Source organism: Genypterus blacodes, unplaced genomic scaffold (assembly GCF_046128005.1).
Source record: "Genypterus blacodes isolate CSIRO-AG114 ecotype Tasmania unplaced genomic scaffold, CSIRO-AGI_Gbla_v1 ptg000240l_1, whole genome shotgun sequence".
NCBI lineage: Eukaryota > Metazoa > Chordata > Actinopteri > Ophidiiformes > Ophidiidae > Genypterus > Genypterus blacodes.
In genome coordinates this window covers 1,722,501-1,779,164 of record NW_027467038.1, presented here as the reverse complement: position 1 = coordinate 1,779,164, position 56,664 = coordinate 1,722,501, and the positions used below count along the sequence as shown (strand labels likewise).

At 47.5% G+C, this 56,664-nt stretch overlaps 4 protein-coding genes across 8 annotated transcripts; all 4 read left to right on the top strand.

Annotated features, from left to right (window-relative positions):
• The first annotated feature begins 14,140 nt into the window (after positions 1–14,140).
• On the top strand, positions 14,141–15,497 carry LOC143016715 (homeobox protein MSH-C-like). 2 transcript variants are annotated; one of them, XM_076171177.1, is made up of 2 exons: positions 14,141–14,585; positions 15,085–15,497. In XM_076171177.1, exons 1-2 carry the CDS (start codon positions 14,171–14,173, stop codon positions 15,495–15,497), a joined length of 828 nt encoding a protein of 275 aa, XP_076027292.1. In that variant the 5' UTR covers positions 14,141–14,170. The 2 variants fall into 2 exon arrangements, with proteins under 2 accessions (XP_076027292.1, XP_076027293.1); XM_076171178.1 differs by having other exon boundaries at positions 14,141–14,589; positions 15,089–15,497.
• Positions 15,498–17,343: 1,846 nt separating this feature from the next.
• On the top strand, positions 17,344–20,692 carry atp5pd (ATP synthase peripheral stalk subunit d). Its single transcript, XM_076171205.1, has 6 exons — positions 17,344–17,421; positions 18,574–18,704; positions 19,445–19,541; positions 19,696–19,767; positions 19,868–19,930; positions 20,053–20,692. Exons 2-6 carry the CDS (start codon positions 18,583–18,585, stop codon positions 20,182–20,184), a joined length of 486 nt encoding a protein of 161 aa, XP_076027320.1. The 5' UTR covers positions 17,344–17,421; positions 18,574–18,582; the 3' UTR covers positions 20,185–20,692.
• Positions 20,693–20,891: 199 nt separating this feature from the next.
• On the top strand, positions 20,892–44,585 carry pnpla6 (patatin-like phospholipase domain containing 6). Of its 4 annotated transcripts, XM_076171028.1 has the most exons (37): positions 20,892–20,969; positions 24,345–24,433; positions 26,157–26,213; positions 26,299–26,386; positions 26,467–26,549; positions 26,682–26,773; positions 26,863–27,003; positions 27,130–27,289; positions 27,663–27,743; positions 28,005–28,133; positions 28,271–28,351; positions 28,633–28,768; positions 28,870–28,944; positions 29,055–29,155; positions 29,824–30,003; positions 30,587–30,664; positions 30,825–31,030; positions 31,141–31,272; positions 31,376–31,499; positions 31,590–31,703; positions 31,802–31,877; positions 31,998–32,147; positions 32,235–32,298; positions 32,407–32,575; positions 32,751–32,933; positions 33,201–33,319; positions 33,465–33,621; positions 33,797–33,913; positions 34,012–34,081; positions 36,520–36,636; positions 38,239–38,355; positions 39,970–40,118; positions 40,318–40,470; positions 41,116–41,232; positions 41,353–41,440; positions 41,746–41,885; positions 42,996–44,585. In XM_076171028.1, the coding sequence occupies exons 2-37, from the start codon at positions 24,386–24,388 to the stop codon at positions 43,065–43,067; spliced, it is 4,164 nt and encodes a 1,387-aa protein (XP_076027143.1). In that variant the 5' UTR covers positions 20,892–20,969; positions 24,345–24,385; the 3' UTR covers positions 43,068–44,585. The 4 variants fall into 4 exon arrangements, with proteins under 4 accessions (XP_076027143.1, XP_076027144.1, XP_076027145.1 ...); XM_076171029.1 differs by lacking the exon at positions 36,520–36,636; XM_076171030.1 differs by lacking the exon at positions 38,239–38,355.
• Positions 44,586–47,449: 2,864 nt separating this feature from the next.
• Positions 47,450–49,744, top strand: LOC143016643 (ependymin-like). The gene is made up of 6 exons (XM_076171066.1): positions 47,450–47,525; positions 47,998–48,032; positions 48,139–48,276; positions 48,618–48,801; positions 49,308–49,395; positions 49,545–49,744. The coding sequence occupies exons 1-6, from the start codon at positions 47,450–47,452 to the stop codon at positions 49,693–49,695; spliced, it is 672 nt and encodes a 223-aa protein (XP_076027181.1). The 3' UTR covers positions 49,696–49,744.
• The last annotated feature ends 6,920 nt before the right edge of the window (positions 49,745–56,664 follow it).

The window sequence follows — 56,664 nt, the reverse complement described above, 5'->3', positions numbered from 1 at the left end:
CAGAACAGAGTGGATCTCTAGGGACAACACCTGTAACTGCCTGTCTCCACTCAGTGCACACAGTGGTGCTGCAGCATGGGAGAGCAGAGGCTGTCTTAGGGTCGACTAATGCACTGCAAACAACACATCCTTACTTTTATTATCCAACTCAAACAAACAAAACACAAACCGACCCGTTTCTCCTGCTCCCTCCTCCGCCTCGATCAGTCGACTGCAGGAGGCCACCCGTCGTAAAAGAGCCAATAACATGTGTTTCAAATTGGCCATTCGTTATAGATTGCTTTACAAGAGCGGTGGGTTATCGGCCCAGTGGCTTTCCTCCGTGTTGATAAAGCACCAGGGAGTTGTGGGTCAATTAGTTTGCCACACCAGAAATTCCTGCAGACAGCCAATTAAAGCGTTTGGCCCCGAAGTCGTGCAGCAAGCCTTTCCTGTTGATGACTCCAACCGCCCGCATCCTCTCGCCCTGACTCGCTCTATTCTAACCCACTTAGGAAATCTGCACATTTAGCTTAAATTACTCTGAAAAAACTTAAAGCCTGTGTGTTTGTGAGCGACTTGATTTATGGACGCAGGGTTCAGGATCAGGGTTCCTCCCTTTGGTGCTTTCAGGTCTTTGGGAAAAGAGATAAACACAACATATAAAGGAGGCGTTCAGAATAAACAAAATCATAAAGCCAGTACGTGTGATCAAAAGACGGTGATGATTGGAGTGTAGGTCAAAGCGCTGCGAGAGCTGACAGAAGATGACAGACGATGATTGCAGGGAGTCAATTTTCCATTCTGCTCTTTCTTTCTTCATCACAATGGCCTCCACGGGCAAACAGATCCTCAGCGACCAGGAGGAGCAACTTAGATCTGCCGCTTTGGTTTCCCCTTCACTTTGCTGTCAAAAACTGCAGGGGGAAAAAAGTGTTTGCTGTCGTAAGCTTTTATTATGAAGTCTTTTGTTCTGGTACGGGATTGCAAATTGTTGTTTTTGTGACGTGACGCAGACGGAGCGCGACTGTAAACACACAGCTCCAGTGTGGGACGCCGAGTCAGAGTGAGGGAGATCAGCAGACCCGGCAGGAAGAGCAACAGCTGAGCCATAAGATCCTTTGTGTGTGTGTGTGTGTGTGTGTGTGTGTGTGTGTGTGTGTGTGTGTGTGTGTGTGTGTGTGTGTGTGTGTGTGTGTGTGTGTGTGTGTGTGTGTGTGTGTGTGTTATACTTATTACTGCGCTTTAGATCTTTGATTCTACGCCAATCAAAGCAACAAGCCCATTTTAAACATCCCAATCAGACTGAATCCAGCAAGTCGCAGCGCACCGAGTCACAGGCCTGGATTATATGATCATAAATTGATTTGTTCAAGAATGTAAACACTCAATCAGCCGATTAAGCAACAAGACTGTGCATGTATGATGTATTCAGCATGTTTGCCTTAATTGTAGGACAAACAAACAAAAAACTAAGGAGAGAGAGAGGGAGAGATTTTTGATGTTTTTCTAATCCAAACAAATATGATTGTCAGTCTTCATCGCTCCTATTTTGCCTAAAACTTCAAACATGAACTCAGTTCCAACCATATAATCAGATCATATTCAGTGATACACACCTATGACCAGGTGTGTGTGTGTGTGTGTGTGTGTGTGTGTGTGTGTGTGTGTGTGTGTGTGTGTGTGTGTGTGTGTGTGTGTGTGTGTGTGCGTGCGTGCATGCGTGCCAGGGGCCTCAAATGAAAGCGAGTCGGTTCCCGGGATCGCTATCATCCCTGCGGCTATTACCACATGCACGACCACTTATGATCATCTATAACAAGCCTATAGACACGGCGGGCGTCAGCTGATCCACGCCGACAGGCACAAGCAGCGGCACCCCGGGAGAATCCTCCTTTTAAGCCCAATTATCCTGTGGAGCCAGTGTCGTTTCAAAGGCCAACAGTAGAAGATGTTGGCCCTGATAAGGGACACATGTGTTCCATCACACTTAATTGAAACAGGGTTTCCTGAAAAAGAAACAACCCCGGAGCAATATGACAAAACAAACAGATTTAAGGACATAACAACTGTATTTGTAATAGAGCCGTGTTTCATGGTGCATGGAAATTATGCTTTTGCGGCGCAGATTCCTTTTCAAAGAGATCTTTTATAATAGTGAAAAATAACAGGGTGAACGTGTGGAGAATCTCTGTATTCTTTCCTTATTGTCCTGGACATCATTGTGTCTTGGAGAGCACTCTGATGGTTTTAAAGGAATACCATGACGATAGGTTTCCAAACCGTCCCAAATCTGATTACAGGTCTGCAAAAACCTCAAACAATGCCGTGGCAGCCATGTCACTTACAGTCACAAGCCAAAACTCCTGCTGGGGTTTTTTTCTTCCCCTTTTTCTTTTTTCATCTTCATCATCCGTTAAGAATAAAGACATAAATCTCGTGTTTTAACAGGAAACACACAGAACAAATTTACAGTGGAAAAAGAGCTGAGCGACGTGGGGAAACCCGTGAACCCTGACTTCTACCCAAGGTAAACAAAAACATAGTACAGAGGCTTTAATGTCTGGAGGAGTTCTTGTTGACCAATTACATCACATTTAAGGCGATTGCACAAAGGTTTCGCTTCTTAAATCACTTGTACGACTCCAACAAAAGAGCATAACACTAATGGCAGGTTGCGCTTCAGTCTTTTTACAGAAGCCTCCTGTATTTCACAGTGCTGCTCTCAATCTCCTTCCATGATCTGTAGGATGTATTTAGCATTTACAATTTCTCTTCTCTTCTTTTTTTTTACGGGGATATTATTACCTCTCTGGCACCGAGCCCCCTTTTTCGAGATCCTTCCCTTTAATGTTAAATCATGTGGACATTAAAGTCTTTCCTTGACTTACAAGACATGACATCTCTGGAAACATACAACCCAGGTCAAAGATGGAGCTCGTTAAAGGATTGCACACAACCACAAATTCGCAGAGAGAAGAGGGATAAAGAGAAAAAATGTTTAGTTAACTCAGACTTCAGTCGCGGGGAAGCTCGGCTTTGCAACTGGCCCGCTGGAGATGAGAGACAAAGACAGTTCTGTGCAGACGGCTCAATAAGGCCGCCCTGTCTCTCTCGCTTCATCAGGGGAAATTTTTGTTTGTTATCGACAATGGCTTTTAACAAGCACCACGAGCGATGACGGGATATGACTGTAAGGAGATAAAAACCTCAAAATAACACACACACACACACACACACACTGTACTTTCCTCCCTCTGATCTTAAATTAAGAACACATTTTTAAAAAGGTCAGATATGATTAAAAACTGCAGCGTGTTTTAAAGCAGACTTTCCGCCTATTTTCAGTGATGGACTGTTGGATCTTTGTGACACATTTATGCACCGGGCTCAGTTTTTATCAATCATAAAGCATCTCTCCTCTTCACATTCATACTCCACCGTCAGTTAAGTTGCCCCTTTTTAATGAAAAACACGCACAATACAAAGGATTCAGCCAACAACATCACCAATTGAGCTGTTGATGTCTTCAGAGCATCAACAACCAACAACCAACAGTCAGTCAGGCAGAACTGCAGCTAACTATTTGTCTCATTAACTGCAGTTTGTATCTCATTAAACCAAGCCGGGGAGACACTTAATGACCTCACAGACGAGCAAATTACAGAGTTAATATCGTGATCTTTAATTAGACTTTACAAGATTTGGCAAAGTTATTTTTAAGTCTTATTTTTCCAAAAGAAATCCAATAGCTGAGCCACCTCCGTGAGACCAGTTTACACAGCTCATAACTGGTCAATAATGCCGTTTGCTTCATTTGGAGCACTTTTGCTTAGTGATTAAAGGGGTTAAATTGCCAGACATCATGATGCAATTTGGGGTTTTTAATCACCGTTTTAGCAGTTAGAGCGCGGCTGTCCGATTTCCTGCAACAAAAGTGTGCAGTGCCATTAGCAGGAGTAATTCCACACAGCAGGCCTCCAGTTGTTGCATGTGAGCCGTTCAGGATGAGAGGAAAACAACAAGCTTCACAATGGAAAACCTGAGCTAATGTCCGCGATCGTCCGACCTTGTTGTGGTTGTTTTCTGGGGCAATTACATTCTTTGGATATTGTGGGAGAGAAATACCCACAGATGGTATATAATCCCTCAGCTTGGTTATTATAGTGTGTGTGTGTGTGTGTGTGTGTGTGTGTGTGTGTGTGTGTGTGTGTGTGTGTGTGTGTGTGCGTGCATGAGGTCCAGGTGTGTTTAGCATTCATCTCAGATGTCACTATACTCCGATTACGGGTTGGTGGAATATTCGAACTTACGACAGTCCCTGCGAGATTTGCCTAATGGTTTCTAAAGAGTGTCGGAAAGTTCTTGCAAGGTCAGCGGTGAGTCATGGAGCTGACGACAGCACCTCTGGGATACTTTGCTACTGTGTCATCTCCACATTAAGCAGTGTCAAGGTCAGGTTTGTTAAGCGCTTCCACAAAGTATTCCACCATTCTGCACACAGGTCGTCCAGTGGATATTCCTGACAATGTGCAGGGCCGGACTGAGGGACTCCGGGGGCCTCATGCACACACGGGCATTGGGCTCTTTACTCAGCTTTTTCCAACCTGGACATATTGCTGCAATTCAAGATCAAGATTCTCCACCATGCAAATGAATATGCAGGATTGGAACTGGTTTTCTGCAGCCAAATCAATTACTGCTTTGAATGGACGTTGTTTCGAAATTCTCATTCTGCAACACCTTTTCAGTGACCACACCAAACACATTATATTTTATGCTGTAAGTGTAGACTTAGTGAGCGATGCAAAGTTTGACTCACCCTAACGTCCAGTGAAATGATTCTCCCTTGTGGTGGTGCTGTTTTATGCAGGACTTCGCCCCCCCCCCCCCCCTCACTCCACACGTCCCTGCCCCCGTGTGATACACCTGTGAAACAAACGCTGCCCTCTAGTGGCGATCACTGTTTCTACCACCAAAAATACATTGACTGCTTTAGACTGAGCAGCAAAAAGTAGGATGACGTTTGTGATTATGGTTTCAATTTTGGAGACATTTAAACTGGCTCCCTTACAAACCATCTGAGTATGCAGAGTTAATGCACTGCCTAAAAGCACACAACATGTACGTCTAACCATCCATAACAGTTTGTCTTAATGATGACAACAATGTATGTGTCAATCATTTCAATCTTTTGGAAAACTTTTCAACTACAAGGTTCAAGTTTAGGCCATTTGGTCTCAGTATAAAATAATGACTTTATGTTAGAATAAAAGGGAGATTTAATGTCTATTATAGATCATCATAATTGCAGCTTAGTGTGGCTTATAGTCAAGTCCACCCCTGACAATATGGAAGCGATCCTCACTGTTTTGGCTCATTCCAACGCTCAGTCCAAAGCAGAAGTCAAACAAGCAAAGTGAGCACAGCAGGTCAGATATTGAAAGTCGTGCACTTAGACTGAAAAGCAAAACAGAAAGAATTCCCGTCCTGTGTCTTATATAAACGCAGTCAGGCCAGGTGATATCTGATAAAATAGATCAAAATTACATTATTGGCTTTTATAGCCTAGTGAAAACATAGCCCAAAGGTATGCTATTTGGCAGCGAGCAGCTCGTAATATGTCGAAGAATTGTTACCATCTGGCTTGACTGCGGGGAATGGTTCTCTCTTAAAAACCTCAAAGTCTAAATGATAGAAGTAAAACGCAGCATTCATAACCAGGTTGGCTTTTTATAGACGCTTGTCCACATCGATTTGGCTCCACACTGTCTTGAAGATAACTTGTGCTCTGTAGAATCGTCCTTTTCTGTACTGTTGCCCGGCGACGTCCTGACGAGTTCTCCTGCTAACTTGAACAGGAGTTGTTCCTGCAGTTGAACGCTGTCACGTTTTCCAAAATAAGACTTTAAGTGGAGAAGTCGTTTGGTATGGAAGCACCTTTTAGTCACTTATATCCTCCCACAATATGTAAGCCCCCCGGCAGCACAACAAAATGCTCTCCCCTGACATTTTAACCCATTTTTCTGAACTACACCCTTCTAATCGCGCTCCTGTACACAGTTTCAGCCCCATTATCTTATTATGAGATTACAATGTCAATGTGCTTAGAATTGTGACAATTACAGTAAGTGGAGGAGTAATTTTCTGTGTTAAATGGGACCTTTGTGTACCATGTTGCTGTATATTCCCCCTGACTGTCATAGGCTGAAAGAGGGCATTCTGGCCTACGCATTCTCATATATGTAATAAGGTGTGTGTGTGTGTGTGTGTGTGTGTGTGTGTGTCTGTGTGTGAGAGAGAGAGAGAGAGAGCAGTGGAGACTGTGGCATATGAAACATGAGTCCCTGTTTAGCAGTGTGAACCATGGGGGAGATGGAAGGGGGAGGCTGTTTTCTCAATGCCTCCTTGACCTGTCACTATTGATGATGTGTGTATGTGCGTGTGTGTGTGTATGTGTGCGTGTGCATGTATGTTTTTGAGGACATGCATGGGTCTGTGTGTGTGTGTGTGTGTGTGTGTGTGTGTGTGTGTGTGAGAGAATCCGGCAGACATCTACAGGGGGACAGCCACCCCCCCACCCTCCTCCCCCTCTGCTGATACTCCTCTCATGCCGCCCCCCCCTCTCCTCCCCCCTCCTGGCGCCCCGGTATGAGAGAGAAAGCTGTTGTTAATAAAAAGTTTTCAAAGAATGGGATGAAAAGGGAGGTGAAATTGAGCGGCCCTGGCCGTATTATTTCTTCTCCGTATGGGAGCTGGCCTCTCGCGGGCTCTCCGACGCTCTCGGACCAGGAGGGGGTCGCTGGCTCGGTGACCATTACTGCCCCGGGGCCAAAGCAAATGATTTGCCTCTCTGAGGCTTCAAAGGGGAGCAATTACACTTAAGTAACCAAATGAATAGATAGCCCAGCTTGGCAGCAGTTTGGGGGAAACAGTGGAGTCCTTTGAGGGAAGAGGCACCACACCTCAGGAGTAATATGTAACAGCTCGCATCACACAGGAGAAAAAAGCAGAGGACGAAAATAAACAAGAGAATGTCCTGCCACTGAAGTCAGGAGAAAAAAGGAAGGGGATCATTAAGTGCCACAGCTTTACCAAACCAAAACAACAACTTCATTTAGATTGGTTTACCGGAGCAGCTTGACAGCTTTTAAAGCAGCAGTGCCATTAAGGACATGTTGCTAAGACGACCGTATCACATAGAGCAGATGTGATATCAGTGCGGGTTTGTAGAAGTTGAATATGAAGTTAGTGATGTATGGGTCCTCCTTCAGATGTGGTGTGTTTGAGAGAGAGAAGGTCAGAATCATCGTGTCACATCTGTCAGTGTGTGTAGAAAATTTACGTCTGTGCTGCGATGAAGGCAAAACCAACGTGTAGTACGACAAATCAAATGAAAAGGCTGCTGCTGATTGTGTTTACATGCTGCAGACGGACTTCATACCACATCATGCAGTCGACTGGTCCTTCAGATTGTTTTCTCCTCTTCCTCCTGTAGTGTGAAGCCTGTTAAGTGCGTATGTCACTGCCTCTGCTCTGCTCGGAAGCCCACTGATCGTAAATATTACACATGTTCAATATTTATGATCAAGTCCAACCTGACATCCTGTTGTTTGACGGGAACACTGAGGAGCAGCGGTGACTCAGAGCGAGCAGTTTGATGTGGGAACGGCTTGATGACATCAATCCACACATACAGTATGAGTCTACATCTCACTGACTTCATCCCACTTCCTTTTTATTCTTTTTTTGATTTTGCGTTGCGGAAAAGTTCCAGCAAATTGTTCCCGCTCATTTCTTTCATCTCCAGTCACCTTTGATCCCACATTTATCCCAGATTTCCAGTTTTGAGAGTCCGGACTCCGGTTGGATTGTGGATGGAATGTGTCGGCGTGTGGTGTGCTGTGTTGTGTGTTTGCTCTACACACTCACACTCACACTGTGGAACATTTTAAGTGTGAAGTGTCTCGTATGTTTAAATGTTCAAATCATCAGAATGCTTGTTTGAAATATGAAACTGAAACAAAAACAATAAACGACCGCGGCGCTGAAGTCATCGTGTCTGTGTGTGTGTGTGTGTGTGTGTGTGTGTGTGTGTGTGTGTGTGTGTGTGTGTGTGTGTGTGTGTGTGTGTGTGTATGTGTGTGTGTGTAATACGGCGATTGGAGTTGAACCGTCAATCTTGCGAGGCCTTCTGTGGACGCTGTGAGTGGCACACATAGAGTCAGCCGCTCCACGCCGATAAAAGGCTTTTAAGAAAAGGGCCTATTGAGTGAAGTGGAGACTGTGAGTTTGGTAGGGGAGCTCACCTGTGGAGAGGAGTCTATAGCAGCATAGAAGGCCCAACAGCTGCCAGGGTTGTAAGTCTGGGCACCTAGCAGGGCTGCAGAATGGGAAATGCAAGGCCCTCTTTCAATGCACTGCCACTTAGTAACAGAAGGCATGTGCCAAACTTGCAGAATGAGAATGAAAACTCCCCCTTTGGAGTTCACTAAATATCAGCAGTGGCTCTCTTTAGACCCCCTCCCCTCCTCGCCCCCTCCCCTCTGTCTCCTTTTTCTCTCTCCTTTAGTCTATTATAATTCCTCCATAAAAGAACAATGGTTGACTGAAAGACCCCCAAACCACAGAGATATACCAACAATCGGCAGGGAGAGGGATTAAGGGGGGACTCGGCTGAAGTGTGGAAGCCATCAATTACTGAGGGCCTAAAGTTAACATCCCAGCAGGATATGTGCATTAGAATGCAGATATAGGCAGGCTATGGGCAGCAGATGCCTAGCGGCGCGGTCAAAGAGCACCCTGAGCACATAGGAGGACATATGCAATGTGGGAGACTCTCACCTCCGCTCCCTCGCTTTGGAATCCACAGAAGAATAGAAAATTAAATTGAGTGATGATTGTAGTAGCGACTCAAAGGAGCCATTGTGTGGAACAAACAGAAATTGTGGGTTTCAAATGTGACAAACAACTGACAGCCTCCACCACTCTCACACATCACCATTGTGACTGCCACAACCTGAAGCAACAGGGTTTGCCGCGGCAACAAGTGGCCCCTAGCGGCTTCAGTCAGGTCCAAACGCACCGTGGTTCCACCACATGTGCTGCCCTAACAGGATTTTCCCCCCATTCCACATCGCTCTATTCTGGCAGCTCAGCAAGACTCAGCCCTCTGGGCTTCCTCACAGCGCTAATTTACACTAGCCCGCAGGCTACCTTCACAGTCAGAACAGTGCAATTGTATTTTCAGGCTCATTAAGCAATAGCACAAAAAAGGGGAGCCTTTACCCCCCATCTACTTTCCCGTCCACACTCTGTTCACGGGGACAGAAAGGGGGAGTGAAGAAGAGATAAACGCTGGGAGAAAGAAACAGAGTAAAGTGCTAAATTATAGTTGTGATGCTGCATGAGGTTGTTTGTGTTTACTGCAGGAGAGGAGCAGGAGGGGAGCGAGAGGGGAGAGGGAGGGGAGAGGGAGGGGAGAGGAGGGGAGCAGGAGAGGAGCGGGAGGGGAGAGGAGAGGAGCGGGAGGGGAGAGGAAAGGAGCGGGAGGGGAGAGGAGCAGGAGCGGAGCAAGAGAGGAGCAGGGGGGAGCAGGAGAAGAGCGGGAGGGGAGCAGGAGAGGAGAGGAGAGGAGAGGAGAGGAGAGGAGAGGAGAGGAGAGGAGAGGAGAGGAGAGGAGAGGAGAGGTGAGGAGCGGGAGGGGAGATGAGAGGAGCGGGAGGGGGAGGGGAGAGGAGCAGGACCGGAGCAAGAGAGGAGCAGGGGGGAGCAGGAGAACAGCGGGAAAGGAGCACGAGAGGAGAGGAGAGGATCAGCAGATGAGCAGGAGAGGAGCAGCAGTGGAGCAGCAGAGGAGGGCCGCGGACACGGTCCATCTTCTGAGAACCAATCCGGCTGCTCGGTCGCGGCCCTATTCAGGATAAACTCCTGCTTGTTTGTTTGAAAGGAGCCGGCTTCTTTAACTTCCCTCCCGCTCCATTGTTCTGCCTTTAATGGGGAGGACTTTGAAATTGTAATCTGGAGACATTCAAACACACACATTTGTTCTGACCTTTAGTTCCTGCAATAACATTATTATTATAAGACAAGCATCGCCAATTTGGATCTACAGCGCACTCACACACTCACACACACTCACACTGCAGTGTGTTCTTTAACAACAGTTAATTAAAAAAAAATCCATTTATATAATCAAGTATATTTTTTTTTTAAAAGAGAGAAGAATTATTCATGAAGTGGCAGTAAGCATTTCATTATTTAATTTAACATATAAAATGTACGGACATAAATGAACTACGAGTCTAACTGACTTCCTGTAACTAATCAGTTTAGCGTGTTAATTTAGAATAAAACCAAATATGTGAAGACTTTTACTGGAACCAATTTGGACAATACCCGCCAGCACACACACACACACACACACACACACACACACACACACACACACACATGAGATCAGGACTGGACCTCATGGGAAAACACATTTTCACATGTGTTTACAGCGTGGTTCCTTTTTTCTCTGTGACGCAGAGAAACTGTGCTGGATTTCTTCTCGTCATTTCTTATTCAAAGCGATGCAGTTATTCGTCTGGAAAAGGAAACAAAACTGTGTGGAACTGTAAATGTATCTTCATGCAGCCGTCAGCGAAGGAATTCAGAATAAATCCTGTCAGTTGCAGTCTCATTAAATCCAAAAAACAAAAAGAAGAAAATCTGTCCAAACCCATTTCAGGTTGTTTTTCACACACAGTGTAGAGCAGCAATAAGCTTTTATGATGTGAAAAAGAAAAGCTTTGTGTAATATCTACCAAATTGCTGTAATTTATACAATAGTTTGCTGGTTTTGGACCTCGGTTGGATTTCAGGCCGGCAGTAAAAGAGAAAATTGATGCTGCTGCTGCCGAGGTTTTTCTCAAATATACTTCATCACAGTTTTGGCTGCGAAGAGATTGAGCGATTGTGGCGACATTCTTGGGTTTTGCGAATGAGACCGCAGAGTAGCCACACAAAGTTCCTCGTCCCCAGCCCTCGACCTAACTCGCCCACTCGCATTGTCTCCAGACTTTCCTCAAGAATGCCGATTTCTATGGCCGCCGGCGGCGAGCCAGCCAGGCCAGGTCGCCAACTGCATTGTCACCTCTTGTGGTTTTTCATCCTTAACAATCTCCGCTGGCAGCAGAAATCCTCTCTCTCTCTCTGGGCTCAACAAAAACATCTGCTGAGTGAGAAACGCTACGCTACGGACGGCAGGGATGTTCTTTGAAAATGGAACCGTCGGCGTTCCCGTATGAATAAACCTAAATTCAACTTAAGTTCAAAGGCAAATTGCACCACAATCGAATTCAAACGACCCCTGGACGTCAGAAAGAGCCACTGTAACGCCACAGGACACTCTCATGCTCTGATTGCTTCTTTACAGTCAAGAAGAGAAGCCATCATGAAGGCAATTTGCTTCCCTCGCCTCGGCACAGCGAGATTATTTCCCTCATTATCCTGCATTCAAATACAGGGCGCTGTGATGCCACGGGAGGAAGTGGGTTTGGCATAAAAAGCCAAACCAGCGTTTAAGTGCAGGACTGGAGCGAGTCTGATGTGGATTGGATCAACTTGTTAAGTCAAATGAAAGGTCGTGATATTTTCCACGGCATCGTACGACCGAAAAGCGCTGCTATAAAAACTGCGCCCTTAAATGCAGCAGCGGCGGCGGCGACCTCGTGTGAGCGCCGGCTGCAGAAACACGACAAGACGCCTGGAAAAGGAGAGAGCGTTACCTTCAGTTTGTCACCTGTGCCAAAAGTCGATCCCGTCCAAACGTCTGGGCTCGTCTCGAGGAGAGCCGGCCCCGATGCGAAAGTGAGGTGTTTCGGTGTCGCCGAGAATGGACGCAGGCTTGTCGCCCGTCCTCACTCTGTCATGTCAGCGAAGCGTCCATCTCGTCCCAGGCCTCTGCCTCCCAGCCCTTTGTCTCGCTGTCAACACGTCTCACAGGTATTAGGTTCCACGAGTCGCTCACTCTGCTAAATGACGTGTTTGTTTGTCGCAGGGCCTCGCTACAGTGGGGAATTCACACACAGGTGATGGCGGACGGACACACAAACACACACACACACGGGTTCATCCGTAGGTGCAGTGGGATGAAGAGTGCCGTGTTCTTGAGTTCACTAGGAATGTAAATATAACAAAATCCGGCTCAGGAGGGGAATTTAAAATGAGTCCTGCTACGTACGGCGCCGCGACCCCCCTTCCTCGCCATTTATGAACTTGGCTAAGTGGTTTCGCCGAAGCATGAGAGTATTGGAAGTGGCCCCCGTGCGTACACGTGAAGCTGAGGGGAAAGTGCTCACGCCGGCCTTGACGCACAGATCTGCTTTCAAACTCGGTAACAACTTTTGACACAGTTCCCTCGCCTGCATGCTGTTACAGAAATGTCTTGAGGGGTCGGGGAGAGGGGGCCCGGAGTCAAACACGCCGGACAAAACACCAGGGGAGGAGAGGTAACCCTACTTCTCGTGTAGATTTATCTCCGGGCGGACCTGTATCGGATGAATCTCTGTACGGCTCCGCGCGCCCACGGCCCGGCTCTCATCCCCTTCTTGCACGACACTGTGTGAGATGAGATAGAGCGGAGGGGCGCGCGCTCACTGGGACTTAAACCCAAACCAGCTGGGTGACGAGAGGCCCTTGGCGTGTGAGGAGACAGAGGCCCGGCTTTGTCAGATAGGAAATGAAGGAGAGGACCAAACATCAGGATTTACTCTGCGCCTCGTACCTGCTGATGGCTAAATTGGTCTTTTCACCTGGGGGGCTCCAGCAGCTGACCATCGGTGAGCTCAATACGCCATTTTGGTGAATCGATCCTCTGTCCGCCATTGTTTCTCTGCTGGTTTTCAGATGTCCAGGTGAATGACAGTCATATGCTGGGAGACGTGGTCATAAAGCCAAAGCGATTATTCGCAGCTCCCAAAGAAGTCAATTCATGCCGTTTAATTCCATTTATTTCTACATTTAAGCGTGACGACGGACAATAAAGTGATTTGCAGCAGAAATAAAGCATTGAATTATACCCCTGGTCCATTTTCTCACTGAACCGCTCCTTTATAACATATTTGATCTTTATAATCAGTCAATGTCTCGATGATATTTAGTAAAATATAGGTTGGAAATGAGAGGAGGTGCAAGGAAATCAAACATGTGACAGAAATATAATCATGTAGGCATCCTGCTCTTATTCTGCACATATTACAAATCTCAAACCTTAAAAACGGATTGATTTTACATTCAGCAGTGTTTCCTGCCACTCTGAAGCAGCGGTGAAAGAGTTAACTGTCAGCGCGCCTCCTCCCAGCTCCACGCAGCGGACTATGAAATATTTGGAGGACAATTGGTTAAGTGGAGTTAAGTGTTGCCTTTTCTCCCTGAGGTATCTTCCTGTTTGATCCCGCCGAGCCTGGCGCCTCGCAAAACACAACTTGTCTGGCTTATTAAATAGTTTGACCTGGAGAAAGAAAACGCCTGTTGCTTCTCCGCTGAGGCCTTTGTGCGCCACAGAGGGCGCATGACAGCCCGTAAATGGCTGCAAAGCTGTGTGACCTGATCATTCTCCCTCCTTTCTTAGTTTCATTTAGTATAAGTTTAAACATTTTACTCGTTTTTAATTTCGTCCCCATACTCGACGCGTAAATATCGTTCCATTTTCAAACAGAAACGTCCCTCCGTGCTGCGCTGCGCGGTCCTGTGCACAATAAACAATATGAAGAAAATGTTTAAGGAAAGCTTCTGGATCTTTCACACATTCTGTAGTGTTTGAGTTCCTGCTAATGGATGTAAATGGTCAACAGAATCCTCCCCACTGCTTAATTGCGCTAAAATTGGTCCAGGCTACTTTGTGAGCGCCATCAATGGCCCCGCGCCGCATGGGGTCTGTATGATTAACTTCTCCTTCCTTTCAAAGGCCTCTTGATGTTCCCTTGGAAGGCAGCGGGCCAATCAGAGCCGCGCTCAGAGACGTCACGAAGCCAACTCTGCGCGCTGATTGGCCGGTCTCGGGGAGGGGGCGGTCCCTGGCCTGTTATAGCCTCCCCGGGCAGGCGCGTAACGCTACTGGGCACCGCTGTCAAGCACGGAGAGACGCGTTGGACACTGTACACATCACCAACTCCAGTCCACAGAACGGGCCTGACGGAGGTGCATGGCCCCATCCCCGCGCACCATGATGAATCCCGTGCAGGGGTCCCCGTCCCAAGACGCCAAACAGCTTCATCACAAGGAGGAGACGGACACGGAGGGCGAGGAGGTTCAGCCCAAAGACATGACCACCGAGAAAGGATACAAACTCCCGCGGACCAGCCTCCCGTTTAGCGTGGAGTCGTTGATCTCCAAGAAGACCACCTGTCGGACTCCTTTCCCCCCCTCAGACTCGCCTCTGGCCCTGCAGAAGCCGTCGGCCGCGCACTTCTCTCCCAGGACTTTTTACGCGGAGAGGGCGGCGGAGGCGGCGGAGGGCTCGCAGGGTGTTTCCAGCAGCTCAAGCGACGACAGTCCGCCCTTTAACGAGAAGGACCAGAGCACTTGGTTCCAGTCGTCCTCCTTCACTACTCCTCCACGTAAGTTCACCCCTCTTCCGCTCTCCTGACTCCTTAGGTTTACTGACAAACAGGACCTTAGAGCAGCGATCAGAGCCGCAGATAAGCATCAGTTTAGGATCAACCCGCTCCTCGCTCCCCTGTTGCGTCATGACAACACGCACACGGACTGCGCGTAAATATCTAATATGTTGTCACTATCATTCTCGCGTGTTCTCGTGTTTGTGTAATGTGATGATGTCGCGTGATTCTCTGTGGTTGCGCGTCTTTACATTTGATTTCATTTTAAGAAGGGATCGTTCGCCGTATTTGCAGTTATCTAGCCGCGTCTCTCATCCAGGCTGAGGTGTGTTTGTGTATCTGTGATGTGCTGAGTTAGACTCTGATCCGTCCTAATGGTCCCTCTGCTGTCGTGTCTCTCTGTGTGTCTCCTCCTGTCCTCTCCCGCTGTGAACTTCAACTTTCCCACGATGTTTATTAAAACTAATCTCGGCTCTTTTCTCCATTTTGCCCCCAACAGGGAGCTCCAGTCCAACTGCGTGTACTTTAAGAAAACACAAAAACAACAGGAAACCTCGCACTCCCTTCACTACCTCCCAGCTGCTGGCTCTGGAGCGCAAGTTCCGCCAGAAGCAATACCTCTCCATCGCCGAGAGAGCCGAGTTCTCCAACTCCCTCAACCTGACGGAGACTCAGGTCAAGATATGGTTCCAGAACCGGCGGGCCAAGGCAAAGAGACTGCAGGAGGCCGAGCTGGAGAAGTTCAAGCTGGCATCCAAGCCCGTCCTGCCGGCCTTCGCCCTGCCGTTCCCCCTCGGGGCGCACATGGGCTCGCCGACGTGGGGGCCGTCGAACGCGTACCACCGGCCCGGTCTGCCGGTCCCGGGACTGTTCAGTGGACCCGTCACGTATGGGATGTACTATTTGTCTTAGTATTCATGTGTGTGAGACAAATGGTTGTTCTCTGTTGGTTGCAGTACACAATTGTTTTCTGCGTTTTGGAAAACCCTTTCATATTTGCGTTTGGGAGTTTGTGATCCATGCTGCTGGTGGTGCGTTCATGGCCCACATCTGCGGCTTGTGGATTGCCTTCATGCAGGACAAATGTCAAGTTTAAAGCGACGCGACTTCAACGTCTCCTTCCGCCCCGAGCACCGCGCGGTTCGCGGGGGCCTTCATGGTTCTGATGGTGAATCTGGACGTTTAGACTCCGCGGAGACACGAATGCAATAATACTGAAAATGCAACAAAAAGTACTTAAACGGTGTCAGTGCCTTAAGATCCGCTGTGTTTCTCCTCCTCCTCCGCAGTTTCTCAGTTTCCTATTGGATGTTCCTGTCACGAAATCTATATTTTGTAAGCATGGAGCAGAATTATATTTTAGAAAACACGTGTATTATAGATGAATGGTTTCTTTTTTTATACTCTCACGACGTGGCCTTTATACGGGAGTGATATAAATAGATCATCGTTGGAGACATTTTGCTGTAAATGTAAATAAAATGTGTAGTTTTCTCAAAGCGCTGCAGCGTCACTCCAGGAGCAGCAGGAAGAGTGGTATTTATTGAATATCTCTGTATCTGTACTGTGTACATCATTGTATCTAAATCTTCAGTTGCTTGTAAAAACTGATTTCAGTTAATAAACATTAGTTATACAAAACAATTTTACTGTTTTCAATGTCTTAATTTTTCCGAGAGATCTCCAATGAATTAATGTGAATTAATTGGGAAATGTGAATTATTATATTGTTATTTTTTAATATCTAGACTGAGTTTGTTTCAGGTCCACACACACACACACACACACACACACACACACACACACACTTCCTTTACGATTTTAAGAAATGTTGATTTTGGGAAGAAAATAATAGATATTCATAGACCTGCAATCTAGCTGCCTGGCCAAATTACAACCTGGAGGCTAATTGTTGCTATTATATAATAAAAAAGCCCAAACCAACATCATCATCGTTTATTTTGTGGTTCATGCAATTTAGCAGCTTGGACACCTGTAATGTTTTAACACTTCAACGCTAACTCCATGCAGCCTTGGCAAACTTTTTTGTGTGTGAAGATAATATAAATATGTGCCTATATTTGACTTTGCTTATCTCTGGGACAACATTTGTCTCAGACGTTAAAAATAATTACTAACAATAAAAACTGTGTATGTTGCTTATAGATATTTCACATAAACACTCACACAGAAACACATCTTGTAAATATTTCCAAACGGAGAGCGTAATACTATTTATAATGGAGATTTAGTGAATAAACATGAGCTGCCCACTTCAATGAGGCGCTTATTTACTTAAAAGAAGACATATACAATAACATACATGGATTCACTGTTAAGCGTTTATGTGCAATTATCCAGTATGAGTTTAAAGTGATTTTCCAATCATTCTCCCCATGAATAAGTGACAACGAAAGGGTCAAACGGGTAATTTGTGGCAGATATGTATTTCAATGTTATTAGTTTGTTATAGTATCTGTTTGTATCAATCTATCAGTTCTGCGCTTTTACTGCAAAATTATATTCTATGGCCACATTTAGTTCATAGGTCAAATCTAAAGTTATTCTTCTCCTGTCTCACAAAACAAAACAAAAACGAAAGCGAGCCTTGTGTCGCTTTTACAAATAAAGAAACAGAAACGCTGCTTTGTCTTTGTTGCGCTTTCATTCGATTGTTTTGCGCTTCGAGCAACGGAGACAGCTGCCGGGGACTGAAAGCTGTAGGTGAGCGGCGAGTCCAGCAGGGGGCGGTAGCGCGCACACGCCGTCCCTGAGTCTCATATGAAGCAGCACTTCCGCAGCTGCGCTCTGTCACAGTGAAGCTTGGATCTGTGAGGTGAGTGTCACTCCGTTAGCGCTTTGTCGGGAGAAAACACGCGCAAGTTAACTCCATTTTAGTCACTTCTCGTCTGTTTGACCCGATTGTCCCGTGCACAGATGTTTAAAGTGCCCGTCGGCTTCGTTTGGCTCTGCAGCGACACGTTGCTGACGCGGCGCGCTGTCTGACCTTGGCTAGCATGAAGCTAACTTTAGCCAGTTAAGCAGCGCTGGCGCGTCTAAAGAACAACATGTCAAGGACTCCGTGTCATTGTTCGGCCTTTGATTAAAAACATCTAAACCACACGGACTCTCTAAATATGCCCCGGTTATCACCCGGTATCGTCAGGCACGCGCTCTGACCGGATGTCTCGGAGGACGCGGTTGTCAGTAATAGTACACAAAGTGACTGCGGTTTAAACGCTTCTGTCTCTTTATGCCGCAGAGATTTAGTCCGTAGATGTATTCGAAAATGTAATTCTAATATAATAATAATAATATATACAATAATATAAGTTCATTTTGTGGCTTTACGGTGTAAAGATCATCTCTAGCCTAGAACCACTATTTGTCTTTGATGTATACATTTTCAATTCATTTGGACTTTGCAGTTGAACACACTGAAGCATAACTACGGGCACTAAACTGTTAAATGCATTTAATATTTGTTTCCTCGCCCTCCTGCCTCGCATGCAGGTAAAGTCTCTGTTAGACCTATAGGCTGCAGTAAAGAGACTCGGTGTTCCTGATCAGGCTCTGTTCCACTTAAGCCTGTCATCAAATCAGAACAGACGCAGGAATAGAATGCAGCCACTCCCAATTGTATCCATTGCATCGTTGTGTTGACATGTACATATGTTAGAAAAGGTCTGGAAATGAATTGATATTTCCTGAACTGGACATGTCAAAATAAAGCCCAAGGCCCATCACAAGCTGGCAGATGTCAATTTGACCTCTGTATGATCTCTAGTTAAAAAAATCAATGGTGGAAAACTGTAAACCTTGAAGAAGTTGGCAGCAGTTATGAGGCAAATTTTCTTTCAGAATCTTCCCATGAAAGACTGAATGTTTATTGGTTTTGAGTCTTAGTTCTTTAACACAGGTGGTGGAAGCAGCAGAGCGGTGTTGACTGCTGCGACTGGACTAAACACAAGTTCTCTTTGCGTCGTAGACTTGAACAATGGCAGCTCGCCGTCTAGCTCTGAAGGCCGTGGACTGGGTGGCGTTTGGCGAGAGGGTGGCACCCAACCAGAGGAGCATGTTCAATGCTTTCAAGACTCGCAGTGACGCCATCGCTGCCAAGTGAGTGACGCCATCAACAAACTTACTGAGTGTGTGATTTAAGCTGATACTGATGCTTGAGTAATATGAATGTTAAGTAGTCGTGGTACCTCAATGGTACTTATAGTGCTGTAATACTTTGAATGCATGAAGTTTTACCCCACTTAATAAAACCTGCTTGATTTCACAACTAAATTAGTTTGTTTTATCTGAACACAAACTTCTGTACAGGATTTATTGCTTAAGTAAGAGCACTAGATCAATGTAAAGATTATGCAACGCCAGGTAATTTAATTGGGGGATAAAATGTGAGCTATTGTCTTATGCCAAACTGTTGCTGTTGACAATTATAATGAATTGGACAGGATTTGGTCAGTTTAGAGAAAGCGTTGATGATGTGAAGATGCACTGGTACACACATTGTTGAGCTGCTTTCAAACACTTAATGGTTACAACAATGCTTGGTATATTTTCTTTAAAAATGCTCAAATTGACCAAAGGCTCATCCCACAGAGCTGCAGTATGACATCATGTCTGAGGGAAACATTGATCAGTGCAGATTTGAGCACCTGTCATGTAGTTAGTTTTTGCCTCATCTCCTGTCCTTCATTGTCATCTGTAAATGGGATGTATTGTGAATTGGTTGCTACATAATGTGTTACGCACATACCTATCCAGCAAGTCACTTTGTTGTATAATTTCTTCTGTGGTTTCCACTTAATTTTCTCACATTGCCCTCCATTTATCTACCTGTGTAACAGACTGGTCTCCCTGCCAGAGGCTCCTGTAGCCATCGACTGGGCTCACTACAGGACTGCAGTGGCCAATGTTGCGATGGTGGATGAGTTTGAGAAGAAGGTGAGCTTGACCTGACCGGTTCAATAGACTAATATAGAGAAATTGTAAGAATCGGACGTTTCATCAATAATCTGCTCTGTTAGGAGTTTTGCTCAGTATGTTTTGGTTGACGTTAAAGTAGTAGCTCATAAATGATCCTCTTCTTCACACACAGTTCAAGGCTCTGCAGATCCCTGCGCCTGCTGACACACAGAGCAGCGCCATCGGAACACAGGAGGTCGAAGCTGTAAGTGTTTACATCACACGTGTCCAGTGATGGAACTGTAATTTAGCAGTATGAACTCGGTTGAACATTGTTACATCACAAAATATCTCTTCTCCAACAGGACAAGAGTGCAGCAGCTTACGTAGAAGAATCTAAAGCTCGCGTTGTTGAGTATGAGAAGAGGGTAAGACATATAATGTATAATAACATTTATTTAAAACACTGAATGAACTGCCTCAGGAAAGTTATAACACTGTCTTCTTTGTTGTTCCATCTTCTCTGTCTGCGCTGTTCTTTTTAACTCAGCTGGCAACTTTAAACAGCATGGTGCCCTTCGACCAAATGACTATTGAAGACCTCAACGAAGCCTTCCCTGAGACCACGTTGGACAAGGTCAAACACCCCTACTGGCCACACAAGCCCCTTGCAGAGTTGTAATCACATTACTTGACACCCAACTCTCAATAAAGACTATGTATTTTAAAAATGAAACAATTTGATTTCCTTCATAATAGTGATAACCCTAAAGCATAAATCTATGTACTTTGCTATCTATCCAGTTTGCCTGTTAAGCTCAGCTTCATGGTCTAATTTTGCCACAAGGGGGCTCTGTTGGGCTGTTTTCTGGTTTTAGTTATGATTTAAGAGGTCAAAATGCCAATTTCATGTACATGTATGATTGACATGCTTGTACTTTGGATTGATACTGGCACCTTGCTGATGGAATAGAAGATCATCTGTGTTGAATAGTTGTAAAATTAAACGTGCTATCAAAATGTACTTCCATGATGTAATTACTGCCTATTTTCAGATGAGATGCAGTGTGCAGGTCTGTCGTTTTGAATTCTACAGTGATCAATCTGAGTTACTGACTTGTATCAAAGTAGGATGTGATCAATATCTATGCTAATGCGCGCCAGCCAGCCAATTAAAATCTTGATCCGTGTTTATGTGTTGAGGCCACACGTCAATCATTGCTGATCCGCCCAATCAGGAGTCGAGGGCCTGTGTCACAACCGGGCACCGCTACTTTCTTTGCATGGAAGTAGGCGGGACTCCTGGTGACTGGTACATCTTCACATTCTGATTGGTCGAGATTCCAGAATCCCTGTTTGTGATTGGCCAGTTGTCATCGCGCTAGGAGGAGTTTGCGTGTAAAGTGGTTTCCGCTGTGTTGTTTGACAGTCAGCTAGTGACGCCAGAAGAGGCTCCCATCATTTCAGGTAAATAGAATATTTCTATGTTTTCTGCTCGTTTGTTTCTAAATGTAACCATGACGGTGTCATTTACCGAAAGCATTTGCCCAGCTTCAGCCTATGGCCTCTGCCAGTGTGTGTTGGGGCTCATATTGCGCTGAACAGACCCTGCGGAGGTCAAACTGGAAAAGAGAAAACATGATGAGCAAACGTCTGTGAACATGTCCGCTGGCCCCGAGCCGTTACACGGCCACATATGCGATGGGAACAACAACAAACCGCCTATGGGTAGCACCGATAGCTATTGTAGCTATCGCTTCGTAGCGGCAGCGTTAGCATCCATCCCGGTGCCCGGTGACGGAGCTGCGGAGGGACCGACGGCAGGTAGCACCGCCCGACCACACACTGCAGCGGTTCATCCAGAGCGACTCCTTAAATTCTGAATCTTTTTGCTTATAAACAAACGGGTGTTTACCATCTAGCTACCAGCACACCACTGCGTCAAACCTCCGGCCTCTGTTTGTGTCTGCCTGCGCCCTCGTCATTCTCGCGTTGATCTCGAGTTGAATGGTCGAACACCGCGGCCAGGGGTTCCGTTAAATGCTTCGGTGTGATTTATGAGGGGGGAGTAAGGCAACACCTCCCTGAGAGCAAAGCATTCACGCTGGAAACATGAGCGGATCCAGTGCAGAGTTCAGGGCTGACACGGGCATCAGCCTCTGGGCTTGTTTGGCTCGACCACCATTCAGTTTCTTTGGCTTTTATTTTGTAATCCTTTACACTTCCTCTCCAGATTATCAAACGCCAAAATGTGTGTGATTGTGTGATTGTGAGCCAAAGTTAATTTCAACAAAATCACAAAACTGTCACTCTGTAGACAGGTTAGACACTCTAAAGGCCATGTTGCCATGAGGCTCCATGCTGTGAAGGATCCATGAGCAGAGATTGAAATGTGAATGTTTGATGAGGCTGTCGGGGTCAAAGGTCCAGTTTGTTTACGATTTAGCTTCTCTTCTCTTGAAGGGTGAACAAGGTTGTGTTGCAAGCAGCACACTGTATTGGACTGAACGAGGCGTCCAACTCTATTTGCTAAAGAAAAGTGTTTAATTTATATTTTGTGTTAGTAGTTTATGTCACATTATATTGGCCAATATGTTGCTATTGATATCGGCCTTAAAAACATGATCTGTCTGCTGTTCCATTGTACGATTCCACCGTCATGTCTGCTGAAACACATTTTATTTCCCTTTTATACCTGATGACTTGTTGTGAAACACAGACCCAGAGTGTGTGTGTGTGTGTGTGTGTGTGTGTGTGTTGTGTTGGTCCTCGGGCTGTGGGTCTCCCCCTGGACATTGCAGGTCAACACTGGCTCCATTGTTTGAGGACAATGAGAGTGTAGGCCTGCATGGAGGGAGGCACTGCTGGGACAGTAGAGTTTGGCCACCGTCTTTGCTCAAGGGCAAAGAAGGAGAGATCTGTTCTTACCATGTTGTTACCACACATGAGGCTGTAGAGAGGGAGCGATAGATGGATAGAGTTTGTGTAAGAAAGATAAACAAACTGTGTTCCTGTGCAGCACAGTTAAGTCAACTTCATAATCTGAAAGGACAGAAGAGTTCCGTTTGTTCCACATGCTGCTGGAAACTTTCTCAGCCCAAGTTGTGATGACATTTCAGAATTCCCGAGCCAGTCTCACTGTTTCAGCAGACCGTTTCAGCTTAGACAATGACACACACAATTGTGGTTGGCTGCCTGCCAAAATGTTTGACCAAAATAGAAGCTGTAACCAAACTGGCAGCGTTTGGCCGCGGGCTGAGGGACAATGATGGACAGCTGGCACGGTTCATCCAAAAAGACATTATTTACCTTTTCTGCAGTATTTACAAATCACTGAGAGTCATCATCTGCATTTCTAGAACCAGCCTGTTATGTAGACACGGTGTCTTGTGAGGTCATCACATGCTGTAGTTTGAAAAGGTCCATAATGAACCGATCCTGGACACCAGAACAACTCCATATCCATTCAGCCCTATAGTTTCCAGAGGAGGCGGCTCCTCCCTCACAGCAGCATCCTGTTGGGGGGTTTGCTCCGACACACACGCTTACATCATGTAATGTACTCTCCGTCTCCAGCCCTCTGATTTGATTTCATTCACAGCCGCTGATGGTAGATTAGAGTCGCCAATCGAATTGGGGGGGCAAAGACGGCGGTGATGCTGCCATGTGCTGTAGGGGTTAAAGTGCTGGTGTCTGTGGACGAGACAGAATCTGGGAAACCAAATGTCAGAGTCTAATTCATTATTGCATTGTTGTGTTGCCAGTTTAAATGTGTTGCTCCTCATATATTTCTATACGTTTGCACGCCAAACATGCGTTATTCATAATGCCTTTTAGAACAAGAGGCCTTCTGTCTCCTGGGTGTGACGACGTCTTCTCTAATGGTCCGGTCATTATCAGCCGCTGGCCATTAGCTGTGCTGTTGTTCATAGGCTCACGGTGTTCAGTGGAGCGGCCTCGTTTGTATTCCCTCTGCCTGCATGGAGGCTGCGCTAGGGGCCGGCTTGTTTACCCTCCAGTCGCACTTTGTGCTCCGAGTGAGGGGCCGGGCGGACTTGAGGACTGGCAGAGCGGCTCGTCTGCTCTGGGACACTGAAGCCTGTTGATCCCGCCGCAGCACAAACGCCCTGTCAGCTGAATCAGTCTGCAAATCGTGCAGGCAGGCAGGGAGACAGGGAGGCAGGCAGGCAGGCAGGCAGGCAGGCAGGCAGGGAGACAGGGAGGTGGTGTGGAGCAGCCTGGACGGACCTTTGGGTTTGCTACACCTGTGTAGTTGGGTCGCATTCAGCAGAGGAGGATTCTGGGTAAACTGGAGAATCTCCCAGTACAGGGAAGTGGTTGAATGGCTGATGGCTTAAAGCATGGGCATCGTGAAAAACAACATGTATGACTCAAAAGGTAAATAATGGTAAACACACATGTTGATCTGTGTGTGTGTGTGGCAAACTGGAGCTTGAGAGAGATCCTGTGTTCATAACAGGGAAGTGTACAGGATGTAAGTGGATCTTTCTCTTATTCCAGCGTGCAGTGAAAGTGTGTTTGACAGATAAATGAAGTCTGATAACAAGATCAACACACAGCTGTTTGCTTCTGCTCACGTCAGTTTCTCCTCTGTGGTCGGAGTCCTATGCAGATCTGCGTTCCTCTCCCTGCTCAATGGAATAAGAAGAGAAAGAAACAAACCAGGCAGGGTTTAGTCTGACCAGAGGCCAGAGGATCCCAAACGTCCTCGACGGCCCCGCACGTTAGGAAAGGGTCATTTCAGTGTGTGTGTGTGTGTGTGCTCCTGTGAACGTATCCGTGTTTGCCTCTCATCCACGTCCTGAATGTCTTTGTTTCCAGTGGCCGTTGATGGACCAGCCGTATGAAGAGACGGGGTTAGAATGGGACAGAGCGCCTCGGAACAAGAGGTCCAAGGAGACACCTCCGAGGTGGGTTTGTTTACCTGTGTGTGTGTGTGTGTGTGTGTGTGTGTGTGTGTGTGTGTGTGTGTGTGTGTGTGTGTGTGTGTGTGTGTGTGTGTGTGTGTGTGTGTGTGTGTGTGTGTGTGTGTGTGTGTGTGTGTACTAAATGTCCAATCAGATCACAGTAGTAGACAGCTTGGACGTGTGTGTTGTAGTTTCTTCAGTTTCTAACCGTCAACTCAAAGCCACTTCCTCTTGCTGTAACCTTTTGTGTCTTAAGTGGCGCAAGGACGCAGTTTCACAATTAGTGTGTATCACTCTCTCATAAAGGTGTCTTATCTTTACCTGGCTGTCTGTCCAGTACGTCTCCCCTCCTGGACGTCTCACAGCCTCATCTCCAGCTCTTAAACGGTCAAAACCAGTGATTTAAATTGTGCGCATGTCTCCGTTGTGTTCCAGTCTCATGTACCCAAGCTGCACTCACCATCTGTCCATCTGTCCGTCTGTCAGGCGCCGTCTCCACTGCGCCGCTCGGGCCTTTTCCTGGGCTCCACACCCACCAATCAATATCTACTGATAATACACACGCAGCCTGGTTGGCTGTCAGCCAGAACACTGACACCCTATTGTACTCACTCTTACAGCGTGACTGTGGACTAGCAGGCCAAACACACACACACACACACACCCGTGTTTATCAGGGCCGTAGGATCTCTCCACGCCCCGCCTGAGTCACATTCACACATTGATCAGTGTGTGTGTGAAGATGTTCCTGGTCTTGAGTGATAAAGGTCTCTGCTGTCAGGATGAAGGTGAGATTAACCCCTTCTGCTCGGCTGGGAGCTGCTTTTTTGGAAAACAAGGTGACTAGTAGAGAAAAGGCCGTTTCCTCCCGGTCCCTGCTCGGCCGCTCTCCTGTGTTCTTGGCCTTTCATGTTAGTTTTGCCTGTCAACTGAATGATCTCTTATTGTGCGGCCACAGGCTCAGCTGTACTATGCTGGGAAACTCCTGTCACGAGGGCAGGAAGCTCTGTGTGTATTTCTCTCCTGCACCTCTCACTGGAGGTCACACAGCAGGGAGGGGAGGTGGGAGGCTGGGATGGTTGAGTTACGCTCCATGCATTTAGGTTCTCTTCAAAACCTGGACCCCAGTCTGAGACTCAAGTCTGATAGCTGTTGCTAAAGACGGCGGCTTTGATTTATTCTTGGTGCCAGCATTTCCATCCCGTCTTCATCCCTTCTCTTCCTCCTTCTCTCTGCTGTGGGCCAGACCCTCCTGCCTTTAGGGCGAGTCTCTTAAGGCCTCAGCTTGCTTCCAAGGGTTTTGCCTGATCACACACTCAGGTCCCTGCAGCTGCTGACTGAGCGGGGGAGGAGGAGGAGGAGGAGCTCTGCTTTCTCTTTTAATGAGTTTAGATTCTGTACTTTCTGCTGGGGGAGAGATTCTACGGCCCAGATAAACGTGTGTGTGTGTGTGTGTGTGTGTGTGTGTGTCTGTGTGTGTGTCTGTGTCTGTGTCTGTGTGTGTGTGTCTGTGTCTGTGGTCCAGTCACACGTAAAACCTTGTGTGGCGTCACGCGTTGTGCGTAGCTGTGGAAGTTTGCAGAGGCGCTGTTTCCCACATTCCATTACACCTCAGTGAAAGTGAAGCCTGAGGCGGCGCTGCGGCCCGACTGGCACGTCTGCTGCTGGGGCTTGGGTGCAGACGCCGTTCTGACGAGTGAACCCTCTTTGTATGTTTCTGTTACAGGAAGGGTTTAATAATCAAATCAAATCATTTGTGGAGGAGGAGCTACAGACGAGCATGGTGAGTGCACAGCAAAGATACAGCGCGGTGTGTTTATCACATGACTCAATAGAACTCAAACCAAAGCCTCTGCTCCTCTCTTCAGATGATGGGGATGGTGATAGGCGCCGGCATAGCCATAGTCCTTATCGCCATCCTCATCTTCTTCGTCCTGCGGAGGATCCAGCTTCGAAGTGAGTAATCCACGAGATGTGAAGAGTATGAGAACGTGTTTGTGCTTCAGTACTTAACTTTGGTGTCTCATGCTTGACAGACCTGGAAGCCAAGGAGGCCCCCAAGTACCGCTTCCGTAAGAGGGACAAAGTCATGTTCTATGGGCGAAAGATCATGCGTAAAGTGAGTGTCTGTCTGACAGGAAGTGCTTCCAAAGCCCGTGTTTCATAAATGCAACAGTAATGACATAACAAAGCCAATCAGCCACGCAGCAGCATGGGTGGATCCTCATCTCTCCTCTTCATCGCCCCTCAGGTCTCCCAGTCTACCTCTTCCCTGGTGGGCACATCCTCCTCCTCTCGCCCGCGCCTGAAAAAGAAGCAGAAGATGCTCAACATTGCCAAAAAGTACGTGGCAAAGCAACCTGACCAGCCGCCGCTGCCTCTGCTCACACACTGCTCACACACACTCTGCCTGTCTCCCTTCTCCTGCGTAGGATCCTGCGCTTTAAGAAGGAAGTGCCCACCCTGCAGGCCAAGGAGCCCCCTCCCTCAGTGCTGGAGGCCGACCTGACAGAGTTTGACGTGGCCAACTCCCACCTTCCCTCCGAGGTGCTCTACATGCTCAAAAACGTCCGGTAGGTTGTGCCTCTTTTTAATATCTGTGTGTGTGGATTGAAATTGGACCTGCGTTGGCTCATTAAAGGCACGGAGTTGTAGATGGAGCACATTGACCTCTGACCTCTCCCCCCCCTCTGCTGCAGAGTGCTGGGTCACTTTGAGAAGCCCCTGTTCCTGGAGCTCTGCAAGCACATGGTGTTTCTGCAGTTCCAGCAGGGGGAGTACGTGTTCAGACCGGGCCAGCCCGACAGCAGCATCTACGTGGTCCAGGACGGGAAGCTGGAACTGTGCCTTACTGGAGGGGTGAGGAGCGGCTCGGCTCACTGAGGATCACTGCCGCTCGCCGTAGAATAAAGAGATGGAAACAAGTAGCGAATATCCAAACAAATGAGGGGGGAAACCTACTAAGGGGTTAAACTGCAGCCTCAACCTCAGCTAACCAGAGTTTAATAACTGATAAACACATATTTGGCTTAAGAGACTCTGGGATTCAGGTGGATTTGGCTCTTTGATTGGGATCTCAGTTTTCTGTAAGACTGAAACATGTCCCCTCACCTTACATGTGTATGTCTGCGCCTGTCATGTGAATCATTAACTCTATGTTAGCCAATTTAGAGTTCTGATGGCTTCTTGAGTCTCTGGTCATCATTTGCTCGTTCCTCTCTCTCTCTCCCAGGATGGTAAAGAAAGCGTGGTGAAGGAGGTTTTCCCTGGAGACAGCGTCCACAGCCTCCTCAGCATCCTGGACGTCATAACTGTGAGCCACGCAACACACACACACACACACACACACACACACACACACACACGGCCATACACTTCCACCTTGTGTTTTCTAATGTGTGAAACTTTTCCTGAGGTTTGACGTTTGCGCGCGTGTGTGTGTGTGTGTGTGTGTGTGTGTGTGTGTGTGTGTGTGTGTGTGTGTGTGTGTGTGTGTGTGTGTGTGTGTGTGTGTGTGTGTGTGTGTGTGTGTGTGTGTGTGTGTGTGTGTGTGTGTGTGTGTGTGTGTGTCCAGGGCCACCAGAAGCCATACAGAACCGTGTCAGCGCGGGCAGCAGAGGTTTCCACTGTGCTGCGTTTACCTGTAGAGGCCTTCCTCTCTATATTTGAGAAATACCCCGAGAGTCTAGTGAGGGTGGTACAGGTCAGTATGTGTGTGTGTGTGTGTGTGTGTGTGTGTGTGTGTGTGTGTGTGTGTGTGTTGATGTTCTGTTTCAGGCGATCCTATGTTCTCCAGTGTTCTGTCTGATCCACAGCCTACTTTTCCTTGTATCTGTTTAGATCATCATGGTCCGTCTGCAAAGAGTCACAGTCCTGGCTCTGCACAACTACCTGGGGCTCACCAATGAGCTGTTCAGCCATGTGAGTGTGTAACACACACACACACACACACACAGACACACAGACACACACACACACACACAGACACAGACACACAGACACACACACACACACACAAACACACACACACACACACACACACACACACACACACACACACACACACACACACAGACAGACAGACAGAAAGTTTTTATAAACTGTTTTTATTATGGAGTCACAAACGCCGAGGTTGTGTCTTTTCCCACCGCACACACAAACAGAGCGTCGACCTCACATGCGTACTCCTCCCTATCCTACAGGAGATGCAGCCCCTTCGCCTGCCGCCCCCGTCGCCCTACCCGACCCGCACCAGTCCCGTCCGCCACAGCAAACGCTTCGGCAGCCTGACGGTGGCCGAGGAGCAGCGGGAAGCCGCCATCAAAGCGGAAACCACAGGTAGCTCAGGCTCCCTCTCCCTCCTCACTGCTCTGTTACATTACAAACATTTTCGCTTTTCATTTTGCTTGTGAGATGATGTCATTGTTGTTTGTGCACAGGAGGGGAACCAGGAAGGGATGGAGCGGCCCCGCCCACCCTGAGCAGGACCATCTCCATGCCTGTGGACATAGCAGGTGACGTACCTTTCCCTCGTTAGCGTAGCCTTTCCTCTACACTCACACAACAGCATCAGGAGCAGGTGAGCATGAAGCTAATCACACTCGGGTCGCTGTCCTCTGTGCAGGCATTCAGAAAAGCCTGAGGTCAGACTTTGACATGGCGTACGAGAGGGGCCGCATCTCCGTCTCTGCAGAGGACGGCAACACATCTCCAGCCTTCACACGGGTCAGTACACTGCCCACTCCATGTCTCTCTGTAGGGCTGTTACCTGCTCACATCACAGAGCTTCCTACACGTCGCCCCTTCCCTGCTCGGCCTCGTGGCTTTATAACCTAAATGGAGGCTCACAGGAGTCTGCAGCCGCTGCTTCCATCTTGTACATCCTTTGATTGTGCTGCTTGGTATTCTTTATCGTTTAATCTTGTTCTTGTGGCGTGGTCTGGTGTGGGTGTGTGTGTGTGTGTTGCTTCATCTTCATGTTTCAACATGTGCTTCTAGAATCTGTTCCTATTTGTTGCTGCTGTGTGTCATTTCATGCCGTTGCGTTGCTTCCTCGCCTGTGGCTTTGTGTCTCCGTTGTTCAGACATGTTACCCAGTGTGAGTGTTTAAATGGTTATACTTAAAGGTTACCTTCTGTCATCTGGCCCGGGGCCACATCAGGCTGACTGTGGCCCATTTACTGTTCTATTATTGGACTTCACACTCTGTTCTTTGAGCTGCCTTGTATGATATCCAAGCATGTCAATCATCCAAAACAGTATCTATCCATTTATTTGATTCATTGGGATGTTAAATGTTCCCTTTGCAACAAACACTGCTGATTAAACAAGGTCTGAGTTTAGATGGCCTCAGTGATGATCTGAACATGACGCCATCTTGTGTTTCAACCCAGTCTGTGTCCCAGGAGCCCCGGGAGAGGAGGGTGACGGTGGACGAAGTCCCGTCGGGGATCTACCTGTACCCAGACGAAGAGTCGGGACAGGACAGTATCTTTGCACCGGCGCCCAGTCGCTCCAGCGCCACTTTGTTTGAGGACGCACAGAAAGAGATTCTCAAGCTCATGAGGATCGAGGTTTGTGGAAGCTGTCGTGTTAGCAATCTGTCAACCACAAGTTTCCTCTGCACACTTCATCAGGGTTGATATAGAATAGAAACAGGCAGAAAAACAAAACTGCTGCTGAACTTAACTCAGTAAGTTCATTGACGTACCTCAGCAAAGACTTTGATGCTCAACAAAGTGTCTCTACACACTCAGTTTCATCTTTAAACCTGACCCAAGCCCTTTGTTTCACTCCATCCTAATCCAATTCCTGTGTTGTCTTCACTTGAAACCTAGGGGAGGTATTATTGTCACTCTCATCTCAGTTGGGTTCCAGTTCAATTCTGCTTTAACAAAGTGTGACCCACAATTCACACAAGGGGGACAGGAAGTGAACTGCAAACAAAGACAGATCATGTGACACTGCAGAGAAGCGTTTGGTCAGACTGAAGAGTGAAACTGAAAGCAGACTCAGACTGTGCTGAACCTCGTGTGTGACCCTCTGCATACTTCATATCTGTAGATGTCCTGCTTCTCCACCGCTCCTCTTGATTCCAGCATTGTGCCTCTGCTTTGCCCTGATCTCTTGAATCCTTTCCTGTGTGTGTGTTTGCAGGACCCGTCCTTGCTCAACGGGCGAGTGACTCTGCACCACGCAAAGGCCGGAGCCGTGTTAGCCAGACAGGGAGACCAGGTACTTCAACCTACTGGCTGACAGACGTTCCTGTGTCATGATTAGATTCAGGGATCTAGGCTGCGATGCTTCCTATCCAACATGACAGCTGAAGGTTATTTGTCTCCTCCCGTGTCTCCCCTGTTTCCTCCCTCGCTTCCCCCTTTTTTCATCCCTTAAGGATGTCAGTCTGCACTTTGTCCTGTCCGGTTGTCTGCACGTCTACCAGAAGATGATCAACAAGCAGGAAGCCGTCTGCCTCTTTGTGACGCAGCCGGGGGAGATGGTGGGTCAGCTGGCCGTCCTCACCGGAGAGCCGCTCATCTTCACCATCAAGGCCAACCGAGACTGCACTTACCTCAAGATCTCAAAGTCCGACTTCTACGAGTGAGTCAGCTGTCATTTCAGTGTGACAAACATAAAGAGTTCTCCTGTAATCCCTTGAATATTCCAGTTTGAACTTTAATAGCTGACCGTGTGTGTGCTGCCCCCTGCAGGATCATGAGAGAGCAGCCCAGTGTGGTGCTGAGCGCCGCCCACACGGTCGCCGTCCGCATGTCTCCTTTCGTCAGGCAGATGGACTTTGCTATAGACTGGATGGCGGTGGAGGCTGGCAGAGCTCTGTACAGGTGCTGCACTCCTCCCTCCCCCGCTGCACACACACACCACTGCCTCTGTGTGTTAGCACTGTGTCTTCACTCTGCTCCCACCTGTGCCTCTTCCTCTCTGTAGACAAGACGATCAGTCAGACTGCACCTACATTGTTCTGAACGGCCGCCTGCGTTCAGTCATCCGCAAGACAAATGGCAAGAAAGAGCTGGTGGGGGAATACGGCAGAGGCGACCTCATCGGAGTGGTGAGAGCTACGTCCTTCACCTCGCTGGCTCTTACCACACACGGACAAATGCTGAGACTTTGTGTTGTTGTGTCCCGCCGTCTGCTTCAGGTGGAGGCTTTGACCAAACAGCCGCGAGCCACAACCGTGCACGCTGTGAGGGACACGGAGCTGGTCAAGCTCCCCGAGGGAACGCTCAATAACATCAAGAGACGATATCCACAGGTCACCCACAGCTTTGACTGGCACAGAATCTTTTGTGTGTCACAGTTTGTGTACAGCTGAACTGATGTGGATGCTGGTGTGTGTGTGTGTGTGTTCAGGTCGTTACTAGGTTGATCCACTTGTTGGGCCAGAAGATTCTAGGGAACCTGCAGCACGGTCGTGGGCCATTCTCAGGTAAGGCAGCATCTGTGAACCTCATCAGTGTGTTCTGTACCTGCGTGTGAACACACACACCCACCCCTTCTGTACCTGCATGTGAACACACTCACACCCCTTCTGCACTCCGTCCCCCAGGTTCGGCCCTGAGTCTGCCCAGTATGGCCACCAGTGCCGACGTCACCAACCCCGCCAGCAACCTCTCCACGGTGGCCGTCCTGCCCGTGTGCGACGACGTGCCAATCAACGCTTTCAACCTGGAGCTCAGCCACGCCCTCAGTGCGATCGGTAGGGCCGCCGCTCGCTGTGTCCTCCTGTGCAAAGCCACGCTTCTCTCTCCTGGATTGTCTGATTTCTCCTCTGTCTGCACCTTAGGGCCCACCCTGCTGTTGACCAGTGACATCATCAGAGAGCGACTGGGTGCCTCTGCTTTGGACAGGTTGGTTTGTCCTCCCAGTCTGAAGTCTCCAAGTTTCCTTTCCCATTAATGCCTGATCTGTTTCATATCCATTATGACTTTGCCTGCGTCTCTCCGCCGTCCCCCCAGTATCCATGAGTACCGTCTGTCCGGCTGGCTGGCCCAGCAGGAGGACATCAACCGGATCGTCCTGTATCAGACCGACAACAGCATGACCCCGTGGACGCAGCGCTGCATCCGCCAGGCCGACTGCATCCTCATCGTGGGCCTGGGGGACCAGGAGCCTACGCTGGGAGAGGTGTGTGTGTGTGTGTGTGTGTGTGTGTGTGTGTGTGTGTGTGTGTGTGTGTGTGTGTGTGTGTGTGTGTGTGTGTGTGTGTGTGTGTGTGTGTGTGTGTGTGTGTGTGTGTGTGTGTGTGTGTGTGTGTGTGTGTGTGTGACCATCCTCTCCTCTCTCTCCTCTCCTCTCTCAGCTGGAGCAGATGCTGGAGAACACGGCCGTCCGGGCCCTGAAGCAGCTCATCCTTCTGCACAAAGAAGACGGGCCTGGACCCTCCAGGACGGTGGAGTGGCTCAACATGCGGAGCTGGTGCTCTGGGCACCTGCACCTCAAGTGCCCACGCAGGGTCTTCTCCAGACGCAGCCCCAGCAGACTGGTACCTTCATACACACACATGTATCTGTGTGTTTAACCTGCCAGATCTATAATAGAGGGGCAGATGTCTTGTATCTTTGACACTTAAGACATTGTACTGTTTGTTTGACAGACAGTGACCAACAAGTCAGGCAGTGGTGTGATATTTAATTCATCAACCTTAACCAAATCATTAGAATCCAGTGTGGAAAACTGATAGAAAGTCTGGACATGATAAAGCGTCAGACCTGTGTTGATGTTAGTGATGTTTCCTGTTTCCTGTCTGCAGAGGGAAGTGTACGAGAAGGTCTTTGAGAAGACGGCGGACAGACACAGCGATTTCTCTCGGCTGGCCCGCGTCCTGACTGGCAACAGCATCGCGGTGGTGCTGGGAGGAGGCGGAGCCAGGTGAGCAGGGCCCTCGGAAGAGGGCGGAGCTATGTTCAGATGGACAGACATGGAAGCTGTCCCCATGCTGTAGTGAAAGTGTGATGGGCTCCTGTGTTGCTGTGCATGATCTGTCACTCATTGTCTCCTGCTTCTCCTCATGCAGAGGCTGCTCCCATGTGGGTGTGATCAAAGCCATGGAGGAGGCAGGGATCCCTATCGACATCGTGGGCGGGACCTCTATCGGCTCTTTCATCGGCGCGTTGTACGCTGAGGAGAGGAGCGCCGTCAGAACCAAACAGAGAGCCAGAGAGTGGTCTAAGGTGAGGACTCGTCTCTGCCCGTGTCCCAGGCAGATTTAGCTCCTGTCATTTCTCTCATATCCTCCACAAGAAGACGTTTGTTAACACCCAGCATCATACTGTGCAGCTCAGCACACCATGAGAAAGAAAAGCTGGTTGCCAGCGTTCACACTGAGCTGCTGCTGTTCTCTTACAGGCGATGAACTCCGTGTTCAAAACGGTGCTGGACCTGACGTATCCCATCACATCCATGTTCTCTGGCTCCGCCTTCAACACCAGCATCTACAAAGTGTTCCAGGATAAACAAGCTGAGGTGAGAGAGAACAGAGGACTCAAGTCACTAAACACACATTAGTAATATACAGTATGGTTCATATTCATGCCCACACACACACACATGTCTGTCCCCAGGACCTCTGGCTGCCTTACTTCAATGTAACCACTGACATCACCGCCTCGTCCATGCGTGTTCATCAGGACGGTGAGTGACAGCTGAGCTGACTACCTCTTCCCTCATTATACCTTTGATTTAAGCTGCTGTGAGTTGCTATAGTTACACACATTTCACAGAGACCAGGACAGCTGTAGCTTTAAACACACACCATGAGTATATAAGGACTAAAATCTCTTAAGTGTGCATAATGAACAACTTAAACTAAACCCAGAGCAGCAATGAAGCTCTGACTGACAGAGAACTAACGACTGAGACTGGCATAAGAGCCCAACCAATGTGTCCATGTCCTGCCAGCATGTGCACATCACACATACATGAATGCTGTGTGTGTGAGGAGACAAAAAGAAGCAGTAGTAGAAGTTAGTAGTAGTATGTAAATGTTCTTTAGCTTATTTCACGTAAGGTTAAAGACTTCAGTTTAAATTTGTGCTTAAATGTGCAAGATAGTTCCTTATATCATGACTGATTGATTGGTTGATTTATGGACCTGTTTATGTAAAGGCTCATATCTGATGTCATGTTGTTCCTGTATCTTCTTTGCTCTTAAACGTTCACATCAGTCTCAGCTGTAGAAACACAGTATGGGTTGGGCTCTAACTGTCTTTGGCTTTAAAACGCTCCAAACGTAATCAAACTGATCATCACTGTAACGTTGGAGGCGACCTGGCATGTTGGTGCGTTGAAACCCTTAGCCTCAGATTGGACTGCTTGCTCTCAGGCTGCGTAAGAACACACAGTATAGAGCTCACACACACACACACACACACACACACAGACTGCTGGGGTTTGCAGGTCGCAGTCGTAAACACCTGGGATGGAATCACAAAAGCGATCATTAGAAATGGTTGATAGTGAGATCACATTTGGACGCTGCTTGTTTTTAATGCTTCAAATTGTGGCTGATTGCTGGGTTTGTGGGTTTGTGGGTTTGTGGGTCTGTGGGTTTGTGGGTCTGTGGGTTTGTGGGTTTGTGGGTTTGTGGGTCTGTGGGTCTGTGGGTTTGTGGGTCTCTCCTCCACAGAAACACTGAATGCTCCTGTCTGCATGGTGGCATGTGTGTACTAACTGCTGGAGCAAAGCCTTTGTATCTCTTTGTCTCCCCCTGACACCATCCCTTCAGTCTCTCCCCCTCTCTGTCTTCTCTCTCAACCCTTCTCTGTCCTTCTTGTATCCCTAAGTGGCTAATCTGTCCAAGCTGTGGCCTCCTGGTTGTTTTCTTTGTCACCATTTATTTCCCTCACACGTCCTTTTGTCCAAACGTGTCTCAGCCTCTGGCTCCTCGTCCTAGACGCTCTAATCTTAGTTCCCTCTCCAACGTAGAGTCGCTGTGTTGTAGGAAACGTAACTTACTTTGTGGCTAATCCCTGCTCCGCCCCATGTTCATGTCAACACGTAGGATCCAGAACACTCCCCCTTCCCCCCCCCTGCTTTTGTCCCCTTCACTCCCTAACGGCGCCCATGTGTCCCCCTCTCTCCTCGCCCATGTGTCCCCCTCTCTCCTCGCCCATGTGTCCCCCTCTCTCCTCGCCCATGTGTCCCCCTCTCTCCTCGCCCATGTGTCCCCCTCTCTCCTCGCCCATGTGTCCTACCTCTCTCCTCTGCATCCATCCTCTGCTTCCTGTAGTTTCTCTGGTTTTGCCTTGATCATAACTCCGGGCCTCCTGTGGCTACAGAGACTGAGAAGGACAGAGTGTTTCATCCAAACAAACCGGGCTTTCCTTGAACTTCTAAGAGGAAGTGACAAAGTGACCACAGGGTCAGGAGTCTCCAGCTCCTCCTCTGGTTTGTTCAGTGAGCACCATCCTCCTCCTCCTCCTCCTCCTCCTCCCCCTCCTCCTCCTCCTCCTCCTCCTGTCTGTCTCATTACACGCTTTAGTTTAGAGACTCTATCTCTGTCTTCCTCTCTCTCTCTCTCTCTCTCTCTCTACCTCTCTCTACCTCTCTCTCTCTCTCTCTCTCTCTCTCCCTCTCACTCGCCCTTGCTTGGTTGATATCCAATCTTCTAACAAAGATATTGCTAATTCTTTAATACCCTTAATAAATCAAACATCAATCAAACATGCATTGTCATCTGTCCATAGGTTGTGTGTGTGATGATCAGTGATGTCACCCTCTGTGCTGCTGATCATTTCCTATCTCGCTCTGCGTCTCCTTAGTTGACCTTAAATGGTTTAAAAACCCTTAAATTGGCTCTAGCCGTCTTCTTGTGTGCTGTTATGAGATTGGAAAGTGGACACTGTAGGAATAAGAGCTGTTTTGTTGTTACGCTTCCTGTCTCGCTCTTTGTAGCTTCCTGCTCTCTTCTTCCCTGTGTACACAGCCGCCATATTGTTTTCTTTCCCTCCCCCCTCCCCCCTCTCTGTCTCTGTCTCTCTCTCTCTCTCTCTCTCTCTCACCATCTGTGATGTGGAGCCCGGCCCATATTTGATGTGTTCCTCCTTCTCCATCTCCATCTCCTCCTCCAGGTTGCGTGTGGCGCTATGTTAGAGCCAGCGCCTCCTACACCCCTTATTTACCTCCCCTCTGCGACCCCAAGGATGGCCACTTGCTTGTGGACGGTTGCTATGTTAACAATGTCCCAGGTCAGACCCCCCATCCGTAAAATCGACCAATCGACCACTCGGCTACTCTCCTCTTTTGTGTCCTTTCTCTCAAGTCCCCGATTCACTCTAACCAACCCCACCCTGACTAGTTGGGATCCCATGGTTTGGAAGGAAAGACTAAATCCAATCCCTGTCCTTGAATTGATTGAAATCATCTCTCACAAAAAAAACATTGTCCCAATATTAGATCTCATTCCCTCCACTCGGCTCTGCTGCTGTCACACTGAACACCAATTGGCTGAACTCACCCCCTTAGCTCCGCCCTCTTCTTGGATGCGAGGTGGAGGCCCTGCATGCTGAGTGTCCACGGGTCACAGAGAGACGCATGACCGTCCCCTGCTTGTCGTGGCTCCCTTAATTTCACCGTCAGACTTCCTCTCCCCTAAAGCTCTCATTGATCTGTAATCAGGTGTAAAGGCTCCTCACCTGGATCACAGTGCAGGTGGACTGTTGCCACTTGGCCGCACCTCTCAGCTCTCTGCTGTCTGAAGGAAGGCTGCGATGGTGTCGGGCTTGCATTCCTTAATCCTTGCATCTGTGTGCTTCTGTGGTGAATAACCTTTTTATGTGGACCTACATGTAAATGTGTCTGTCACAGCTTATTCATCTTTAGTTCCCTCTCAGGAAGCCCTTGTGGATTTGTTTCTGTTTGCCTACGGGTCATGTGGTTGATCCTCCCTAAACAGCCCCCGGCCCTCCACCCTTGGCTTTGCTTGCTTTTATGTGCATGCAGATAATCCACACAGTCTGAGCCCGTCTGTACCTTACTCTCACAGATATATACTGATGGCATGAACTCTTCTCCTTTTACTTTCCTTGAGGTTGTTTGGGAGTCAGTGTTCTGGATCCTGCTTTAGCTTTAGCCCCTTCTGGCCCTCCATCCTTAATAAGGTTTCTTAAAGTGATGCAAGTACCTGAAATAAAAAAAAAAGCCGTCCACGGTTGAGTAATTCCTTCATTCTTCCTGTTTCTGTAAGATTCCTCTTCCTCAGCATTTCTCCTCCTGCTCTCCTCCAAAAACTCCACGCTCAGTCGCACCCACACTTTTCTCAAAGGTGCTCCTTATCCTTCCAACCCATGCAAGCATCCAGCCTGCGTCTGCCCCCTGCTGGCGCTGCCGGGGCGGTGCAGGCTGGCTGCCTCCTGACACGTTCACACTCAGAGATCTCCAAGCGACGTCACAACACCTGCATCTGCCTCTCTGGTGACAAACGCTGCATGTTAGTTAGTTAGTAATGTAAATGTTGTAATGGGATTCGCCCCTTGCCAGATGCAGCAAAGTGCAGTTGTTGGGACAGACTTTGGAGACTCAAGCAGCCTTGGAGCTCTGCGACCATTGACTTTTTTACCTTTCCCACAAGACACACTGGGTCTGTGCGAGGTAATGAGGTGTGCAGTGGTGCGGGACAGAGTCTAAAGGTCGGACAGACACACAGTCCCAGCGTCTGTGGGGACGGGCCGCCCTCCCGCCTCCGCGACGCCGGGACTGTGACCTGCAGCGATTACTAACCTGAGTCGTGTAGGAAATCATTGAGCTGTTATCCCCTTCCTCCCTCCATCCCTCCCTCCGTGGCGTGCCAGGCTCACTGTGGCGCTATGTGCGGGCGAGCATGACCCTCTCGGGGTACCTGCCGCCTCTCTGCGACCCCAAAGATGGCAACTTGCTAATGGACGGTGGCTACATCAACAACCTGCCAGGCAAGTAGAGGTGGCGCCCCCCTGCCGCCAACACTCAAACCCTCTGTGTCCACCAAGAGGAGGGGTGAGGGGCTGGAGTAAGGGGCGGGGAGGGGTGTCAGCGTGTGTGTTAGATGCTAGTCGGTGTTGAATGCTGGGTAAGTATGTTATGGAGGGTAGCCTGGTGGGAGTGGGGCGGTGCGCTGACCTTCCTCCATCTGAATAAGATCTTTGGTCCCACTTTGTTCAGACCAGTCAACCACCTGGTTCAGATCTGTGATCCATAAACAAATCATTTCTATCAGACCTTTAAATTTGATGGAGAAAAGTCAGCGGTTACTGTTGTGTTGTGTTGTGTTGTGTTGTGTTGAAGTGGAATCATTAATATGTTGAATGTTGAGTCAGGAGTTGTCACACTGACCTGAGGGATGTGATCTTGTTGTGTCAGAGTAGCCTGGGGTCACACACACTGCAGAGGGTCCAGTCCCATTCATCTGCTCCTACATTCCTCCTCTAACCAAAGTCACAAATTGGGTTTTTAAAGCCGCCGACTTTGATCCCTGGCCGAGATTTCTCCATTATTGCTTGAGATACGAGACTCCAGTCTGCTCTGAGAACTCTTCCCCCTGCTAATGTTGAAATGAAAAACAGCGTCGCTTCCATTTCCACCGGAGGGAAGACGGCAAGTCGTGTTTGTTTAGAGGGCGAGCGGGGAGGAGACGGTTTTTCTCTGCGGGCCATTAAATGCTACATGATTTCCTGCAAGCGCTTGAAAACGCGGGCAGAGTCAAACGTTCTACTGATGTGTGTGTGTGTGTGTGTGTGTGTGTGTGTGACGTGAGAAGTAAACAGCTTTTGTCTTTCATCATGGGCGCGCAGAGGAAACCCTCTCTGAATCCGTCTCTGCCAGTTCTGATCCAGATCGTACGCACCCCACATCTCACAAAGCTCTGGAGCCACTTACTGTAATTGCTGGGTTTGTTATGATGAATCGCGTCTCATCATTTCATAGCGCTACAGGTTTCTGAGGTTTGGAGAGACGCAGAGCTTCCAGGGCCCAGATTGGTTGAACAAAAAGAGGGCCTTGTAAAATCAACATCTTTTTACTTTTTGAATTTGCATTACTCTGCTCTCTCCCTGAAGGCTTTGTGCTCAATCAGCGCGGCCCTCCTCCTCTAGTTGTTGTTGGCACGGCCGGCTCAGTGCTTTGGGCTTGTGGGATGTCTTCCTGTTTCTGTCTTTGAATCGACTCAAACACCACAAAAATGCTCTCCGCCCCGAGGTTCCTTTAAATACCAGCCAGTCCGTGTGAACGGCACGACTCGCCGCCCCGGGGCCAGAGAACATCTACGTGACTGTTTTAAAACACGGCAACGCTCGGTCTCACTAATTGGCCATAAATCCCCAAAGTCACTGTGAAGGTTTTTGTGGTGTGAGTCTGTTTGAACTCTGTTGCTTTAAAAATGGAGCTCTGATTAAAAAAAACACTGAAACCCAAACAGAGCAGGATTGGTGGGTTTATCATCTCTGCTGTTGGACTTTCTCTGTCCCCTGTGTGTGTACGTGTGTGTACGTGTGTGTACGTGTGTGTACATGTGTGTGTGTGTGTGTGGTTGTTCACGTCTCGGGTAACAGCGGACATTGCGAGGAACATGGGCGCCAAGACGGTCATCGCCATCGACGTGGGGAGCCAGGACGAGACGGACCTCTGTAACTATGGCGACTGCCTCTCTGGCTGGTGGTTGCTGTGGAAACGGATCAATCCCTGGGCAGAGAAAGTGAAGGTACACAGTATATGTGTGTGAACTGGTGAGGTGTGTGATCATCACCAATGTATCCGTGCATGTCTGCTGGAGGAGTGTGTGTCTGCTGGAGGAGTGTGTGTCTGCTGGAGGAGTGTGTGTCTCAGTCCCGTCTGCTGGAGGAGTGTGTGTCTGCTGGAGGAGTGTGTGTCTCAATCCCGTGTCACTGTGCGATCACCAGGTACCCGACATGGCAGAGATCCAGTCCCGGCTGGCCTACGTCTCCTGCGTGCGACAGTTGGAGGTGGTGAAGAAGAGCGCCTACTGCGAGTACATCAGGCCGCCCATCGACCGCTTCAAGACCATGGACTTTGGCAAATTTGATGAAATCTACGTGAGTTCCTAACGAACTGTGGTTCCTCAGTCTGATTTAAGCTGACGAGGGAGCTGAAGAGGGCGGGGCCGAGGTAAAGGTGGAGCGGTCACTTCATCACTGAAGCCCGACCAGACCTGGTGCCTTTTAGATGGTTCTGAAATATAAACACATGCAGGGAGAAGAAGACTAATAGGAAGGGGCGGGGGGGGGGGGGGGGGGGGGTTGTTATTCTCCTTACCCTGCCCGCATTAAAGCATTGTAAATGAAACTTCCTTTCCTAAGCAGAGGCGTTTATCTCTGACACACAGAGCTTCATGCTCACATTATGACTTTGGGCTCTCTCTTCAGTCTGTCTCCGCGGAAAACCACTGATGTCAGGGATGTGCAGTAGGACATCTCTGCAGTCTGCTTTGACCCCGGTTGCTTCATTTTGCAGGATGTGACCACACGCCGAGCTCTTGTGGCATCACTCCACATTCACACACAGTTGTTAGCCTCAGCTGTGTTCCTGCTGCAGTGACTCCTGCATCTGGCAGATTTCACTCAAACTCTCCCCGAGTCAAAGCAGCGTCTTGGTTTATGTCATTGTTTAGAATTACAAAGCGTTTACTCTAAGCATGCCTTTAACGGAGTCCATCTGAATTGGAACACCTTTTCCCTCAGGATGTGGGCTACCAGCACGGCAAGCTGCTGTTCACCGGCTGGGCCCGAGGTGACATCATCGAGAACATCCTGAAGGACCACCGCTCAGCCGACTACAACGACAGCAAGCGGGTCGATGTGAGTGCAGCGCCGTGCACACTTCCTGTCCGGGTGTGTCGTTTACAAATCAAACCACCGTCGGAGCTTTAACTCCAAAGTTTTGCGTCATTTCTCTGAATCTGACGTCTTGTCTCTCAGACGTGCACGTGTCCGGCGGCCGACTTCACTGACCTGGCTGAGATCGTGTCCAGGATCGAGCCGGTCCAGAGCTACGTCGCTACAGAAGGTGAGGGACGCCGCACTAAATGACTCAATGGCTTTAGATGCAGTGTACTAATGACCGCCTGCTGTATGTGGAGAGCACACACACACACACACACACACACACACACACACACACACACTCATAGAAACTCTTGCTGCAGCAGTCTCCTCCCTGTGATGTACATTTCTCCTCTGAGATGAACTGTTATCAGTGTAATAACTCAGCGGTCGTAACAGAAAGAGTCCCTGATATTAGATGGGGACCGTTTCATCCTGATGGCGTAGTAAATTCTCTCTGCGACGTCTCCTGTTAATCTCCTCACGCAGCGGAGGAGTCGGACTGTCTGACAGAGTACGAGGAAGACGGGATGGATACAGTGAGAGAGGAGGGGGAGGAGGAGGAGGAGGAGGACGAGACCGACGACCACTCCCCTGGAGACTGGGGCCCCAACGGGGTCTTTCAGACTGTGAGCACGCACGCACGCACGCACGCACGCACGCACACACACACACACACACACACACACACACACACACACACACACCCACACACACACACACACACACACACACACACACACACACACACACACACACGCATACGTAAAGATCCATTAAAAGTCCTCATTGTTGCGACCAGAATCATATTATCCAGTTATAGAAGTTCTACTACATCCCCAACCCACAACCCCTCACTGCCTCATCAGTCTGAACATCCTTCAGTCCTCAAACATCAAACCAATCAAACCCGGATGAAAACCATAACATTATCTCAGTAATTGTATTTTATGATCTACTTCCCTTCCACAAATGTCCTTCTTCCCTAATGAGCTCATAAAAGTCTGGAACATGAAGCCCAAAGCTCCGCCCACGCCTCCAAAACCACAAACACCGCTGATGATGGATCTGTTTCAGTAAAGGTTATGACATCATGGCCTCCAGAGTCTCCAGCATAGAAGAGGTTCATCCTCTGGGCAGCAGCTCAGCAGTGTGCTCGGGTAAACATCTGGAAATTAAGCTTTTGGACGGATCAATGCATCGGACGAGTGTATTGATCAACCAACCGCTCGCATGTGTGAGTGAGTGTCATATTCAACACCACAGTCGCTCTTTAATGAGATTTAGTCTAAATCAGCTTCTTAAATCCTTTCCTTTTGGCAGCATGTGTTGTTGTTTCAGCTCGTGTTTGATCGCTCAGTCGGCCGGCTGCAAATGCGTGTGTGCAGCGCCGTGTAAATGAGTGCAAACCATTGTTGTTTTGGAAAGATTTGTACCCTCGTAAGCGACGTCCAAGTAGGACTGCTGTTAAGATGAATGAGGCTGAGCTGAATCCAGGCTAACAGCTGTGTTTCTGTAGAGAAGCTTGTAAAACTCAAATATGAGGCTGTTTACCAGGAGGTCAGTCAGAGGGGAGGAGCCTCAGTGTGTACGAAGCTTTATCTGCAACACAAACAGTCAGTCAGCAGAGGGCAGACACACTTACAGGGGAAGATTAAGGTTTTGTGGCTCAAACTGGATGAGGTGAAGTCTAAGAGGGCGGAGCTAATGGGGGGGAGTTGTGTTTCTATGCTCCGCAGGATGAGGAGAAGTCTGTGCGCCAACGCAGGAGAATCATCATCGACGGCTGCTCCGAAGTGTCCGACTGCTGACAGAGGGCCGGCGAAGTCGAGGAGCGGTAAAGAGAAGAGAAGAAGGGCCAAATGATGGGTCCATACCTGGTGGTTGATGGGACGTTGGACCCCCGCACTCTCTGAAACACTGAACCACTGTTTTTGTTCTTTCCCCCCCTGAGAGAAGCAAATCTCTGATCTGGTCTGATCGCAAAACTATCCAAGCGCAACTGGTGGTCTTCGGAGGTCCACCCCCTCATATTAGAGACCAAACTCATCCAAAACACACACACACACACACACTCCTGCCTGCCAACTCCAAACTCCACACACAGATACAGAGGACTCGGAGCTCACACACCTGCATGACTCTCACACCGCCGTGTCTCCGCCTCTCATCCGGCTCAGACTCATTGCACTTTGATGTTTGAGGTCCAACGTGAGCGTTTGTCCGGATCGGTGAGCGTGGGCGTGCCTGTGGGCTCGTAGGCTTAGATTTGGTAAAGGTTGGGCATTAGAGTGGGGCGCTGGAGAGAGAGACAGGGTGGGTGCGGTGGGTTTGTGTAAATAAATGTACACAGAGACGAGGTCATGGAGGAGCGCAGTGTTGAATGTTTCAAGTTAAGATGTTAAGTAGAGAGTCGGCGAGGGAGCGAGAGCAAAGTAGAAGATTCATATAGAACCAAAGTAGACTTGAATGTTGAAGACGAGGCTGAAAAGTGTTAGAAAGCCGAACACGAGCAGCGAGAGAAGACGTGAGAAGACGTGAGGGGAGGAAGCTCTGATGACTGTAGACATGTTTTTCTTTTTAATCACGCACAACAGAGGGAGCTGGACGACTCAGACGATGTAACCGCTCAGCTCCACGATGATGATGATGATGATGATGATGATGATTGTGATGATACTAGATGAAGGAGAGCGGGGCATTCGCCATTTGACCCACACGACACAACGGGACCGCAATGTTTGGGGAGGGGAGGGGAGGGGAGGGGCCACGTGTGCTGCACTCAGGATTCCTGCAGTGTTTAATGTCGAACACTGAGAGACTGAACATGTTGGGGACGAATCCCAGGCGCAGAGGGAATCCTGAGTGCTTCCACATGGACACAAGTTCACCTCATGTAACTAATGCTTAAGTAACACGGACCTCCTGTAGAAACTGTAATAATATAATATACATAATGTGTATATGAGGCAGACATTTCTGAGTGGATGCTTTGCTGCAAAACAAGGAATCTCACACTTGTAACAAAAAAAAAAGGGGGGATTTGACCCTTGAACCCATTCATGTGTGGTGGATGGCTGCCAGGTTTGGTTTTATTTTTATTTATGTGTTGACTACTGGCTTTTTTTAATTCAGGGGAGGGGTGTCAAACCCAGAACGTAGGGTTGTCATCTTAATTAACTTGGCTTTAGCTGTTTTGCACTGAACTCTTTGATGGATTCCTCTGCTCGGACACGGAGATGTTCCCTCCAGATGTTGAGGGAACCTGGATAAAAAGTGAGATGTTTAATTTAATATGCATACTGGATAATAAATATAACGTGTTCTAACCCGGTGCACTGGAGCTTTATTCACACACACACATGAGGAGAACTCAACACACAATCTACCAGAAGGTAGGTCTGGTATGGCCTTTTGATTGAGCGCTTTGTTTGCTGGTTTGCTGTTTGCAGCAGTGGTCGTTTCCCAAAGTCAATGGGTTGGTTTATCTGTTTACTTTCCATTCCAGGCACACGAGCTCGACCCCCAGCTGCTCTCCTTTCAAAGTTCAGAGGTCAAATTCACATAGAGCCCGAGTCGTTTCAGTAATATTGTTGACGTTATGGGCGATGTGAAATTAGCATGTGATGATTCCAGAGAGTCTAGAAACTTCTCAGGTTCATTCCAAGTCATCTTTAAGTTTTGAAGTATTTGAATATTCTGCCTCTACCTCTACCAGCATTGCAAGCTAGCTAGCGCCAATCGCTAACGTCGGCTAATCTGGTAACCTTGTGTTTAACTACTTCAGTCCGATTATGGGGCATTGACCTTTGTCAGATAAGGACGAAGCGCCTGACTCTGAGCTCATCATCTGATCGGCCTTTTATGGTCGTTATCATTAGAAAAGTCTCACCTATGAACTCTCATGTGTGATGCACTTTTATCTGTCCTACCTCATCTTTTTCCTGTAATAATAATCTGAGGCTCCTGTGTTCCGATGGAAACACCTTGGTATCATTGTGTCCACAGATAAGAGAAGGCTGGGAAATGCAGTGTGAAGTTCTCCATCAGCCAGCTTTCATTTAGCTGTACAAGCAAAATAATCCCTCCATCCTGTCTTCATACAGTTTATCATGTTTACAGTTATGAGCCTATCACTGGGCCCACTGGGCAAGAGGCTGTCCGGGTTAATCTAAATCAATTCAACTGTTCTCTGTTCTCCACTGCTTATCCTGGTTTGGTTCCCAGATGCAGCATGTGTGCCAAAGAGGCCCAGATGTTCCCCTGCCTGGCTACGTTCCCCCGGCTCTTCCTTGGGGATCCCCAGATGTCCTTAGGCAAGTATGTCCTGTGTTTGTCCTGTAGTCTCCTCTGGGTGAGGAGATCAGATGCCTGAACCTCCTCAGCCGTTGGAACTTTGGACTTTGTGGCAGTGGAAGCTTGTTCCTGACACAAGGAATCAAGACTGAGCAAGAAAGTGTGGAGCCAAACTCGGTATAAAGCAAATGATTTGATTGGAATCGTTAAGTGGAGCTGTGCAGGGTGAGAAGCACAGGGCTGCCATTCACACCAGCCTCCAGCTGGCTGCTCCACAATGTTTCCCAGTGGGCCGAGGGTCGCCCCACTGTGTGTGTGTGTGTGTGTGTGTGTGTGTGCGCGTCCGTGCCCGTGCGCGTGCGTGCGTGTGTGATCCTCACTGCAGCTTTGAATATTCAGCCTTCAAATTTTCATCTGCAGTTATCACATCCATTTATTTGAAAACTCTCAGTTAAGTAAATCTGCAGTTATTAGATATTCTACTGTTTCATTAGTGATAATAACTCTGTGTCCTTCACCTTGACCAAGGCTACCATCCTGTATATCTGTACCTGCAGATAAGATGACATCACCTGACTCTGACTCCACTGCTCCTCCTTTTCTTTATTACGTTTTAACAACTTTCACATGATGGAAGGTCGTCTTCATCATGTGACCTGGGAATCTAACAAGCGGAATATTTAGAAAAGAATATTTTATTTATTACATTTTTATTTATTTATAAGAATATTTTGGAGAAAGAAATACTAAAAATTAAATATATATACAGTATTTATATTCAAGTAGCAAGTGGGAAATAATCATTGAAAAAAAGGATTATTTTTAGTTTTTAGTATTTTTTGTCCCCCCCTTCCTTCTCTTGCCACGGCCCATAATGCATTTTGCAGCTGCTGGTACGTTAGAATGATGTCATCCTGTAAAAACCAAATTGTTTAATAGTTCAACAAACATAGGACAATAAAATCTAAGTGCAAATATATATATAAATATACATATATATATATGTATATATATAAATATATATATATATATTTATGTATATATATATATTGATCTATATGGATCCTTATCAGAGGAGACGTTAGTCTGAGCCCAGCAGAGGCTGAGAAATGAGCAGGTGGATCCAGGACAGAACATCCAGACCTTGCTGTCTGGTTTAATCTTTAGCTCTCTGCTCCTGGTCTGAAAGCTGACTAAATATGCCCCTGAGCAAGGCATTCAACTTCCACAGGTGGAAAGACACCCTCTACAAGAGAACACATGTGCTGTCCAAACGCACTACAAAGTGAATATTCTTCATCTCACTAATAACATATTAACCAAAACCTTCAGAAACTAAATCAGCTTTATGTTTTACTGCTTGAATTATCTGCATTAATATATGACCGTGAGTAAGCTTGAGTACAGTCATGGGAAGTGTTGCGTAATCTTTCCGTTCACCAGTCACAGTCACGGCTAATATTTACTTTACTTCATTTAAAATGTCCATGGCTAACAGCTGCTGGAGGTTCTACTGCAGTATACTAGGAGCTGTAACTGTAGACCTGTGGCATGTAAATGTAAATGTAGTGACAGTGGTAACATTAGAAGCTGTATGGTGTTTTCTCTTGTATTAGTGATTGATCCGCTCTTTTACCTAAACAATGAACAGAAGGAAAATGTCTTTGCCTTATTACCAAAAGTAAACCGAACGGCTCTGCTTCATTGCTCTGCTTTGTGATGATGATGCTGATGGTGCTTCATCGTGTGAAGCATTGCGTAACCTTATCACTGGTTGTTTATCAAATCAACTTTCCATACTGAGTGTGTGTGTGAGCCTGTGAGCAGGTATATAAGGAGGAGCGAGTCACAGAGAATCAGACGCTCTCCGCTCTTCCTCACCCCCTCAAGCTGCATCATGAACCTCCTCAGTGTGCTGTGCTGCCTCGGCCTGCTGCTGGCAGCCGCCGCCGCCCAGAAGCCCAAACCCTGCGGTGACTATCTGCTCTTTATTTATCTATCATAGTGTTGTGTAGTTTTTATATTGTAATGATTTATTTCATATATCACCTTCTGCCATTGATCATTAATAGTAACATGTGTGCAGGTCAGCTAATATTAAAAGAACAACAGGAACAAGACTATAATGGAAGTTGTGTTTAAACAATATATTTATATATTATATTAATAGATATATATATATTTTCTATATTCTATATTATTTGTGTGTGTGTGTGTGTGTGTGTGTGTGTGTGTCAGGCTTGTACAGTTCCAAAACGATTAGAATTGATGGCCATTACATTTCTACCTTTATACATTCCTGTATTAAGCCTCAACTTAGTAAAGTATGTGTGTAAGTATATTTATGTGTCAACGTGTACGTTCAGGCTGCATGTACACTCTATATGCACTTTAGTAAATGATACAGAGCACTGATGAATGAATGGTTGATCTGTTCTTCCTCAGTTTCTCCTCCTCTGATGACTGGACAGTATACTGCGGTGAGTTTGTCACAGGGAAAGAATAAATGAGCAAACTTTCCATTTTTACGTTTTTGCTCTCCTTGGCTCTTCCCTGACCATCCTCTTCCTCTCCTCCCCTGTTCAGATTGCCGCCAGTGGAAAAGTCTCCGGCACAGGAGACATGAGCTTTGACACTTTTGGTCAGAAACTTCGGGCCAAATACATGGCAACCATCAACAAAAACCAAACCATGGTGAAGGACTTCCTGATGCTGTTCAAACAGGTACCAGGATGAACTTCACACACAAGCAGAGGAGCAATAAACAACCGCACACACACAAGCATGCATGGTCTCGGGGGCATAAATGTGCTGTGGCCCCCTTCTGCTCTCTCCTGCTGTGTCATCATAACTCAACACACACTATGTAATCGTATATTAAAGTGATATGTTACTATGGGGCCTCTACTGGAACATTAAGGCTCGTCTTTAGTTGTCTTTTGTTATTTAGTTTGTGGGCTCCTTATGAATTTGGGACCCCAAGGCAGCTGCCCACTGCCAACAGACCAAATATGAGGAGCTGTTCTGTGATTCTTCAGCACTCACGTATGTCCGACCCCTTACAGAAAATCTACTATGAGATCGACTGGGTCAAATGGTCTTGCAAGAAGAAGCGACTGGACGGCAGCTTCGTTCCCATGGCCGTGCCCGAGGATGCCCAGCTGATGGGTCAGGCCTACCTCGGCTCCTCCTCCTCCTGGGGAATGGGTGTGCTTGCCAACACTTGGTATGGAAGCCACTCACCTGACGGTACGCGGGTAGCTCAAATTTGAAACCTTACATCAGAGGCATTGAGCCCAGCGGTGATGATCACAGATGTGGGACCTTTAGGGGGATAACAAATCAAGAATACACATGTTATTGTTCAAAAACAGTACGTGACAACATTTGGATGTTTTAGCATTGACGCTCCACGGCCTGATGGAGGCGCTGTAGCAATACATGGACAGACAAACACCAGACTGAAGACATTTTTCAAGCTTTTGGCCGATGATGCCAAACAGTGACTTCATGCATGGAGAAGAACTAAACACACAGATACACACACATTTATGAGTAGAGATCCAGCTTAAAAAGCATTACAAGAATAAATCTACTGGTTCTCATTTAGTTACCAGCCTGAGGAAAGTGATGTGTTCCCCTGAGTGTGTAGACCAATCACATGTTTCCAGACGTAGATGTTGCTGTGTGTTGTGTTGGATACTTGTGGACTTACCGAACGTGTTCTGAGTCTCACGGGTGGTTTGTGTTTGCAGCTTATTACATGGCTGTTTTCACTGAGGTGGGCTGCATCCCAATGACCTACGCCAGCTGCAGACCCCATAAAGGATGGGCGATGGTCAGGTCAGTCAACTGCATCATTTTCAGTTCATCAATGCTGCAATTTGGTATCAAGGTCGGATGGCAAGACGGCACTGAATCTTCTGTTTAGTTTGTTCTATAACACTGTGCACACAGTCCGACTCAAAACCAAAGCTCTGCTCCTTTTCCAGCACCTTCAACTGGGTGGTGGGTAACACCAACCCCATGGACTACATCCCTCCTTTCTTCTGTGACAAGGCCAGACTGGAGGAGACGGAGGAGGAGCCGGAGAGCTTCTTCACCATTATGGAGTCATTGGCTGTAAAACCAAAGGAAGAGTAGTAAATCTGTGTCGCTCCCACCAACAATCATATTTACTGCCGCCCCTCAGGGCAGCGAAGGTAACACTCCAAATCACACAGTAAACATTATGGAGTGTGAGCCTTGATGTATGATTTTATAGTTGATTTAAGTTGCTGAGATGCGGGGGGCTTGTTCCATCACAGTGTTGTGTGTTAGCAGTTTGTGAACATTTTGGGTCAAAGCAACCTTCCACCTGTGTGTCTCACAAACAGTTATTATTGACTGTAGTTATACAGTGAGGGAGACCTTGTCAAACACCTTGTTCCCTTGCATCCCTCTGACCTTCAACACTTCACCCTTCATCCTCATCAATAAACTGAAGCACATTGAGTGATTTGAGTTGAATGCTTTCTTGAATCCTTGACTTAAACTGCACAAATTACAAAAAATACAACAATGGGTGAAACATTAGCTGTTCATATTTATTATCATTTTTACTATTGTGGCCTTTATTCTTGACCAGATGTTCTGTTATTAACAAATTAAGCTGATTGAGGATTTATTGCAGTGACAACAACAGCGATCATTTTGTATAACAACATTAAAATGCCACAGATAACTTCAACTAAATCTCGGCCGTACAAAAAGGAGTGATTCTCTCCAGAGGTGCGTTCACGTTTGTGTTGGTGCGCTGCAGTACCTACTGTCTTACAGCAGATGTCAGCAGTGCAGCTTTGATCTCAGTCCTTCCTCTGATCACACAGCTTCCTGCTAACAAACTGGAACTCTGTCATTCCTGCACTTTTGCTTTCCATCGACCCGATCACAGGATGGTAACAGAATGTTGCCTTGTGAAGACCTCCACGTGTGTGAAGGCCGTTCTAGAAAATTCTTGACTCTAAAAGAACATGTGGATGCAGTACTGTGCGTCCAAGACTTTGATCCAGATCAAGATATTGACATCTAATGTCAGCTTGCCCTGAGGTGCGTGTGATCCCTAGAGGATGATCCCTAATGACTCTGGGGCCTCTGTCTCCTCACATCAATGTGTCAACCCTCCTGCTTATACAAAGAAACGCTGACGTTGGATCGTCACAGTCCCATTAAATAGACACATTCATGCTCCCGAGAGGATAAACTCTCTTTTTTGTGGACTGAAGACTGAAGGGAAATATGCATCAATCAACCAAATGGTTCATTTCATTGGTTCTGTCCACGCGTGTGTAAACAACTCCGCTGCCTCTAGGGGCACTGACCAGTATTTAGATATAATTGTTATTACTTTCCTTGAGACTATTAAGCACAGTTTCATAAAGCAGGGTGTGTGTGTGTGTGTGTGCGTGTGTGTGTGTGTGTGTGTGTGTGTGTGTGTGTGTGTGTGTGTGTGTGTGTGTGTGTGTGTGTGTGTGTGTGTGTGCGTGCGTGCGTGCGTGCGTCTGTGTTTGTGTGCGTCTGTGTTTGTGTGTGTGTGTGTGTGTGTGTCTCTCTCCTGCACAGTGGGACCCATCAGCGTCCGTAGTGCTGAGCAGACCGTCCACACACACACACACACACACACACACTGAGACTCTGGATTAAAGGCATCAGGTGTAAATGTCAGGCTGTTTTTTTGGTTTCGAGGGATTTCTTTGCAGTTTATCTTAAGCGAGCTGTGGCTGGCACACCCGAAAAGTTTTAAGGCTTAAAGTGAAACTCTCAGCCAACCAAACCAATCTCAGCTCTGCCCTTCACCCACAATTGCATTTCTAATGTAGCACCTGAAAGAAGGAGAAGAAGAAGGAGGAGAAGAAGGAGGAGAAGAAGCACTTTTTCTCACATTTCAGACATTTCTGAAAAACAAGTTACGTTTCTGGACTAAATGTTTAACACAAAGCCTCTAATTCCCATTAGAGGCTGCTGCTTTAATGGGAATGCTGCATAATACTTCCATCTCTTCAATAATGGCAAGCCTCAGCTGAAACGTGCAATGCCAGCTGTCGTTTTCAGACTCTTGTTTTGAGAGAGAGTCTGATTTAGCTTTGCCCGTTTGCTTGCTTTATGAGACGGTCTTAATGCACAACGCTCTTTCTGTCTGACTTATTCACCTTCAGAAATAAGCTTCCTACATTTCCCAGATGTCCCTGACAGCTCCTCCAAACTCCGGCACAGACTGTGGTTGATCGTTGGTGGGTTCAGTTCCTCCATGGCTCCTCCCCTCTGCCTGTGGCTGTTCTGCCCCGCTCTTCTGGTCCCACTGTCACCTTCCTCTCTTAAACCTTTGGCCTGTTCTCGTGGTCTTAGCCGGTTAAGCAGGGTAACTTAATGAATGGGCTCAACTCACGGTGGTGGAGACTCAGCGTGTCACAAAGCATTTATGATTGATTGATTAATTCTCAGTGTATCCGATCGATAGAGGAGATTTTCCATTTTGCTAAATCTTCCCCCTACAGGCTGTTTTGCCTGAACTCGGCCTCTCTTCCTCCTCTGTGATGGATGGCTGTTGAATGTTCTTCTGAAGTGGTGAGTCAGAAAGAATCTCCTTGATTCTCAGGGTCTGACAGCAAAACTCTGAAGTGTACTCTGGATGTTTTCGTCTGTGAGGATGAAGTCCTGTGTGGGGAGGAGACGCTGTGATGCATTCATGTTCCTGTTTACAGAGGCGTTACTACAGGATGTCTTCGTTTTCATGTTGGGGAAGCTATTCATCAATCACTCTTACACGCTTACACTAAAACATCTTTCCCTTTCCTCACAGACACAGACACAGACACAGGCCTCCTCTCTTAAAGTGCTGAGCTCTAAAGTAGCGTAGGTCCTTGCTCATTTGACATCCATTTGTTGATTTTAAGAGGAGACCCAGAGTTGAACCAGGGACCTTCCAATCCCTACGACGACCGCTCTACCTTCCCGCCCCATTTTTGTGTTGGAAGAAGTAAGAATGTGGTATTAAAGAGCAGTTTGAGCCTGAGAGGTGAAGCTGGAGGAGGACTCTCCTGTTGGGGAGGAGAAGTAGAGTTTGGTGTCTTTGGCATCGCAGTGATGAGAGCTGATTCATTAAGTGTAACTGTTTCTGTGTACAGCTGCTTTCTGCTCTGTTGTGTGTGATGTAACTAAGGCTTTCTCTCTTCCCCTTCACATATACACCACACACACACACACACACACAGCACCAACGTCTCAGTGGACGTGGAGAGCTCATCCATGCCCATCAAAGAGCTCTAATTACACAAATTAGAGAGTGATGAGTACTGCACAAATAACACTGCATGGAAAGCTCCAAGTACATCGTGTGTCAGTATTTGTGGGTGTAAATATGTTTGCTTTGTGTCGTCAACTTGTGTTTGTACGCAAGTGATGCAGCTGTTCTAGCGTTAGTCATCGTCACCTCTCTGTTCAGCCCAGCACCACGGACGCTGGAGGGTCGGGCACCAATTATCCTCTTTACAGCAGCTAGAGAGGCTTCTACACCCCCTCCCCCCTCCCCCCTCCCCACACACACACACCTCTTTAACCTCCTCCACTCCTTCTACATTATGGAATCAGGTTCATATCTACAGTCTGTGTGGATGAGGTGGTGCTTTATATACAGACGCAGGGTGAAGGTGAACCAGGGCGCCGCTCCAGAGGCAGCAGCCACTGTTGTTATTTTCTTGATGAGCTGCACATTCAAAGACTTTATGCTGCATTTCTCTCCTGATCTGATTTCCAATTTCATATCTGATTGTATTTATGTATATTAACGTCACTGCATCAGAGGGGCAGACGGCACTGACAGGTAGAGCCCAGAGGAGAAAAGAGTGAGTCGGTAGGTTCTCTTAACCTTGACGGTGTTTGCTACTGTTTGTCCATGTTGTGAACATGAGTGATTGTCCGTTCAAGGGAACTACAGTCAGGTGTGAATGGGCAGTAAGGCAAGCAACGTGTTTGGCTTTACACAGACACATATCCGCACAGCATATAGATGTAAATACTGTACATTTATGGAAGGGTGGTCATTCTTCCATTGACCTTGCTTCACTGTAGCTCCGTGCTGTATCAGCTGTAGTGAGCAGAAATGTATGAAAGCTATAGGTGAGGCACAAATAGATGAAAGCGTGCCATTAGTCTCCTTCCATATCTGACACACTTAATTCACTCTGCTCTCACCGGCTGACGAGGTACAAAATGTCCAGGCGGTCCCTCAGAGAGAACATATTGCCCCCTCATCTGCTATTATCTAAGACAATCTCCCCACACGGGCCCTCGTCTAAGCCACTTACCTTCTCACAGGGGGTGACTTTTAACAAAAAGTTGCACAGGATTAGAGAGAGCTTTTCCCGAAACACGGTGATGAGAGCCTGTTTGGACGTCCGTCTCCTAGTTTGGACCCGTGAGCGCACAACAAATGCTTCATTAATAATCTGTGTCACAGGTTTCACAAGATCAGATGGAGGAAATGAGGAGTCCAGCCACTTCCATGTTTCTGTGCAGATGTTTGAACACACAAACTTTAGAATTTGCTCGACAAGAACTGGACAATCTGGACAATTACATGGCAACACACACACACACACACACACACACACACACACACACACACACACACACACAGACACGCTGCCAACACTTCAGGCTGAGGCAGGGAACACATGGCAGCCATCTTGCATACATACATACATGTGTAGTTAATGTCAAGTATAATCCCGGCTGTTTGTCCCACCTGTGTGCGACAGATGACGCCGGATTCTGCTTCGTGCTCGAAACAAGTTTACTGCCATTTGAGACTGGGTGGAATAATTTCACAGATTTTTTCATTTGTAGAAGAAAATAAGAGACTACTACTAAGAATACTTCAGATGAGTCTGTGTCATGGAGGGGGGCGGAGTCACAATCATCTTAATCAGCCAAGAGTGCTAAAGTAAACAAGGGACATAAAGTGCAACATCAGGCCTTTGCTAAAGCTAAACTATCATCAGTAATATTGTATTGTAAATGTCTTTCCTTTGTATTTATATGAAGTTTGATTGTAACAAACAGTGAGGAGTGTCAGAGACCAAAACACCCAAACCTGGTCCCAGCGGTCCACTTTGACACTATTGAGGGAAAAATGAATTCCACATCGTGTAAAGACATTTTACAGGTGAACGTCAGAGCGCCGTCTCATCGTCTGACTGTAAGAAGGCAGGAAGCCAACACGCGAAACCTCCACTGATCCTCTGGGAGTCAGCTGACTGACTGCAAACCTGCGTCTTCTCTCTTCAAGTCCTTTGTGTTTGAGTTATTCAGAAATGACTTCCATGACTCAAACCCGCTGCTTTCAGGAACATTCCACAAACAAACACAAACAGAATGAGGCGGATGAAGGCGTAATGATTTTACACTCACTCTCCCCCTGCTAAGATTTTGTGAACTAACTAATGAAGTGGGTAATTAGGTTGAGACACTGAACAAAGAGAGGCTTATTGCACACTTAAGGTACGAGCAGAGAGCCGTCCTAGTCGCTGTTCTGAGATGTGACTAACACCGATCAGACTTATTTCTGAGGGTTTGATGCGTTTGTAATTTCCAGCTGATGGACTTTATGATACAGCCACACAACACGTATGAAAACGCGTGGATTCTGGTCCTTTAAGAGCGAGCTGAGAGGCTCATATTACGGCGGTTATGATTTACTGTTGAGCCAAATGAACGTGGGATGCAGCTTTTCTTCCGTTCAGTCATCAGTTTGGTTGAAATATGGTATCCGACGCCTCTGAATGTAATCAGTGCCTTCAGCCGAGACGGTGACGCTCTCCTGGGACTCAGCTGTGTGAGGGAGGAGCTTAGGTTATAAACGATCTGTTTGCTCCATCTAGCAAAGACCTCATGTTGTGATGAAGGTCTGAATGAAGTGAATGAATGTCTTTAGAGCCCGACGCATTTCTGCCAAGAGTGTCGACTAAACCTTCAAATCAGTGTTCAGAGAGTGTGTGAAAGGCTCACAGTGTGGAGGGATTTGTTTGGGTGTTTACCTTCATCTGTTGGTTGGGTGGTTTAGTTTGTTTATGTGCTCCAAAGCTCTGAACTGATTGAGGCAAAATCAGATGGAATTGGAAACTAGAAGATCCCGTTCTTTTCTCAATTTCTTCAAAAGTGACGCGATCAATTTCATCCAAATCTTCAAAGTAGTTAGGACGGGTCAAACCACTCATGCTGTAATGTATTTGTTGTTTTCCTTGGACTGCAACATGTGAGCAGATGAGATTGAGACTCGTTCCAACACAAGATAGAATCAATACATCTGCTGATTGCTTCCCAAGACCCTGGCCAGTCGCGGCTCGTAGAGAAGACGTCAAGTGGAATCTGCCAGGCAACCATCAATTATAGAGACCAATTAGAACATCTTATGGTCGTGACCCCGTCCACTAAACAAGCGGCCACGTTGGCTCCATCGGCGACACGAACAAGGCTCCGCTCTGCAGCACGTAATTGGTTTTTGTGGTAGAACAGATCGTGTCGTCCTCGGCTACAGGTGGCAAATGGAAGCAAATCCTTTAATTACCGAGACGCACAAAAGGCCTGCAAGGTCTGCTCTAATGAGGTGTGTGTGTGTGTGTGTGTGTGTTTAAGGGCAATGGTATCAATAAAAATGAAAAACACCCACTAATACATACCCCTACACACACGCCACGTAATGGCTGAGAGGCTTTTTGTTGGGAATGACCTAAACATCATCACAGATTCTGCTCTCGTTGAAAGCCCACACTGTTATTTCAGCGTTAACACACACATTATTATCGCCGAGGCCATTTTTTTACTTCTTGCTCCCCATTTTGAAAGGTCACTCATTCCCAATGGCGTAACCAAAGTCACCCGAACTGCTCACTCCCGACCGACGAGCCGTTTAGAAGCTTTTTTGTGTGCCGACTGAGCCGTCAGGAGTGCAGGTGACATCATTTGAAATGGTAATGAGAGGCTGCAATTTGCAAAGTGTGGGTTACTTAAAAAATTAGAGGAAAAACACACATTATCCACTTCTCTGGTATTGTTCCTCCTCTCACTTAATTGCTC

Coding starts and splice junctions, on each gene's coding strand:
- LOC143016643 (XM_076171066.1), top strand. CDS start 47,450: ATGAACCTCCTCAGTGTGCTGTGCTGCCTCGGCCTGCTGCTGGCAGCC. Junction 48,033..48,138: donor TGACTGGACAGTATACTGCG/GTGAGTTTGTCA, acceptor TCCCCTGTTCAG/ATTGCCGCCAGTGGAAAAGT. Junction 49,396..49,544: donor AAAGGATGGGCGATGGTCAG/GTCAGTCAACTG, acceptor CTCCTTTTCCAG/CACCTTCAACTGGGTGGTGG.
- LOC143016715 (XM_076171177.1), top strand. CDS start 14,171: ATGGCCCCATCCCCGCGCACCATGATGAATCCCGTGCAGGGGTCCCCG. Junction 14,586..15,084: donor CTCCTTCACTACTCCTCCAC/GTAAGTTCACCC, acceptor TGCCCCCAACAG/GGAGCTCCAGTCCAACTGCG.
- atp5pd (XM_076171205.1), top strand. CDS start 18,583: ATGGCAGCTCGCCGTCTAGCTCTGAAGGCCGTGGACTGGGTGGCGTTT. Junction 18,705..19,444: donor AGTGACGCCATCGCTGCCAA/GTGAGTGACGCC, acceptor CCTGTGTAACAG/ACTGGTCTCCCTGCCAGAGG. Junction 19,768..19,867: donor GAACACAGGAGGTCGAAGCT/GTAAGTGTTTAC, acceptor CTTCTCCAACAG/GACAAGAGTGCAGCAGCTTA.
- pnpla6 (XM_076171028.1), top strand. CDS start 24,386: ATGGGACAGAGCGCCTCGGAACAAGAGGTCCAAGGAGACACCTCCGAG. Junction 28,352..28,632: donor CCAATGAGCTGTTCAGCCAT/GTGAGTGTGTAA, acceptor CCTATCCTACAG/GAGATGCAGCCCCTTCGCCT. Junction 40,471..41,115: donor GCAAATTTGATGAAATCTAC/GTGAGTTCCTAA, acceptor CTTTTCCCTCAG/GATGTGGGCTACCAGCACGG.